The 70752-nt window shown below is 38.9% G+C and overlaps 23 non-coding genes across 23 annotated transcripts; all 23 read left to right on the top strand.

Moving 5' to 3' along the window:
* The first annotated feature begins 28624 nt into the window (after positions 1-28624).
* trnar-ucu (transfer RNA arginine (anticodon UCU)) lies at positions 28625-28714 on the top strand. The gene is given in 2 exon segments: positions 28625-28661; positions 28679-28714. It is a non-coding gene; the product is annotated as a tRNA-Arg (tRNA).
* Positions 28715-30164: 1450 nt separating this feature from the next.
* Positions 30165-30238, top strand: trnat-agu (transfer RNA threonine (anticodon AGU)). Its single transcript has one exon. It is a non-coding gene; the product is annotated as a tRNA-Thr (tRNA).
* Positions 30239-31348: 1110 nt separating this feature from the next.
* On the top strand, positions 31349-31438 carry trnar-ucu (transfer RNA arginine (anticodon UCU)). Its single transcript is given in 2 exon segments — positions 31349-31385; positions 31403-31438. It is a non-coding gene; the product is annotated as a tRNA-Arg (tRNA).
* A 1707-nt stretch (positions 31439-33145) lies between these two features.
* Positions 33146-33235, top strand: trnar-ucu (transfer RNA arginine (anticodon UCU)). Its single transcript is given in 2 exon segments — positions 33146-33182; positions 33200-33235. It is a non-coding gene; the product is annotated as a tRNA-Arg (tRNA).
* Positions 33236-33758: 523 nt separating this feature from the next.
* trnat-agu (transfer RNA threonine (anticodon AGU)) lies at positions 33759-33832 on the top strand. Its single transcript has one exon. It is a non-coding gene; the product is annotated as a tRNA-Thr (tRNA).
* A 236-nt stretch (positions 33833-34068) lies between these two features.
* On the top strand, positions 34069-34158 carry trnar-ucu (transfer RNA arginine (anticodon UCU)). The gene is given in 2 exon segments: positions 34069-34105; positions 34123-34158. It is a non-coding gene; the product is annotated as a tRNA-Arg (tRNA).
* Positions 34159-35608: 1450 nt separating this feature from the next.
* Positions 35609-35682, top strand: trnat-agu (transfer RNA threonine (anticodon AGU)). Its single transcript has one exon. It is a non-coding gene; the product is annotated as a tRNA-Thr (tRNA).
* Positions 35683-35918: 236 nt separating this feature from the next.
* Positions 35919-36008, top strand: trnar-ucu (transfer RNA arginine (anticodon UCU)). The gene is given in 2 exon segments: positions 35919-35955; positions 35973-36008. It is a non-coding gene; the product is annotated as a tRNA-Arg (tRNA).
* A 1707-nt stretch (positions 36009-37715) lies between these two features.
* On the top strand, positions 37716-37805 carry trnar-ucu (transfer RNA arginine (anticodon UCU)). Its single transcript is given in 2 exon segments — positions 37716-37752; positions 37770-37805. It is a non-coding gene; the product is annotated as a tRNA-Arg (tRNA).
* Positions 37806-39252: 1447 nt separating this feature from the next.
* On the top strand, positions 39253-39326 carry trnat-agu (transfer RNA threonine (anticodon AGU)). Its single transcript has one exon. It is a non-coding gene; the product is annotated as a tRNA-Thr (tRNA).
* A 236-nt stretch (positions 39327-39562) lies between these two features.
* trnar-ucu (transfer RNA arginine (anticodon UCU)) lies at positions 39563-39652 on the top strand. Its single transcript is given in 2 exon segments — positions 39563-39599; positions 39617-39652. It is a non-coding gene; the product is annotated as a tRNA-Arg (tRNA).
* Positions 39653-41359: 1707 nt separating this feature from the next.
* trnar-ucu (transfer RNA arginine (anticodon UCU)) lies at positions 41360-41449 on the top strand. The gene is given in 2 exon segments: positions 41360-41396; positions 41414-41449. It is a non-coding gene; the product is annotated as a tRNA-Arg (tRNA).
* Positions 41450-41972: 523 nt separating this feature from the next.
* On the top strand, positions 41973-42046 carry trnat-agu (transfer RNA threonine (anticodon AGU)). The gene has a single exon. It is a non-coding gene; the product is annotated as a tRNA-Thr (tRNA).
* Positions 42047-44083: 2037 nt separating this feature from the next.
* trnar-ucu (transfer RNA arginine (anticodon UCU)) lies at positions 44084-44173 on the top strand. The gene is given in 2 exon segments: positions 44084-44120; positions 44138-44173. It is a non-coding gene; the product is annotated as a tRNA-Arg (tRNA).
* Positions 44174-45620: 1447 nt separating this feature from the next.
* On the top strand, positions 45621-45694 carry trnat-agu (transfer RNA threonine (anticodon AGU)). The gene has a single exon. It is a non-coding gene; the product is annotated as a tRNA-Thr (tRNA).
* Positions 45695-45930: 236 nt separating this feature from the next.
* Positions 45931-46020, top strand: trnar-ucu (transfer RNA arginine (anticodon UCU)). The gene is given in 2 exon segments: positions 45931-45967; positions 45985-46020. It is a non-coding gene; the product is annotated as a tRNA-Arg (tRNA).
* An 830-nt stretch (positions 46021-46850) lies between these two features.
* trnar-ucu (transfer RNA arginine (anticodon UCU)) lies at positions 46851-46940 on the top strand. The gene is given in 2 exon segments: positions 46851-46887; positions 46905-46940. It is a non-coding gene; the product is annotated as a tRNA-Arg (tRNA).
* Positions 46941-47724: 784 nt separating this feature from the next.
* Positions 47725-47814, top strand: trnar-ucu (transfer RNA arginine (anticodon UCU)). The gene is given in 2 exon segments: positions 47725-47761; positions 47779-47814. It is a non-coding gene; the product is annotated as a tRNA-Arg (tRNA).
* A 1447-nt stretch (positions 47815-49261) lies between these two features.
* Positions 49262-49335, top strand: trnat-agu (transfer RNA threonine (anticodon AGU)). Its single transcript has one exon. It is a non-coding gene; the product is annotated as a tRNA-Thr (tRNA).
* A 236-nt stretch (positions 49336-49571) lies between these two features.
* On the top strand, positions 49572-49661 carry trnar-ucu (transfer RNA arginine (anticodon UCU)). Its single transcript is given in 2 exon segments — positions 49572-49608; positions 49626-49661. It is a non-coding gene; the product is annotated as a tRNA-Arg (tRNA).
* Positions 49662-50491: 830 nt separating this feature from the next.
* On the top strand, positions 50492-50581 carry trnar-ucu (transfer RNA arginine (anticodon UCU)). The gene is given in 2 exon segments: positions 50492-50528; positions 50546-50581. It is a non-coding gene; the product is annotated as a tRNA-Arg (tRNA).
* A 474-nt stretch (positions 50582-51055) lies between these two features.
* Positions 51056-51129, top strand: trnat-agu (transfer RNA threonine (anticodon AGU)). The gene has a single exon. It is a non-coding gene; the product is annotated as a tRNA-Thr (tRNA).
* Positions 51130-51365: 236 nt separating this feature from the next.
* Positions 51366-51455, top strand: trnar-ucu (transfer RNA arginine (anticodon UCU)). Its single transcript is given in 2 exon segments — positions 51366-51402; positions 51420-51455. It is a non-coding gene; the product is annotated as a tRNA-Arg (tRNA).
* Positions 51456-70752: the final 19297 nt, after the last annotated feature.

Here is a 70752-nt window from a genome sequence, read left to right as displayed (position 1 = left end):
ATTACTTATTTCAAGTAAATGTAAGACCATAAATGTAAGTAACTGTAAGACCATCATTTGTTGGCCCTTTTTTTTTTTTTCTCTCCTTTTTTTTTTCTCTCCTTTTTTTTTTTTTTTTCTCTCGTTTATTTATTTATTTATTTTTTCCTTCTATGCTGCTACTGCAGATGTTACTGTCATTGTTGCTGTTATTTTTATTTTCTATCACAATATTATTGTTGTTGTTATTATTACTATTATTATTATTATTATTTTATTTCTTTCTTGAATGTGCTCGACGGGAGGGGGTAGGGTTTGTTTGATATGTATTTTTTTTTGTTGTTGCTTGTTTGTTTGTCTGTTTGTACTGATTATACAACAAAGAAACAAAAACTAAAATAAAGTATTTAAAAAAAAAAAGAAACTGAATGATCACCTACCTGTTACACACTTGCAGACAGATAGTAGCAACTCACTCACAGTGGCAATGGAAAGACCCTTGGTTCATGTGGTCCAAAAGACCTGTAAGACAAAAAAAGAAGGTCAATACATGTATAGAAACTGAATGATCACCTACCTGTTACACACTTGCAGACAGATAGCGAGTCACACACAGTTGCAGATGCACAGACCCTTGGTTCATGTGGTCCGAAAAACCTATAAGACAAAAAAAGAAAGTCAATACATGTATCGAAACTGAATGATCACCTACCTGTTACACACTTGCAGACAGATAGTAGCGAGTCACACACACAGTGGCAATGGAAAGACCCTTGGTTCATGCGGTCCGAAAAACCTGCAAGACAAAAAAATGAGGTCAATATATGTATAGAAACTGAATGATCACTTACCTGTTACACACTTGCAGACAGATAGTAGCAACTCACTCACAGTGGCAATGGTAAGACCCTTGGTTCATGCGGTCCGAAAAACCTGTAAGACAAAAAAATTAAGTCAATACATGTATAGAAACTGAATGATCCCTTACCTTTTACACACTTGCAGACAGATAGTAGCGAGTCACACACACAGTGGCAATGGAAAGACCCTTGGTTCATGCGGTCCGAAAAACCTGTAAGACAAAAAAAGAAAGTCAATACATGTATAGAAACTGAATTATCACCTACCTGTTACACACTTGCAGACAGATAGTAGCGAGTCAGACACAGTTGCAGATGCACAGACCCTTGGTACATGCAGTCCGAAAAACCTGTAAGACAAAAAAATTAAGTCAATACATGTATAGAAACTGAATGATCCCTTACCTTTTACACACTTACCTTACCTGTTACCACACTTACCTGAGCCACACACAGTTGCAATGGACAGACTATTGTTGGCTGTATACACCATCAGAAAGGGAGGAGCCATTGGTCCAGAAAGCGTGTAAGACAAAAAAAAAGGCAATACATGTATAGAAACTGAATGATCACCTACCTGTTACACACTTGCAGACAGATAGTAGCGAGTCACACACAGTTGCAAATGCACAGACCCTTGGTTCATGCGGTCCGAAAAACCTGTAAGACAAAAAAAGAAAGTCAAAACATGTATAGAAACTGAATGATCACCTACCTGTTACACACTTGCAGACAGATAGCGAGTCACACATAGTTGCAGATGCACAGACCCTTGGATAATGCGGTCCGAAAAACCTGTAAGACAAAAAAAGAAAGTCAATACATGTATAGAAACTGAATGATCACATTTTTATTACAGTTTTGAGAGCTACTCCAGACACAACTAAATTTAGAGAGGCTTGGGCGAGAGAGATAGATAGCGAAATTACAGAAGAAGTGTGGGTGGAGAGTTTGTCTCGTGTATTAAGCTGCTCTGTAAACTCTCGATACAGGCTGATTCAGTTTAAGGTGCTTCACCGGCTGCATTACTCCAGGACTAAATTACATAAGATTTTTGAATCCATCTCACCTCTTTGTGAAAGATGCAAAATTGAGGAGGGCTCTTTGACTCATCTGTTTATAACCTGCCCTGTGCTACAGACCTTCTGGTCAAGAATTTTTGATTGGCTTTCCAAAACTCTTGAAATAAAATTAGACTTTGATCCCATAATCATAATTTGTGGGTGTTCTGCATTATTATTTACCTTTCCTTACAAGATACAACGGGTGGTGATGGCTGCTATGATTGTGGCTAAGAAGCTGCTCCTTTTGAATTGGAAATCGCCTTTCGCTCCATCGTTCAAGCATTGGCTAGCTGAGATGCTTAATTTTGCCTCTGTGGAGCGTGCATGTGGCCGTGGACCAAGTGCACAGAAGTACATTAACCAGATTTGGAATCCAATAATTACTTATTTCAAGTAAATGTAAGACCATAAATGTAAGTAACTGTAAGACCATCATTTGTTGGCCCTTTTTTTTTTTTTTCTCTCCTTTTTTTTCTCTCCTTTTTTTTTTTTTTTCTCTCATTTATTTATTTATTTTTTCCTTCTATGCTGCTACTGCAGATGTTACTGTCATTGTTGCTGTTATTTTTATTTTCTATCACAATATTATTGTTGTTGTTGTTATTATTACTATTATTATTATTATTATTTTATTTCTTTCTTGAATGTGCTCGACGGGAGGGGGTAGGGTTTGTTTGATATGTATTTTTTTTTGTTGTTGCTTGTTTGTTTGTCTGTTTGTACTGAATATACAACAAAGAAACAAAAACTAAAATAAAGTATTTAAAAAAAAAAAGAAACTGAATGATCACCTACCTGTTACACACTTGCAGACAGATAGTAGCAACTCACTCACAGTGGCAATGGAAAGACCCTTGGTTCATGTGGTCCAAAAGACCTGTAAGACAAAAAAAGAAGGTCAACACATGTATAGAAACTGAATGATCACCTACCTGTTACACACTTGCAGACAGATAGCGAGTCACACACAGTTGCAGATGCACAGACCCTTGGTTCATGTGGTCCGAAAAACCTATAAGACAAAAAAAGAAGGTCAATACATGTATAGAAACTGAATGATCACCTACCTGTTACACACTTGCAGACAGATAGTAGCAAGTCAGACACAGTTGCAGATGCACAGACCCTTGGTTCATGTGGTCCGAAAGACCTTTAAGACAAAAAAAGAAAGTCAATACATGTATAGAAACTGAATGATCACCTACCTGTTACACACTTGCAGACAGATAGTAGCAACTCACTCACAGTGGCAATGGAAAGACCCTTGGTTCATGCGGTCCGAAAAACCTGCAAGACAAAAAAAGAAAGTCAATACATGTATAGAAACTGAATGATCACCTACCTGTTACACACTTGCAGACAGATAGTAGCAACTCACTCACAGTGGCAATGGAAAGACCCTTGGTTCATGCGGTCCGAAAAACCTGCAAGACAAAAAAAGAAAGTGAATACATGTATAGAAACTGAATGATCACTTACCTGTTACACACTTGCAGACAGATAGTAGCGAGTCACACACAGTTGCAGATGCACAGACCCTTGGTTCATGTGGTCCAAAAGACCTTTAAGACAAAAAAAGAAAGTCAATACATGTATAGAAACGGAATGATCACCTACCTGTTACACACTTGCAAACAGATAGCGAGTCACACATAGATGCAGATGCACAGACCCTTGGTTAATGCAGTCCGAAAAACCTGTAAGACAAAAAAAGAAAGTCAATACATGTATAGAAACTGAATGATCACCTACCTGTTACACACTTGCAGACAGATTGATAGCGAGCCACACACACAGTGGCAATGGAAAGACCCTTGGTTCATGTGGTCCGAAAAACCTGCAAGACAAAAAAAGGTCAATACATGTATAGAAACTGAATGATCACCTACCTGTAACACACATGCAAACAGATAGTAGCGAGTCACAAACAGTTGCAGATGCACAGACCCTTGGTTTATGTGGTCCGAAAAACCAGTAAGACAAAAAAAGAAAGTCAATACATGTATAGAAACTAATTGATCACCTACCTGTTACACACTTGCAGAAAGATTGATAGCGAGCCACACACACAATGGCAATGGAAAGACCCTTGGTTCATGCGGTCCGAAAAACCTGCAAGACAAAAAAAGGTCAATACATGTATAGAAACTGAATGATCACCTACCTGTAACACACATGCAAACAGATAGTAGCGAGTCACAAACAGTTGCAGATGCACAGACCCTTGGTTTATGTGGTCCGAAAGACCTTTAAGACAAAAAAAGAAAGTCAATACATGTATCGAAACTGAATGATCACCTACCTGTTACACACTTGCAGACAGATAGTAGCAACTCACTCACAGTGGCAATGGAAAGACCCTTGGTTCATGCGGTCCGAAAAACCTGCAAGACAAAAAAAGAAAGTCAATACATGTATAGAAACTGAATGATCACCTACCTGTTACACACTTGCAGACAGATAGTAGCAACTCACTCACAGTGGCAATGGAAAGACCCTTGGTTCATGCGGTCCGAAAAACCTGCAAGACAAAAAAAGAAAGTGAATACATGTATAGAAACTGAATGATCACTTACCTGTTACACACTTGCAGACAGATAGTAGCGAGTCACACACAGTTGCAGATGCACAGACCCTTGGTTCATGTGGTCCAAAAGACCTTTAAGACAAAAAAAGAAAGTCAATACATGTATAGAAACGGAATGATCACCTACCTGTTACACACTTGCAGACAGATAGCGAGTCACACATAGATGCAGATGCACAGACCCTTGGTTAATGCAGTCCGAAAAACCTGTAAGACAAAAAAAGAAAGTCAATACATGTATAGAAACTGAATGATCACTTACCTGTTACACACTTGCAGACAGATTGATAGCGAGCCACACACACAGTGGCAATGGAAAGACCCTTGGTTCATGTGGTCCGAAAAACCTGCAAGACAAAAAAAGGTCAATACATGTATAGAAACTGAATGATCACCTACCTGTAACACACATGCAAACAGATAGTAGCGAGTCACAAACAGTTGCAGATGCACAGACCCTTGGTTTATGTGGTCCGAAAAACCAGTAAGACAAAAAAAGAAAGTCAATACATGTATAGAAACTAATTGATCACCTACCTGTTACACACTTGCAGAAAGATTGATAGCGAGCCACACACACAATGGCAATGGAAAGACCCTTGGTTCATGCGGTCCGAAAAACCTGCAAGACAAAAAAAGGTCAATACATGTATAGAAACTGAATGATCACCTACCTGTAACACACATGCAAACAGATAGTAGCGAGTCACAAACAGTTGCAGATGCACAGACCCTTGGTTTATGTGGTCCGAAAGACCTTTAAGACAAAAAAAGAAAGTCAATACATGTATCGAAACTGAATGATCACCTACCTGTTACACACTTGCAGACAGATAGTAGCGAGTCACACACACAGTGGCAATGGAAAGACCCTTGGTTCATGCGGTCCGAAAAACCTGCAAGACAAAAAAATGAGGTCAATATATGTATAGAAACTGAATGATCACTTACCTGTTACACACTTGCAGACAGATAGTAGCAACTCACTCACAGTGGCAATGGTAAGACCCTTGGTTCATGCGGTCCGAAAAACCTGTAAGACAAAAAAAGAAAGTCAATACATGTATAGAAACTGAATGATCACCTACCTGTTACACACTTGCAGACAGATAGCGAGTCACACACAGTTGCAGACGCACAGACCCTTGGTTCATGTGGTCCGAAAAACCTGTAAGACAAAAAAAGAAAGTCAATACATGTATAGAAAGTGAATGATCACTTACCTGTTACACACTTGCAGACAGATAGTAGCGAGTCAGACACAGTTGCAGATGCACAGACCCTTGGTACATGCAGTCCGAAAAACCTGTAAGACAAAAAAATTAAGTCAATACATGTATAGAAACTGAATGATCCCTTACCTTTTACACACTTACCTTACCTGTTACCACACTTACCTGAGCCACACACAGTTGCAATGGACAGACTATTGTTGGCTGTATACACCATCAGAAAGGGAGGAGCCATTGGTCCAGAAAGCGTGTAAGACAAAAAAAAAGGCAATACATGTATAGAAACTGAATGATCACCTACCTGTTACACACTTGCAGACAGATAGTAGCGAGTCACACACAGTTGCAAATGCACAGACCCTTGGTTCATGCGGTCCGAAAAACCTGTAAGACAAAAAAAGAAAGTCAAAACATGTATAGAAACTGAATGATCACCTACCTGTTACACACTTGCAGACAGATAGCGAGTCACACATAGTTGCAGATGCACAGACCCTTGGATAATGCGGTCCGAAAAACCTGTAAGACAAAAAAAGAAAGTCAATACATGTATAGAAACTGAATGATCACATTTTTATTACAGTTTTGAGAGCTACTCCAGACACAACTAAATTTAGAGAGGCTTGGGCGAGAGAGATAGATAGCGAAATTACAGAAGAAGTGTGGGTGGAGAGTTTGTCTCGTGTATTAAGCTGCTCTGTAAACTCTCGATACAGGCTGATTCAGTTTAAGGTGCTTCACCGGCTGCATTACTCCAGGACTAAATTACATAAGATTTTTGAATCCATCTCACCTCTTTGTGAAAGATGCAAAATTGAGGAGGGCTCTTTGACTCATCTGTTTATAACCTGCCCTGTGCTACAGACCTTCTGGTCAAGAATTTTTGATTGGCTTTCCAAAACTCTTGAAATAAAATTAGACTTTGATCCCATAATCATAATTTGTGGGTGTTCTGCATTATTATTTACCTTTCCTTACAAGATACAACGGGTGGTGATGGCTGCTATGATTGTGGCTAAGAAGCTGCTCCTTTTGAATTGGAAATCGCCTTTCGCTCCATCGTTCAAGCATTGGCTAGCTGAGATGCTTAATTTTGCCTCTGTGGAGCGTGCATGTGGCCGTGGACCAAGTGCACAGAAGTACATTAACCAGATTTGGAATCCAATAATTACTTATTTCAAGTAAATGTAAGACCATAAATGTAAGTAACTGTAAGACCATCATTTGTTGGCCCTTTTTTTTTTTTTTCTCTCCTTTTTTTTCTCTCCTTTTTTTTTTTTTTTCTCTCGTTTATTTATTTATTTATTTTTTCCTTCTATGCTGCTACTGCAGATGTTACTGTCATTGTTGCTGTTATTTTTATTTTCTATCACAATATTATTGTTGTTGTTGTTATTATTACTATTATTATTATTATTATTTTATTTCTTTCTTGAATGTGCTCGACGGGAGGGGGTAGGGTTTGTTTGATATGTATTTTTTTTTGTTGTTGCTTGTTTGTTTGTCTGTTTGTACTGATTATACAACAAAGAAACAAAAACTAAAATAAAGTATTTAAAAAAAAAAAGAAACTGAATGATCACCTACCTGTTACACACTTGCAGACAGATAGTAGCAACTCACTCACAGTGGCAATGGAAAGACCCTTGGTTCATGCGGTCCGAAAAACCTGTAAGACAAAAAAAGAAAGTCAAAACATGTATAGAAACTGAATGATCACTTCCCTGTTACACACTTGCAGACAGATAGTAGCGAGTCAGACACAGTTGCAGATGCACAGACCCTTGGTTAATGCGGTCCGAAAAACCTGTAAGACAAAAAAAGAAGGTCAATACATGTATAGAAACTGAATGATCACCTACCTGTTACACACTTGCAGACAGATAGCGAGTCACACACAGTTGCAGATGCACAGACCCTTGGTTCATGTGGTCCGAAAAACCTGTAAGACAAAAAAAGAAAGTCAATACATGTATAGAAACTGAATGATCACCTACCTGTTACACACTTGCAGACAGATAGTAGCAACTCACTCACAGTGGCAATGGAAAGACCCTTGGTTCATGCGGTCCGAAAAACCTGCAAGACAAAAAAAGAAAGTCAATACATGTATAGAAACTGAATGATCACCTACCTGTTACACACTTGCAGACAGATAGTAGCAACTCACTCACAGTGGCAATGGAAAGACCCTTGGTTCATGCGGTCCGAAAAACCTGCAAGACAAAAAAAGAAAGTGAATACATGTATAGAAACTGAATGATCACTTACCTGTTACACACTTGCAGACAGATAGTAGCGAGTCACACACAGTTGCAGATGCACAGACCCTTGGTTCATGTGGTCCAAAAGACCTTTAAGACAAAAAAAGAAAGTCAATACATGTATAGAAACGGAATGATCACCTACCTGTTACACACTTGCAGACAGATAGCGAGTCACACATAGATGCAGATGCACAGACCCTTGGTTAATGCAGTCCGAAAAACCTGTAAGACAAAAAAAGAAAGTCAATACATGTATAGAAACTGAATGATCACTTACCTGTTACACACTTGCAGACAGATTGATAGCGAGCCACACACACAGTGGCAATGGAAAGACCCTTGGTTCATGTGGTCCGAAAAACCTGCAAGACAAAAAAAGGTCAATACATGTATAGAAACTGAATGATCACCTACCTGTAACACACATGCAAACAGATAGTAGCGAGTCACAAACAGTTGCAGATGCACAGACCCTTGGTTTATGTGGTCCGAAAAACCAGTAAGACAAAAAAAGAAAGTCAATACATGTATAGAAACTAATTGATCACCTACCTGTTACACACTTGCAGAAAGATTGATAGCGAGCCACACACACAATGGCAATGGAAAGACCCTTGGTTCATGCGGTCCGAAAAACCTGCAAGACAAAAAAAGGTCAATACATGTATAGAAACTGAATGATCACCTACCTGTAACACACATGCAAACAGATAGTAGCGAGTCACAAACAGTTGCAGATGCACAGACCCTTGGTTTATGTGGTCCGAAAGACCTTTAAGACAAAAAAAGAAAGTCAATACATGTATCGAAACTGAATGATCACCTACCTGTTACACACTTGCAGACAGATAGTAGCGAGTCACACACACAGTGGCAATGGAAAGACCCTTGGTTCATGCGGTCCGAAAAACCTGCAAGACAAAAAAATGAGGTCAATATATGTATAGAAACTGAATGATCACTTACCTGTTACACACTTGCAGACAGATAGTAGCAACTCACTCACAGTGGCAATGGTAAGACCCTTGGTTCATGCGGTCCGAAAAACCTGTAAGACAAAAAAAGAAAGTCAATACATGTATAGAAACTGAATGATCACCTACCTGTTACACACTTGCAGACAGATAGCGAGTCACACACAGTTGCAGACGCACAGACCCTTGGTTCATGTGGTCCGAAAAACCTGTAAGACAAAAAAAGAAAGTCAATACATGTATAGAAAGTGAATGATCACTTACCTGTTACACACTTGCAGACAGATAGTAGCGAGTTAGACACAGTTGCAGATGCACAGACCCTTGGTTCATGCGGTCCGAAAAACCTGTAAGACAAAAAAAGAAAGTCAATACATGTATAGAAACTGAATTATCACCTACCTGTTACACACTTGCAGACAGATAGTAGCGAGTCAGACACAGTTGCAGATGCACAGACCCTTGGTACATGCAGTCCGAAAAACCTGTAAGACAAAAAAATTAAGTCAATACATGTATAGAAACTGAATGATCCCTTACCTTTTACACACTTACCTTACCTGTTACCACACTTACCTGAGCCACACACAGTTGCAATGGACAGACTATTGTTGGCTGTATACACCATCAGAAAGGGAGGAGCCATTGGTCCAGAAAGCGTGTAAGACAAAAAAAAAGGCAATACATGTATAGAAACTGAATGATCACCTACCTGTTACACACTTGCAGACAGATAGTAGCGAGTCACACACAGTTGCAAATGCACAGACCCTTGGTTCATGCGGTCCGAAAAACCTGTAAGACAAAAAAAGAAAGTCAAAACATGTATAGAAACTGAATGATCACCTACCTGTTACACACTTGCAGACAGATAGCGAGTCACACATAGTTGCAGATGCACAGACCCTTGGATAATGCGGTCCGAAAAACCTGTAAGACAAAAAAAGAAAGTCAATACATGTATAGAAACTGAATGATCACATTTTTATTACAGTTTTGAGAGCTACTCCAGACACAACTAAATTTAGAGAGGCTTGGGCGAGAGAGATAGATAGCGAAATTACAGAAGAAGTGTGGGTGGAGAGTTTGTCTCGTGTATTAAGCTGCTCTGTAAACTCTCGATACAGGCTGATTCAGTTTAAGGTGCTTCACCGGCTGCATTACTCCAGGACTAAATTACATAAGATTTTTGAATCCATCTCACCTCTTTGTGAAAGATGCAAAATTGAGGAGGGCTCTTTGACTCATCTGTTTATAACCTGCCCTGTGCTACAGACCTTCTGGTCAAGAATTTTTGATTGGCTTTCCAAAACTCTTGAAATAAAATTAGACTTTGATCCCATAATCATAATTTGTGGGTGTTCTGCATTATTATTTACCTTTCCTTACAAGATACAACGGGTGGTGATGGCTGCTATGATTGTGGCTAAGAAGCTGCTCCTTTTGAATTGGAAATCGCCTTTCGCTCCATCGTTCAAGCATTGGCTAGCTGAGATGCTTAATTTTGCCTCTGTGGAGCGTGCATGTGGCCGTGGACCAAGTGCACAGAAGTACATTAACCAGATTTGGAATCCAATAATTACTTATTTCAAGTAAATGTAAGACCATAAATGTAAGTAACTGTAAGACCATCATTTGTTGGCCCTTTTTTTTTTTTTCTCTCCTTTTTTTTCTCTCCTTTTTTTTTTTTTTTCTCTCGTTTATTTATTTATTTATTTTTTCCTTCTATGCTGCTACTGCAGATGTTACTGTCATTGTTGCTGTTATTTTTATTTTCTATCACAATATTATTGTTGTTGTTGTTATTATTACTATTATTATTATTATTATTTTATTTCTTTCTTGAATGTGCTCGACGGGAGGGGGTAGGGTTTGTTTGATATGTATTTTTTTTTGTTGTTGCTTGTTTGTTTGTCTGTTTGTACTGATTATACAACAAAGAAACAAAAACTAAAATAAAGTATTTAAAAAAAAAAAGAAACTGAATGATCACCTACCTGTTACACACTTGCAGACAGATAGTAGCAACTCACTCACAGTGGCAATGGAAAGACCCTTGGTTCATGCGGTCCGAAAAACCTGTAAGACAAAAAAAGAAAGTCAAAACATGTATAGAAACTGAATGATCACTTCCCTGTTACACACTTGCAGACAGATAGTAGCGAGTCAGACACAGTTGCAGATGCACAGACCCTTGGTTAATGCGGTCCGAAAAACCTGTAAGACAAAAAAAGAAGGTCAATACATGTATAGAAACTGAATGATCACCTACCTGTTACACACTTGCAGACAGATAGCGAGTCACACACAGTTGCAGATGCACAGACCCTTGGTTCATGTGGTCCGAAAAACCTGTAAGACAAAAAAAGAAAGTCAATACATGTATAGAAACTGAATGATCACCTACCTGTTACACACTTGCAGACAGATAGTAGCAACTCACTAACAGTGGCAATGGAAAGACCCTTGGTTCATACGGTCCGAAAAACCTGTAAGAAAAAAAAAAGAAGGTCAACACATGTATAGAAACTGAATGATCACCTACCTGTTACACACTTGCAGACAGATAGCGAGTCACACACAGTTGCAGATGCACAGACCCTTGGTTCATGTGGTCCGAAAAACCTGTAAGACAAAAAAAGAAAGTCAATACATGTATAGAAACTGAATGATCACCTACCTGTTACACACTTGCAGACAGATAGTAGCAAGTCAGACACAGTTGCAGATGCACAGACTATTGGTTAATGCGGTCCGAAAAACCTGTAAGACAAAAAAAGAAAGTCAATACATGTATAGAAACTGAATGATCACCTACCTGTTACACACTTGCAGACAGATAGTAGCAACTCAATCACAGTGGCAATGGAAAGACCCTTGGTTCATGCAGTCCGAAAAACCTGCAAGACAAAAAAAGAAAGTCAATACATGTATAGAAACTGAATGATCACCTACCTGTTACACACTTGCAGACAGATAGTAGCAACTCACTCACAGTGGCAATGGAAAGACCCTTGGTTCATGCGGTCCGAAAAACCTGCAAGACAAAAAAAGAAAGTCAATACATGTATAGAAACTGAATGATCACCTACCTGTTACACACTTGCAGACAGATAGCGAGTCACACATAGATGCAGATGCACAGACCCTTGGTTAATGCGGTCCGAAAAACCTGTAAGACAAAAAAAGAAAGTCAATACATGTATAGAAACTGAATGATCACCTACCTGTTACACACTTGCAGACAGATTGATAGCGAGCCACACACACAGTGGCAATGGAAAGACCCTTGGTTCATGCGGTCCGAAAAACCTGTAAGACATAAAAAAGAAAGTCAATACATGTATAGAAACTAATTGATCACCTACCTGTTACACACTTGCAGACAGATAGTAGCAACTCACTCACAGTGGCAATGGAAAGACCCTTGGTTAATGCGGTCCGAAAAACCTGTAAGACAAAAAAAGAAAGTCAATACATGTATAGAAACTGAATGTCACTTACCTGTTACACAGTTGCAGACAGATCATAGCGAATCACACACAGAGGTTTTTCGGACCACATGAACCAAGGGTCTGTGCATCTGCAACTGTGTTTGACTCGCTACTATCTGTCTGCAAGTGTGAAACAGGTAGGTGATCATTCAGTTTCTATACATGTATTGACCTTCTTTTTTTGTCTTAGAGGTTTTTCGGACCACATGAACCAAGGGTCTGTGCATCTGCAACTAAGACAAAAAAAGAAAGTCAATACATGTATAGAAACTGAATGATCACCTACCTGTTACACACTTGCAGACAGATTGATAGCGAGCCACACACACAGTTGCAACGGAAAGACCCTTGGTTAATGCGGTCCGAAAAACCTGTAAGACAAAAAAGGTCAATACATGTATAGAAACTGAATGATCACCTACCTGTTACACACTTGCAGACAGATAGTAGCGACTCACACACAGTTGCAGATGCACAGACCCTTGGTTAATGCGGTTCGAAAAACTTGTAAGACAAAAAAAAAAAAGGCAATACATGTATAGAAACGGAATGATCACTTACCTGTTACACACTTGCAGACAGATAGTAGCGACTCACACACAGTTGCAGATGCACAGACCCTTGGTTAATGCGGTTCGAAAAACCTGTAAGACAAAAAAAGAAGGTCAATACATGTATAGAAACTGAATGATCACCTACCTGTTACACACTTGCAGACACATAGCGAGTCACACATAGATGCAGATGCACAGACCCTTGGTTAATGCGGTCCGAAAAACCTGTAAGACAAAAAAAGAAAGTCAGTACATGTATAGAAACTGAATGATCACTTACCTGTTACACACTTGCAGGCAGATAGTAGCGAGTTGCAGATGCACATACCCTTGGTTCATGAGGTCCGAAAGACCTTTAAGACAAAAAAAGAAGGTCAATACATGTATAGAAACTGAATGATCACCTACCTGTTACACACTTGCAGACAGATAGTGAGTCACACACAGTTGGAGATGCACAGACCCTTGGTTCATGTGGTCCGAAAAATCTGTAAGACAAAAAAAGAAAGTCAATACATGTATAGAAACTGAATGATCACCAACCTGTTACACACTTGCAGACAGATAGTAGCGAGACACAAATAGTTGCAGATGCACAGACCCTTGGTACATGCAGTCCGAAAAACCTGTAAGACAAAAAAAATACATGTATAGAAACTGAATGATCCCTTACCTGTTACCACACTTACCTGAGCCACACACAGTTGCAATGGACAGACTATTGTTGGCTGTATACACCATCAGGAAGGGGGGAGCCATTGGTCCAGAAAGCGTGTAAGACAATAAAGAAAGTCAATACATGTATGGAAATGAATGATCACTCATATGTTACAGAGTTGCAGAACACACAGTTCAGACAGTGAGCCACACAGTTGCCGATGAAAATACATTTGTTGGGTTGATGGGGTACCTGAGAACCTGTAACACAAAAAAGAAAGTCAATACATGTATAGAAACTGAATATAGTGAGGCCCATGTGGTAGTCTTGGAAAGGAGAGTGGAATCTGTTCCCAGACCTAATGTGAGAAACTGTACATGAACTGAACAAACATAACGTAAAAGAGATGTTAAGGGGTCCAGCTGTGTCTGCATTTCATCCATAAGGAATCATCATTAGCCCCCACCATTACTTACATGGTCTACGTGCTGCAGACATCCTGCATATGAGAACAGTCTAACAACATATGACGTATAGTAGGGTATAAAACATAAGGTATTCCTTTGTCTGGGAAAGAGAGAAGAAGGGCACCCAGAATTGGCAGACTCTCTCCACATTGTACTTTTGATTGGAATAAAATGTTTCATTGTTACAATTGAAAGACGGTGGTCACGAGTCTCCTTTCAAAAGAAGTCCTCTGAAGAAGAAGTAGAAGAACCCCGACAAAGTTTATTGAGGTACCTGCTCGAACAGCCTGACAAAAGTGTGTTGCAATAATCTAACCGTGAGGTTAAGTGTGTACTAGCTTTTCTGCATCCTGTAGAAAAGGAATTTCTTAGTTTGGCAATGTAGGCTGTCCTAGTTATTTAGCTATATGTTGCTGAAATGATAGATCCTAATCAAATAAGACACCAAGATTTTTAGCTGCTGGACCCAGAATAATGCAAAACAACAGCCAAGTCTAACATTTAGTCTGAGTTTACTTCTAGTGTTTTTCAGACCTAAAAAGAGAACCTATGTTTTGTTACTGTTAAGGAGAACGAAGTCATGTGGCATCCAGAGTACATCCTTCACACAGTAACTCAGTAATTAAAGAAAATTGAGGACTATCAGGTTTGGCTGATATATAGAGCAGTGTCATCTGCATCTGTAAGTTAACATCCTGTCTGCTTATAACTGCCCTGTGGTAACATCTATAATGTAAATAACAGATGCCCTTAAATAGAGCATTGTGGAACTCCATATCGGACATCTGTGTAATTTAGAAATACGGACTGATAGGGTTCGTTTAGATATGATTTGAACCACAATAGGGCTGTTTCTCTGATTTCAACCATGTTCTCTAATCTTTCAAAGAGAATAGTGTTATCTATAGTGTCAAAGGCTAAACTGAGGGCGAGTAGGGCTACGTAGCCTTGATCAGAGGCAAGAAGAGATCGTTTGTAATCTTTACTTGGGCTGTCTGAATCCAGATTGGAATTTCTCATACATTTCATTTTTACTCTGGTATAAGCAGAGTTGTTGAGCCACAGCATTTTCTAATATCTTGGACAGAAATGTCAGGCTTAAGATGGGTCTGTAATTGACAGTACACCAGGACCAAGATGTAGTTTCTTAATTAAAGGTTTTAAAACTGCAAATTAAAGGGATTTGGGTACATGGCCTTAGGTAAGGGATGAATTTACTATTGTTAAAAGAGGTCTGATTATAATTGGGAGTAATTCTGTCAGTATTTTAAAGGGAATCGGGTCGAGTGTACAGGTTGTAAAATTTACTGAGGAAATAGTTTTTTGTTAGTTCTGGCTGTGGAAGTGAGTAGAAGACTTCCAGTCTTTGTTCTACAACTAACATTTTAACTCATGTTCTAAATCAGCTACACCAGGTGACAACAAATCCAACACTCCTTAATAGCAAATACGTAGGTTTCCTTTTTTTCCCCCTAAGATTGTTAAAACCAATTTTCTGTTCTCAATATATGCTCGATACTGCAGGGTTTGTTTAAATGTGAGCAAGTGATACTAATATTACTTTTTTAATACAAGCAGAGAAAGGGAAGAACAAATGGTTTGAATATAGTAAATCATCACTTACCTGACAGATCTCAGGCAGCACAGGTGTAGCCTTTCTCGGTGGTAGAGGACAGAACGTCAAACCTGCAGTCAGCAGTGGAGCGCGAAGAGTCAGCTGAATGGCTTGCTTCCTCGATCCTGCCGTCTGTTTTCTTCCAAACGGTGTCTGGAATTTAGTGTACTAGAGGTCTTCCAGGCCACAGGTACCGCAGCATTACTCTTTGGGCACGATAATTAATAGGGTCTTACAATAAAATCTCCATCAATGAGAACACTGTCTGGAGTAGTTGCCCTCTCTGCTGGAGCATGCAGAGCCATAGACAAAGTTGATAAAGACCCAGTCGCTTCAGCGTTGAACAATATCTCTCTCAGCAAATCGCTCAAAGAAAAAAATAAATATACATCAGCTCCCACCTTAGGCCTTCCACTTTTTTTTTGTTTTTCTTTTTTCTGGCCCAGAGAGAAAAAGGAAATTGCGCAATATGCAGAGTTAGGGGACCTGTCAATAATAGGTGCCTTTCTCACACTTTTCTACATCTGTTGAAGAAAAAATTAAGAAAATTAACTCATTAACTTGTTTACTGTAAATACAGTGTATTGTCTGCTAATGATACTGAACATGTATACATCACTCTGTATTTAAAAGTGAAAATTAATTAGAACATTTTTGTGTTTGATGTAAGCTAATTACAAATAATGCTAATGGGTACAATACACACAGTGCAGCATACGGAATGATGAAGCATCTGGTGCTTGTCAGCCCTGCGGCGCTGCGCCCCCCCCAGGGGCGGCTTCGGGCCGCGGTCCACAGGCTCCTCGGAACTTTTCAGTCAACGTTGGGTTAATTTCTATGTTCACATACTTTCTGTTCCTCCCGTGGGTTTTCTCACTAAGGACTTTTATGTTGACAGCGGTCGCAGTAAGACGCCATGTTTTCTGTTTATGTCTGATTTGTTTCACCTGAGTGCTGGGGTACAAAGGGAGCAAACGCAGATGCCTCGGCGCCGAGAATTACTCTTGCGATGCCAAGCTGTAAGGTTGGCTTCATGGTCTGGAGACTTCTAGGGAATTCTACGAGTTCAAGTAGTATATGCTCTATCGGAGCGGTTTCACGTTCAGGAGTTCGCTGTCTGGTTCACCGGTTGGTCGCCAGGGTGATTTGGCGTCCGGTTCCCTTGCACCTGAGTCGAGTAAGTTCATCAGCGCCTGACGAGCGCAGGGTTTGATTTGTCCCCTCTCGCTTTGCTCCCGGGCTGCTTTCCAGCCTCAGGTGGTTTTCCAGGTTTATCCCCTTTCAGTTGTCACCTGTTTGTTTTCTGTTTCTGTTTATTGGACCCTGTACTTTGCTGCCTCGTTTTGTTTGTGTTTGTTCATTTTGGTTTGGTCATTAAAGACTTTCTCTGCATTGTTCTGTCCCTGCGAGTGTTCCCTTGTCTCGCCTAGCCAGCATGACGGTGCTAAGGTAGTGGTATGGGGGCCCCATAAAATCTTGGGCTGGCCCTGGTCACGCTAATGCTCCCAGTGCCTCTCCATGGCCACCATATTCCTCGAAAGTAAACACAGAAGTTAGTTAGTAAAGCAAAATAATGTAAGGTAAGACACATAGCAGACAGCACAAGGATTAAAACTATGATAAACAAGCCAAAGCTAATATAAAAGAAATGACTAGGAAGGAGTCACGTGAGATCGACAAGCAGTAAGGTTGTCCTAAGCCACATTAACTTAAATCCTAACTAATCTGCATATTTCTCATTTTCAGCTATTTGTCTGTTACGTATTTCATTACCAAAAATCCATAAGAACATGTCTTCATCTTCAAAATATTTTAAGCCTTCATGAGGGAAGGGGCAGCTGCTACCGAACCAGGTGATGCTAGCCTGAAACGGGACAGAATGCTAATTTGGAACACATCCTAGCCGAAGTGAGTAGAATGAGCTTGACGCTGCAAACAGTTGCTTATGATGCGTCAATGATTAAGGAGACTACAGAAGAAATGAAAAACGGCATGCAGGGGCTACTAGCAGAGGAGGAAAGGCAATCTCCAACTTGGAAGACGCCACTCAACAACTGGTGAATGGCCATGAGCTGCATGGCAAGCGCATAGATACTTTGGAGAGGCGTGTGGAAGATCTGGAAAATAGGAGCCGCCACAATAATGTCAGATTGATTAAAAGAGGGCATTGAAGGGGAGAACTTGATTGTATGCATTGAAAAGATCCTGTCAGAGGGCCTGCACATGCACATTAACAACAAATTCGAAATTGAAAGAGCCCTGATCTCCAGATCTCGTCTGTATGAAGACCAGCCTCAGAGATTGATCCTCTCTGCGTTCAACCACAAGAGATAATGTCTTAAAAGCTGCGAGGGAGTGTAGTGTGGAGCGGAAGCAACATTTCCTTGTTTCCATACATGTCGAAGAAGCTGGTTGAGAGGAGGAAAACGTTCTGATTGGCGAAACAGCTGCTGCGTGACAAGAAAGTGAGGTTTCCTTTAGTCTTTCCTGCAGCGCTCCAGTTTGTGTGGAAGAGGAGAAACAAAGTTTGACGTCACAACAGAAGCTGTCAAGTTCATCAAGAAGCAAGTTACTGATGGAGAATAAACTATAAAACATCCACTAGCACAAGGAGACTGAGAGGTATGATTGGTCTGGATAGCTTTGAGTAGCTGTTTAGGCTATAACCTAGTAGACATCTCAGACATTCCACTGACCTAAGTTAAGTTCTCTTCTTTTTTTTCTTCCTTTTTTCTCTTTGTTGTTAGTTTTGTGGACATGAATTTAACAAGAAGAGAATCCTCAGCTGGCTACTGAAGACATTTTTCTGTTCTGTTCAAGATTTTTGTTGGCCTGTTTGGCTATGCTGGTTCTATTTAGAATTACAGGTATCCTAATAATGTTCACTGGTACAAAAGCAGTAGCCTATATTTTGAAATTAGGAAGGTCAGATGGCATGGAACGATTGCTATTCCAATCTTTTATTTCAGTTTTGTTATCTTATCATATGAATGGCAAATAGTGCTTATGTTAAGGTAGTTTCCTGGAATATTAATGGTTCTTATGGAGTTCTTATTTTGGTCCATAGGAGGTTGAACTTTGCTGAGAGAGTATAAGGATAGTAATGGTAGAGTTATTTATATAGAAGCCAATATAAATGGGGGGGGGGGGGTGTAAATAACACTGTGTAATATCTATGCTCCTAACATGGAGGATCCATCTTTCTTTCATGGAGTTAATAAATTGGGAAATGCCCAAGGACAAATGCTTTTGGCAGGACTTCAATTAGGTCTTAAATGGGATATTAGATAAAAGTAAATAATCAGGTACCTCAACGCCGAAGGATAGAGCTGCCATTCACATGCTGATGGTGGACAATGACCTGATTCAATCCTAGAAACCAGGAATGCACATTTTACTACCACTGCCATAATTCCTACCCAAGACTTGACCTTGATTTTGATCTCCCAGAGTCTAACCAATAATATCATTGATAGCACTATCAATGCTATTTCCCTGTCGGACCATGCACCTGTTTAGCTTTGTGTGAATATACATTCAGACAGGCCTAGAAGAGGTAGATGGAGAATGAATACATCTCTACTACAGATGTCTGAAAACCTGTATTAGACCTGATCAATATTCAGCACTAAATGAAGCCACCCCCGCAGGTTATAAATATGTACATAGCCCTAGATTATCAGGCAGAGGAGGTGGAGTATGCATAATCTACCAGAAAACGCTTGATATTCAAAAACACTATCAAATTCACTTTGTTTGAGATTCCTTACATTAATATATCAAATCCAGCCACAAATAAAAATACATTCACACTATTATTTGTAGGCCTCCAGCACCACACTCTGAATTTTTAAAAGAATTGAGTGGTTTTGCTGGCAGTGTGCAACAAGTTATAATAGTAGGAGACTTTAATATTCATTTTGAAAAAGCAGACGATCCATTAACAAAGGCCCTTGCATCGATCTTAGATAACTGTAACTGGACCCACACATTACTGTAATCATACCCTAGATTTAGTCCTGACCCTGGGTGTTAGCATTGATAATCTAAATATTCTACCTCAAGCTTAGTAACATCAGACCATTATCTAATCTCCTATGAGCTACATCTTAGGCACTTTCTAAAGCATGCAATAACCCAATGACCGCTGTACAGTTTACTAAAAACCTCCCAGACCTACCGACCTTAGCTTACACTCCGTCAGATTAAACATAGCTAGATAGATTAACAAACGGTCTTTAAAATACCCTTCAATTAACCTTAGACAAAGTGGCTCCGCTCGCACAGTGGTACAGTGATCAAACTCGTACCTTAAAACAAACAGCGCAGAAACTAGAGCGAAAATGGTGGACGACCCAACTAGAGTGTTCCACTCTGCCTGGAAGGACAGCCTTAGTCAATATAGAAAGGGACTCATTAAATCTCTCTCAGCGTATTTGGCCTCACTGATCGATAATTACAAAAACAATCCCAGAGTATTTTTAGTGAGATCTCTAAAGCCAGGCAGATACTCAACTCCAGATTCCAGCTTCTTTAACCAGTAATGTTTTTATGGACTATTTTAATAATAAAATAGAAAGCATTAAACAACAAATTCAACACTCCTTATTAAATCAAACATTTGACTTTAAATCAAAATTGCCTGGTGTAGCTCCTTTAGAACATAACTTGGTTATAGAATAAAGGCTGGAAGCCTTCTACCCACTTCCACAGCCAGAACTAGAAAAAATGATTTCCTCAGCAAATTGCACAACCTGTACACTTGACCCAATTCCCTCTAAAATACTAAAATAAATACTCCCAATTATAATCAGACCTCTTTTAACAATAGTAAATTCATCCCTTAGCTTAGGGCATGTACCCAAAACCCTTAAATTAGCAGTCATGAAACCTTTAATTAAGAAACCAAATCTCCTAGTCCATCCATGAATAAGAAATTCCTATCTGGATTCAGACCCCATCGTAGCACAGAGACAGCCCTAGTGAAGATTACAAAGATCTCTTTCTTCCTCTGATCAAGGCTACGTATTCTTTATTAGCCCTACTAGACCGCAGTGCAGCCTTTGATACAATAGGTCACACTATTCTACTAGAAAGATTAGAGAAAATGGTTGGAATCACAGGAACAGCCCTACCGTGGTTCAAATCATATCTAACTGAACACCATCAGTTTATAAAGATAAAAGATTTATCATCAAATTACACAAGTAAGATATGGAGTTCCACAATACTCTATTTTAGGACTGCTATTATTTACATTATACATGTTACCACTGGGCAGTTATAATTTCCATTGCCATTGCAGATGACACACAGCTGTATATATCAGCCCAACATGTTGATAAATTCAGATTAAAGAAAATGGAGGACTGTGTAAAGATTATAAAACTCTGGATGTCACATAACTTCTTTCTTCTTAACAGTAACAAAACAGAAGTTCTCCTTTTAGGTCCAAAAGACACTAGAAATAAACTATTTTTATTCCTGGTCCAGCAACTAAAAATCATTTGACTGAAAAAAGATTTGAATAAAGTAAACCATCACTTACCTGACTGGTGTTACTGGGTAAGGTCTTGGTGTAGCACCTTCTCAATGTTTTCGGAGAGCACAACAGATTCCAGGCAGCAGAGGTGAAGTCTTTCTCTGTGATAGAGGACCGGACGTCATACCCAATTTCATCACTTTAACTGGTGGTACTATTTCCACATATTTCTCAGACTAAGAGAAGCTTCATTTGCAAACACTAGTAAATGAAACTTCACATGAATCAGGCTGTCTTACTATTGAGCTAAAAAACACAGTCACTTGTTTGTACATCCAAGCACATTTTTTTAAGAACCTTGAGTTTGGAAAGCTCAGCCAACTTAGTTTGATATTGGATCATTAGATGTTCACTTTGCCCCTCCTCTCACTCACAAACAAATCCCTTAAAACCTCAAACATGACTTTAAAAATACGATGGAGAACAGAGAAACTACACTCATTATATTTCCTCAACATTTCCAGTCTATCCATTTTGACAAGGATATTTAATCAGAATAGCCAGAATTCCTGCAACAGGTGCTGTTGATGGTAAAAGACAAAAATAAAATGTGCACTTTTTGCACTTTAGAGGTTCTAAACATGCATGTAGTGCATTTCCATAATGAATAAATCACTACTGTGACACTGCCTATTTTAACCATTTTAATGTAATATTGTTCCAGTTAAACATCCATAAAGCATATAAATCCAAAATCAGCTGTAGTGTAGAGAGACATCTGAAATATACTACTACCCTTAGAATAGCCAGATAACAAGTACTTAAGAGAGCCTGCAAATTTCTTGTGGACTGCTCACTAGTGCTTGAAGGTAGGTAAAATTTTGTCTGTACTCACCCTCTTATTAACGGTACTTACTTGAAGTCCATAGAACCAATCCAAAACATAGGAGTTGGAAAGCTCTCACAAAGTGGTTTGTATTTCAGACATCCTTCTTTCTGATAACAGTTTATAATCCTGGGTGTTTCCTTGTGAAAGGAAAGTCTGAACCATGGAAATCCCTGGTTTGAGTTGCTGAGAGTCAATTCAGGAGTGATACATTTGTCTTCTGTGTGTAAAGTTTATCCCAGTGTCCATAAGAAGAGCAAGTTAGTTGTAAGGACTGCAAATAGAGAAACAAACAAACAGAAAACAAGACAAAAGTGAAGCTTTCTGCAAAAACAGAACAGTACAAAATCTCATGAAGCCACATCTAAACCACCTTGCTGCTTCATAGTTCCCTCCCTTTTGGCTTGTAACCTGGCCTACTTCTAATATACTGCCACATAGTGGATGGAGTAGGAATTACCATGAAAAAAAAACAGTCACAACACTGGAGTCACACGAGAGTCAGCTATGGCTTCAAGTAGGCCCAAGTTTTAGGATTTTTTTATGCCAATATAGAAAATAGACAATAGGCAAGTGGCTTAAAGTTCCAACCACAACAGGCCCAATGAGACCTAAAGAACCAGCACAACAGGCCCAATGATAATGATAATTACAAATCAATACACATAACCAATCATCAAAATGACTGCATTTTCAACTAAAAAAAACATTCTGTTAAAAGTCATATCTCATATGAAGACTTTTGTATCCTTTGAAAAGAACTAAATCTGGCATGTGTAACTGTCTCCTATAAATATTTATAAATAAATGAACACATTGTAAGGTGAATGCTGTGCCAAGGTCCTGCACAATTGTTTCTTATTTTAGTGACAAATAAATAGCAATTTAATACATTTATAACTATTTTACAAAGTTAGTGAGATAATGTTTACATCAATCCTGATGCTTTAAATCTCTCCCACATGGTGAGGTATACAGTTTATTTATTTAACAATGGTATCAGATCGGTACTGTGTATCGATCAATAAGTTTATGTATTGGTATCGATTATGTATGGTGTATCTGTAAATGTAACATATAGGAAACAACATATGACAGCATTATTGTAAGGCATTTCTGGCAACTTCACTGGTTAATAGAATATGCCTACATTGATAAATCCCCTTAAGTTGCACCCTGATTGGTGAATGTTTAGCATGTCAAATGTATGCTTGAATGTGATTGGCTAATACCAACCACAATAATTGACATATCAAGTCCTCTGGTCAGACTATTATAGAACAGGCTAAAGATGCAGCATGTAGAATTGTAGGTTGACTGGATGAATGGTTTCTAAGAGTTATGTACTATTGGCCTCGCTTTCTTGTGACAAATGTCCACCAAACTTGACATACCCCCTCAAAATAATGTGCTGAACATTTTGTTAAAATGGGCTTGTTCAAAGTCAAAGTGTTCAAAAGGTACAAGTTATTCCTTATAATTATTATTAATTATAAATATTGCAGGTATTTTGCTACCAGATGTGTGAGGATTGGCAAAAAAAATTCTTGAAGTAGAAAGGATCAAGAAATTACCCCCCCCCCAAAAAAAAAAAAAAAAAGAAGAATTTTGTGTGTAGGACACAGAAGCTACAGACCAGATGCTATTGAATAAAAACGCTTAATGCTTTGTTGTAACGCCACCATCAGGCCAGTGAATGTCATTTTTCTTGAAGCTGCTGTAACTTTGTTGTGTCCATATGCAATGTGTTTAATGCATATATTAAACAAATTCGTTGTTACGGATTTAGGACACTGGGGGGCACTAGTGGACTGTTTGAGGTAAGAGAAAGAAGAGAGGAAAGGAGGAGAAGAATAAACAAAATAGTAAGCTCTCTGTTCCATAATCGTGTGTGGTTAATGTCTGACTCTGAACGACAAGCAACACAACAAAGTGGCGACGAGAGAAGGAGTGAAGATACAGACATGGCTCTGCTCTCCTTGCAACCTCCTGCTGTGTTCCTGGACTGCCCAGGCAACCCGACAATTCCATTTGCTACTTGGAAAATGCTATTCGATAACTATCTGCTTGCTGTCGGGGGAGGCGAGTTTCCTGCCGAGAGGAAGAGAGCCTTGCTTATTCACTGCTTGGGAACGGAGGGTAACCGAATCTACAGCACCTTACCACTCGAAAAAGATGACTATGAGGGCTCAGTAAAGGCTTTGGAGAAGCACTTCAGTCCAAAACTAAACATTGTCGCAGAAAGATACCGCTTTAGGCAAAGAGCACAAGCTGTAGGTGAGTCAATTGATCACTATGTCGCAGCATTGCGTGAACTGGTAAAAAAATGTCAGTTTGGAGCTATGGAGGATGAGATGCTTCGGGATCAAATTGTAGAGAAAACAAACAGTTCCCGCATCCGTGAAAGACTTTTAATGGAAGAAGGTTTGACACTGGATAAAACTCTGGATGTAGCCAGGCGTACTGAAGCCGCTATAGCTGTTAGCGATTTCTGTGACTGATACAAAGCCCGTTGCTGCTGTGCAAGTGCAAAAGAAGGCCCGTAACCCAAAAAAAAACCTGCTCGTAAAACTGATGGTGCTACGTCATGCTACCGGTGTGGTGCTGCTGAGCACAAAGCAAATGACAAGTCGTGCCCTGCAACAAACTCTAAATGCAAGTCATGTGGAAAATTGGGACACTTCTCAAGAGTATGCAAGTCCTCTCGAAAGCCAGTTAATGAAGTGACTGTGCCTGAAATGTGTGTTTTAAGTGTTGAAAATAATTTCACTGTTGATGCAATTAAACTAATGTGCCCTGTTACCATCACTCTACCAAATACTACTGCTGCATGTAATGTAAAATTGCTAGTTGATACAGGATCTGGCGTTTCTATACTGCCTAATAGTATTTACAATGCTAATTTTAGCTCAGTTAAACTGCATAATCCAAAAGTGCAGCTTGTGACGTATTCTAAGGAAAAACTGAATGTGATAGGATGTCTTAGAGCTGACGTTACTCACAATGGTAGTACTGCCTCTACTGACTTTTACATAGTGAAGACAGGGACACCTGTACTGGGCATGGACCTGGTTACTGCTCTCCAGCTGCAGATTAAAGGAGGACAGTTACTAACACAGGCGTCGGAAATCTGTGCAACGCTCCACCAAGCCAAAGCTCCATCTACTCACTTTGAACATGATGGTGGGTCACCTGCCACGTTCGGATGTGCGAGAAACTTCGTGCACAAAGTGAAGCTCCGGCCTGATGTGAAGCCTGTACGACAGAACCTCCGACACTTACCTCTCTCAGTTCGCGATGCTGTCTCCGAGGAACTCAAGGACCTGGAAAAACACGGCATAATTGAGAAAATTGATGCGTCTGAATGGGTCTCTCCAATTGTGGTCACCAAAAAAGAGAACTGGTGGCATACGCATGTGTGTTGACCTGAGGGAACTTAACAAGGCTGTGATTAGGGATAGCCATCCATTGCCACTGATTGAGGACATTCTGTCAGAACTGCGTGGCGCCGTGATGTTCTCAACTCTGGATTTGAAATCTGCTTACCATCAACTGACGCTGCATGAAGAGAGTAGGGGGCTCACTGCTTTCATTACACATGAAGGACTGTACCGGTACTGCAGAGTCCCATATGGACTGTGTTCAGCCCCAGCAGCTTTCCAAAAGATGATGATGCAGATTCTCAGTGGCATGAAGGGGGTGCAATGCTACCTTGATGACGTCATTACATATGGATCGTCAGAGGCGGAGCATGACGCCAACCTGAGTGCGGTGTTGCGCAAAATCAACGATGCTGGACTGAAGCTCAATGTTAACAAATGCCAACTCCGGCAAACCACACTAAGCTTCCTTGGTCAAAAGATTGGACCAGAGGGTCTGCTGCCAGATGACTCTCACGTTGCTGCTATTCTGAATGCACCGTCCCCTTCCGATCCTGCAACCTTGCGCTCTTTCCTTGGCCTGAGTGCATGGTACAGCAAGTTTGTGCCAAATTACGCAACTGTCGTTGAGCCCATGAGAGCTCTTCTTTGAAAAGATTGTTCATTTCACTGGAACAAGACAGCTCAAGCAGCATTTAAGCAAGTCAAGCAGTTGATTGTGCATAGCACTGCACTGGTGATGTTTGACCCCAGTAAGTCAACCATTGTTTCAACAGATGCCTCAGACTATGGGGTAGGTGCAGTCTTGACTCAGATGGACAGTAACGGGGCAGAGCAGACTGTTGCTTTTGCATCTCGCAGTCTTTCTGAGGCAGAGAGGAAATACTCTATAGTCGAGAAGGAAGCGCTAGCTTGCGTCTGGGCTGCCGAGAAATGGCGGACATGGCTGTGGGGAAGGAGATTCCTGTTACGCACTGATCACCAAGCACTTACCACGCTGCTGACTACCAAAGGCAATAACCGTGCTGGTCTCCGCATTACCCGATGGTCTGCTCGTCTCCTAGAGTTTGACTACGACGTTGAATACAGAACAGGGTCCCTGAACCATGTTGCTGACTGCTTGTCGAGACTCCCACTGCCTGAAACTGACACTGCATACGCAGAAGAGATTGAGTCAGTGGCTGCCATACTCACTGACCTGAGTGCTGTGTCTGAGGAAGACTTCCGTTCAGAATGTAATGACTGTCCAGTGCTCACTAAACTCCGTGCACAGATACAGAGAGGCTGGCCATCACGTAAGTCTACACTCGATCTTAACATACAGCCATACTTTCCAATTCGCCATGAACTTGCTGTCATGAATGAATGCATAGTCAGAGGGTCTCACAGATTACTTGTGCCAGAGTCATTGCAGAAAAGACTCATTGTGCTAGCCCATGAAACCCACCAGGGTATTGTGCGTACCAAACAACGCCTTAGAGAGTTGTACTGGTGGCCCAAAATGGACTCTCAGATAGAAATATGCATTAAGAACTGCTCAACCTGCCAACAGAATGACAAGACAACTGTCACCCATGATGCTCCACTGCAACCAGTTCCCCTACCAGCTGCTGCTTGGGAAAAGGTGTCCGTAGACATCATAGGCCCATTTGAGAAAGCTCCTCCTGATTGTAGATTTGCCATATCACTGGTAGATTACTTTAGTAAATGGCCTGAAGTAGCGCTTGCTCACCGCGTTGACACAGCTACTATTATACAGTTCCTGACTGCCCTTTTCTCTCGAGAAGGAATCCCAAAGATGCTGATAAGTGACAATGGTCCTCAATTTCTCTCTGCTGAGTTTGCTGACTTTCTCAAAGAGAGTGGAATACAACACCTGAGATCTTCAGTGTACTACCCAAGAGCTAATGGAGAAGTTGAGAGATTCAACAGAAGCGTTAAGGACTGCTTACAGACTGCATCCATTCAAGGAGAACCCTGGAAGTCATTCCTGAGAACTTACCTGAGGGACTACAGAGCAACTCCTCATTCAACCACTGGAGTATCCCCATCAGAACTGCTCCATGGCCGGCGAATGAGAACAAAGCTACAGGTGATCGATATGCCTGCCCCACTAACAGAGAAGAAAGCGATGCGAGAAAGAGTGGGGAGTAAACAACAGAAAATGAAAGCGTACACCGATCAGCAAAGACATGCCAAGTCTTCCAACTTCCGGCCTGGTGACAAAGTGAGGGTGAGGAAACCATGGAAAGTGAAGAAAGGAGAACTGAAGTTTTCTAAACCTAGAACTATCGTGACAAAGAAAGGACCGGATACATACTTGTTGGATGATGGAAGAACCTGGAACTCCTCACATCTGTCCGTACTTCCCAACTTGAGCACAGATGTGGATTCTGATAGGGCAATGGACTGTACTGATACAGGGACTGACCAAATAACTAACTCTGACTCGGTTAGCCAGTCCAGACCTGTCAGAATAAGAAATGCACCTAGCTGGACTAAAGATTTTGTTATGGAATGATCATAAAATGTGATTTACAATATTCAGGTTTTAGTTAAAGTGTTACTGTTACATTAATAATACTGTCAGGTTCTTCTGAGTTACAAGAAGTATTCTTTGTTCAAGAGGGAAGATGTTGTGTCCATATGCAATGTGTTTAATGCATATATTAAACAAATTCGTTGTTACGGATTTAGGACACTGGGGGGCACTAGTGGACTGTTTGAGGTAAGAGAAAGAAGAGAGGAAAGGAGGGGAAGAATAAACAAAATAGTAAGCTCTCTGTTCCATAATCGTGTGTGGTTAATGTCTGACTCTGAACGACAAGTCAACACAACAAGCGCCTGTCTAGTAAACAGTAGATCCTGGGTTCGAATCCCAGCGGTGCCTTTTCCTTTGGTAATCTTTAATCAGTAACTGCTACAATGAGTAAATCAACCCTTTTTTATTGGTGTCAGACTATGACTAACAGTATGCAGAGCTTTGGTGTGTGCTTAGACTTGCAGATAATCATCAGACCACTGGGATTTACATATGCATAGTAAATTTATTATTTGCCTCAAATATTAGCAGCACTACTGTTATTTTATAGGAAGGTTAACCAAGGAACCCGTTTCTTCACCTGGGCTCTGTGGCGCAATGGATAGCGCATTGGACTTCTAGATAAATAGCTGGAGCAATTCAAAGGTTGTGGGATCGAGTCCCACCAGAGTCGAGAGTGTTTCCTCTTCTTTATAGCTCTGTCTACTACCTTTTTGTACTTTTATTTGCAAGATTTTCTCTAGTCTTTTTACCTAATTAATAGCAATTTCAAACTTTCAGAAATATTCTGTTTGATGTTGGGGTATTGGAACATATTTGTGCTGCAGAAGATTCTGCATGTATTTGTGAAAAGTGAGATGAAGCAGTTTGAAATGTAGGATTTTAGCCTTTTCTGAATCAGAATGATGTTTGCTGATCCATTAAAAGATGTTTAAACAGAACCTGAAGGGTAAACAAAAGATGCTAAGTTTTGTGTGTACATTCTGCGTGACAAGGTCTAGTACTCTGTACATGTATATGATAGGTTTAAGCAATTGAGACAAGCTTTCAGAGTTGATGTTATTTGTTTCTGGAAAATGCAGAGGTTCCTAATCAGGGAAGTTTTTTTTTTTTGCTGTCTGTGTAAAGTTTGTATGCAAGAGAATGTTTTTGAGTTTGCCTCAAGCTATATTGTGTTGATATAGAAAATCAGTCAGGTAGGGTGCCGTGGCTTAGTTGGTTATAGCGCCTGTCTAGTAAACTGGAGATCCTGGGTTCGAATCCCAGCGGTGCCTTTTCCTTGGGTAATCTTTAATCAGTAACTGCTACAATGAGTAAATCAACCCTTTTTTTATTGGCGTCAGACTATGACTAACAGTATGCAGAGCTTTGGTGTGTGCTTAGACTTGCAGATAATCATCAGACCACTGGGATTTACATATGCATAGTAAATTTATTATTTGCCTCAAATATTAGCAGCACTACTGTTATTTTATAGGAAGGTTGGCCAAGGAACCAGTTTCTTCACCTGGGCTCTGTGGCGCAATGGATAGCTCATTGGACTTCTAGATAAATAGCTGGAGCAATTCAAAGGTTGTGAGTTCGAGTCCCACCAGAGTCGAGAGTGTTTCCTCTTCTTTATAGCTCTGTCTACTACCTTTTTGTACTTTTATTTGCAAGATTTTCTCTAGTCTTTTTACCTAATTAATAGCAATTTCAAACTTTCAGAAATATTCTGTTTGATGTTGGGGTATTGGAACATATTTGTGCTGCAGAAGATTCTGCATGTATTTGTGAAAAGTGAGATGAAGCAGTTTGAAATGTTGGATTTTAGCCTTTTCTGAATCAGAATGATGTTTACTGATCCATTAAAAGATGTTTAAACGGAACCTGAAGGGTAAACAAAAGATGCTAAGTTTTGTGTGTACATTCTGCGTGACAAGGTCTAGTACTCTGTACATGTATATGATAGGTTTAAGCAATTGAGACAAGCTTTCAGAGTTGATGTTATTTGTTTCTGGAAAATGCAGAGGTTCCTAATCAGGGAAGTTGTTTTTGCTGTCTGTGTAAAGTTTGTATGCAAGAGAATGTTTTTGAGTTTGCCTGAAGCTACATTGTATTGATATAGAAAACCAGTCATGTAGGGCGCCGTGGCTTAGTTGGTAATAGCGCCTGTCTAGTAAACAGGAGATCCTGGGTTCGAATCCCAGCGGTGCCTTTTCCTTGGGTAATCTTTAATCAGTAACTGCTACAATGAGTAAATCAACCCTTTTTTTATTGGCGTCAGACTATGACTAACAGTATGCAGAGCTTTGGTGTGTGCTTAGACTTGCAGATAATCATCAGACCACTGGGATTTACATATGCATAGTAAATTTATTATTTGCCTCAAATATTAGCAGCACTACTGTTATTTTATAGGAAGGTTGGCCAAGGAACTAGTTTCTTCACCTGGGCTCTGTGGCACAATGGATAGCGCATTGGACTTCTAGATAAATAGCTGGAGCAATTCAAAGGTTGTGGGTTCGACTCCCACCAGAGTCGAGAGTGTTTCCTCTTCTTTATAACTCTGTCTACTACCTTTTTGTACTTTTATTTGCAAGATTTTCTCTAGTCTTTTTACCTAATTAATAGCAATTTCAAACTTTCAGAAATATTCTGTTTGATGTTGGGGTATTGGAACATATTTGTGCTGCAGAAGATTCTGCATGTATTTGTGAAAAGTGAGATGAAGCAGTTTGAAATGTTGGATTTTAGCCTTTTCTGAATCAGAATGATGTTTACTGATCCATTAAAAGATGTTTAAACGGAACCTGAAGGGTAAACAAAAGATGCTAAGTTTTGTGTGTACATTCTGCGTGACAAGCTTTCAGAGTTGATGTTATTTGTTTCTGGAAAATGCAGAGGTTCCTAATCAGGGAAGTTGTTTTTGCTGTCTGTGTGAAGTTTGTATGCAAGAGAATGTTTTTGAGTTTGCCTGAAGCTATATTGTGTTGATATAGAAAACCAGTCAGGTAGGGTGCCGTGGCTTAGTTGGTTGTACCGCCTGTCTAGTAAACAGGAGATCCTGGCTTGGAATCCCAGCGGTGCCTTTTCCTTGGGTAATCTTTAATCAGTAACTGCTACAATGAGTAAATCAACCCTTTTTTTATTGGCGTCAGACTATGGCTAACAGTATGCAGAGCTTTGGTGTGTGCTTAGACTTGCAGATAATCATCAGACCACTGGGATTTACATATGCATAGTAAATTTATTATTTGCCTCAAATATTAGCAGCACTGCTGTTATTTTATAGGAAGGTTGGCCAAGGAACCCGTTTCTTCACCTGGGCTCTGTGGCGCAATGGATAGCGCATTGGACTTCTAGATAAATAGCTGGAGCAATTCAAAGGTTGTGGGTTCGAGTCCCACCAGAGTCGAGAGTGTTTCCTCTTCTTTATAGCTCTGTCTACTACCTTTTTGTACTTTTATTTGCAAGATTTTCTCTAGTCTTTTTACCTAATTAATAGCAATTTCAAACTTTCAGAAATATTCTGTTTGATGTTGGGGTATTGGAACATATTTGTGCTGCAGAAGATTCTGCATGTATTTGTGAAAAGTGAGATGAAGCAGTTTGAAATGTAGGATTTTAGCCTTTTCTGAATCAGAATGATGTTTGCTGATCCATTAAAAGATGTTTAAACAGAACCTGAAGGGTAAACAAAAGATGCTAAGTTTTGTGTGTACATTCTGCGTGACAAGGTCTAGTACTCTGTACATGTATATGATAGGTTTAAGCAATTGAGACAAGCTTTCAGAGTTGATGTTATTTGTTTCTGGAAAATGCAGAGGTTCCTAATCAGGGAAGTTGTTTTTGCTGTCTGTGTGAAGTTTGTATGCAAGAGAATGTTTTTGAGTTTGCCTGAAGCTATATTGTGTTGATATAGAAAACCAGTCAGGTAGGGCGCCGTGGCTTAGTTGGTTATAGCGCCTGTCTAGTAAACAGGAGGTCCTGGGTTGTATTCCCAGCGGTGCCTTTTCCTTGGGTAATCTTTAATCAGTAACTGCTACAATGAGTAAATCAACTCTTTTTTTATTGGCGTCAGACTATGACTAACAGTATGCAGAGCTTTGTTGTGTGCTTAGACTTGCAGATAATCATCAGACCACTGGGATTTACATATGCGTAGTAAATTCATTATTTGCCTCAAATATTAGCAGCACTACTGTTATTTTATAGGAAGGTTGGCCAAGGAACTAGTTTCTTCACCTGGGCTCTGTGGCACAATGGATAGCGCATTGGACTTCTAGATAAATAGCTGGAGCAATTCAAAGGTTGTGGGTTCGACTCCCACCAGAGTCGAGAGTGTTTCCTCTTCTTTATAACTCTGTCTACTACCTTTTTGTACTTTTATTTGCAAGATTTTCTCTAGTCTTTTTACCTAATTAATAGCAATTTCAAACTTTCAGAAATATTCTGTTTGATGTTGGGGTATTGGAACATATTTGTGCTGCAGAAGATTCTGCATGTATTTGTGAAAAGTGAGATGAAGCAGTTTGAAATGTTGGATTTTAGCCTTTTCTGAATCAGAATGATGTTTACTGATCCATTAAAAGATGTTTAAACGGAACCTGAAGGGTAAACAAAAGATGCTAAGTTTTGTGTGTACATTCTGCGTGACAAGCTTTCAGAGTTGATGTTATTTGTTTCTGGAAAATGCAGAGGTTCCTAATCAGGGAAGTTGTTTTTGCTGTCTGTGTGAAGTTTGTATGCAAGAGAATGTTTTTGAGTTTGCCTGAAGCTATATTGTGTTGATATAGAAAACCAGTCAGGTAGGGTGCCGTGGCTTAGTTGGTTGTACCGCCTGTCTAGTAAACAGGAGATCCTGGCTTGGAATCCCAGCGGTGCCTTTTCCTTGGGTAATCTTTAATCAGTAACTGCTACAATGAGTAAATCAACCCTTTTTTTATTGGCGTCAGACTATGGCTAACAGTATGCAGAGCTTTGGTGTGTGCTTAGACTTGCAGATAATCATCAGACCACTGGGATTTACATATGCATAGTAAATTTATTATTTGCCTCAAATATTAGCAGCACTGCTGTTATTTTATAGGAAGGTTGGCCAAGGAACCCGTTTCTTCACCTGGGCTCTGTGGCGCAATGGATAGCGCATTGGACTTCTAGATAAATAGCTGGAGCAATTCAAAGGTTGTGGGTTCGAGTCCCACCAGAGTCGAGAGTGTTTCCTCTTCTTTATAGCTCTGTCTACTACCTTTTTGTACTTTTATTTGCAAGATTTTCTCTAGTCTTTTTACCTAATTAATAGCAATTTCAAACTTTCAGAAATATTCTGTTTGATGTTGGGGTATTGGAACATATTTGTGCTGCAGAAGATTCTGCATGTATTTGTGAAAAGTGAGATGAAGCAGTTTGAAATGTAGGATTTTAGCCTTTTCTGAATCAGAATGATGTTTGCTGATCCATTAAAAGATGTTTAAACAGAACCTGAAGGGTAAACAAAAGATGCTAAGTTTTGTGTGTACATTCTGCGTGACAAGGTCTAGTACTCTGTACATGTATATGATAGGTTTAAGCAATTGAGACAAGCTTTCAGAGTTGATGTTATTTGTTTCTGGAAAATGCAGAGGTTCCTAATCAGGGAAGTTGTTTTTGCTGTCTGTGTAAAGTTTGTATGCAAGAGAATGTTTTTGAGTTTGCTTGAAGCTACATTGTATTGATATAGAAAACCAGTCATGTAGGGCGCCGTGGCTTAGTTGGTTATAGCGCCTGTCTAGTAAACAGGAGATCCTGGGTTCGAATCCCAGCGGTGCCTTTTCCTTGGGTAATCTTTAATCAGTAACTGCTACAATGAGTAAATCAACCCTTTTTTTATTGGCGTCAGACTATGACTAACAGTATGCAGAGCTTTGGTGTGTGCTTAGACTTGCAGATAATCATCAGACCACTGGGATTTACATATGCATAGTAAATTTATTATTTGCCTCAAATATTAGCAGCACTACTGTTATTTTATAGGAAGGTTGGCCAAGGAACCCGTTTCCTCACCTGGGCTCTGTGGCGCAATGGATAGCGCATTGGACTTCTAGATAAATAGCTGGAGCAATTCAAAGGTTGTGGGATCGAGTCCCACCAGAGTCGAGAGTGTTTCCTCTTCTTTATAGCTCTGTCTACTACCTTTTTGTACTTTTATTTGCAAGATTTTCTCTAGTCTTTTTACCTAATTAATAGCAATTTCAAACTTTCAGAAATATTCTGTTTGATGTTGGGGTATTGGAACATATTTGTGCTGCAGAAGATTCTGCATGTATTTGTGAAAAGTGAGATGAAGCAGTTTGAAATGTAGGATTTTAGCCTTTTCTGAATCAGAATGATGTTTGCTGATCCATTAAAAGATGTTTAAACAGAACCTGAAGGGTAAACAAAAGATGCTAAGTTTTGTGTGTACATTCTGCGTGACAAGGTCTAGTACTCTGTACATGTATATGATAGGTTTAAGCAATTGAGACAAGCTTTCAGAGTTGATGTTATTTGTTTCTGGAAAATGCAGAGGTTCCTAATCAGGGAAGTTTTTTTTTTTTGCTGTCTGTGTAAAGTTTGTATGCAAGAGAATGTTTTTGAGTTTGCCTCAAGCTATATTGTGTTGATATAGAAAATCAGTCAGGTAGGGTGCCGTGGCTTAGTTGGTTATAGCGCCTGTCTAGTAAACTGGAGATCCTGGGTTCGAATCCCAGCGGTGCCTTTTCCTTGGGTAATCTTTAATCAGTAACTGCTACAATGAGTAAATCAACCCTTTTTTTATTGGCGTCAGACTATGACTAACAGTATGCAGAGCTTTGGTGTGTGCTTAGACTTGCAGATAATCATCAGACCACTGGGATTTACATATGCATAGTAAATTTATTATTTGCCTCAAATATTAGCAGCACTACTGTTATTTTATAGGAAGGTTGGCCAAGGAACCAGTTTCTTCACCTGGGCTCTGTGGCGCAATGGATAGCTCATTGGACTTCTAGATAAATAGCTGGAGCAATTCAAAGGTTGTGGGTTCGAGTCCCACCAGAGTCGAGAGTGTTTCCTCTTCTTTATAGCTCTGTCTACTACCTTTTTGTACTTTTATTTGCAAGATTTTCTCTAGTCTTTTTACCTAATTAATAGCAATTTCAAACTTTCAGAAATATTCTGTTTGATGTTGGGGTATTGGAACATATTTGTGCTGCAGAAGATTCTGCATGTATTTGTGAAAAGTGAGATGAAGCAGTTTGAAATGTTGGATTTTAGCCTTTTCTGAATCAGAATGATGTTTACTGATCCATTAAAAGATGTTTAAACGGAACCTGAAGGGTAAACAAAAGATGCTAAGTATTGTGTGTACATTCTGCGTGACAAGGTCTAGTACTCTGTACATGTATATGATAGGTTTAAGCAATTGAGACAAGCTTTCAGAGTTGATGTTATTTGTTTCTGGAAAATGCAGAGGTTCCTAATCAGGGAAGTTGTTTTTGCTGTCTGTGTAAAGTTTGTATGCAAGAGAATGTTTTTGAGTTTGCCTGAAGCTACATTGTATTGATATAGAAAACCAGTCATGTAGGGCGCCGTGGCTTAGTTGGTTATAGCGCCTGTCTAGTAAACAGGAGATCCTGGGTTCGAATCCCAGCGGTGCCTTTTCCTTGGGTAATCTTTAATCAGTAACTGCTACAATGAGTAAATCAACCCTTTTTTTATTGGCGTCAGACTATGACTAACAGTATGCAGAGCTTTGGTGTGTGCTTAGACTTGCAGATAATCATCAGACCACTGGGATTTACATATGCATAGTAAATTTATTATTTGCCTCAAATATTAGCAGCACTACTGTTATTTTATAGGAAGGTTGGCCAAGGAACCCGTTTCTTCACCTGGGCTCTGTGGCGCAATGGATAGCGCATTGGACTTCTAGATAAATAGCTGGAGCAATTCAAAGGTTGTGGGATCGAGTCCCACCAGAGTCGAGAGTGTTTCATCTTCTTTATAGCTCTGTCTACTACCTTTTTGTACTTTTATTTGCAAGATTTTCTCTAGTCTTTTTACCTAATTAATAGCAATTTCAAACTTTCAGAAATATTCTGTTTGATGTTGGGGTATTGGAACATATTTGTGCTGCAGAAGATTCTGCATGTATTTGTGAAAAGTGAGATGAAGCAGTTTGAAATGTAGGATTTTAGCCTTTTCTGAATCAGAATGATGTTTACTGATCCATTAAAAGATGTTTAAACAGAACCTGAAGGGTAAACAAAAGATGCTAAGTTTTGTGTGTACATTCTGCGTGACAAGGTCTAGTACTCTGTACATGTATATGATAGGTTTAAGCAATTGAGACAAGCTTTCAGAGTTGATGTTATTTGTTTCTGGAAAATGCAGAGGTTCCTAATCAGGGAAGTTGTTTTTGCTGTCTGTGTGAAGTTTGTATGCAAGAGAATGTTTTTGAGTTTGCCTGAAGCTATATTGTGTTGATATAGAAAACCAGTCAGGTAGGGCGCCGTGGCTTAGTTGGTTATAGCGCCTGTCTAGTAAACAGGAGGTCCTGGGTTGTATTCCCAGCGGTGCCTTTTCCTTGGGTAATCTTTAATCAGTAACTGCTACAATGAGTAAATCAACTCTTTTTTTATTGGCGTCAGACTATGACTAACAGTATGCAGAGCTTTGTTGTGTGCTTAGACTTGCAGATAATCATCAGACCACTGGGATTTACATATGCGTAGTAAATTCATTATTTGCCTCAAATATTAGCAGCACTACTGTTATTTTATAGGAAGGTTGGCCAAGGAACTAGTTTCTTCACCTGGGCTCTGTGGCACAATGGATAGCGCATTGGACTTCTAGATAAATAGCTGGAGCAATTCAAAGGTTGTGGGTTCGACTCCCACCAGAGTCGAGAGTGTTTCCTCTTCTTTATAACTCTGTCTACTACCTTTTTGTACTTTTATTTGCAAGATTTTCTCTAGTCTTTTTACCTAATTAATAGCAATTTCAAACTTTCAGAAATATTCTGTTTGATGTTGGGGTATTGGAACATATTTGTGCTGCAGAAGATTCTGCATGTATTTGTGAAAAGTGAGATGAAGCAGTTTGAAATGTAGGATTTTAGCCTTTTCTGAATCAGAATGATGTTTACTGATCCATTAAAAGATGTTTAAACGGAACCTGAAGGGTAAACAAAAGATGCTAAGTTTTGTGTGTACATTCTGCGTGACAAGCTTTCAGAGTTGATGTTATTTGTTTCTGGAAAATGCAGAGGTTCCTAATCAGGGAAGTTGTTTTTGCTGTCTGTGTGAAGTTTGTATGCAAGAGAATGTTTTTGAGTTTGCCTGAAGCTATATTGTGTTGATATAGAAAACCAGTCAGGTAGGGTGCCGTGGCTTAGTTGGTTGTACCGCCTGTCTAGTAAACAGGAGATCCTGGCTTGGAATCCCAGCGGTGCCTTTTCCTTGGGTAATCTTTAATCAGTAACTGCTACAATGAGTAAATCAACCCTTTTTTTATTGGCGTCAGACTATGACTAACAGTATGCAGAGCTTTGGTGTGTGCTTAGACTTGCAGATAATCATCAGACCACTGGGATTTACATATGCATAGTAAATTTATTATTTGCCTCAAATATTAGCAGCACTACTGTTATTTTATAGGAAGGTTGGCCAAGGAACCCGTTTCCTCACCTGGGCTCTGTGGCGCAATGGATAGCGCATTGGACTTCTAGATAAATAGCTGGAGCAATTCAAAGGTTGTGGGATCGAGTCCCACCAGAGTCGAGAGTGTTTCCTCTTCTTTATAGCTCTGTCTACTACCTTTTTGTACTTTTATTTGCAAGATTTTCTCTAGTCTTTTTACCTAATTAATAGCAATTTCAAACTTTCAGAAATATTCTGTTTGATGTTGGGGTATTGGAACATATTTGTGCTGCAGAAGATTCTGCATGTATTTGTGAAAAGTGAGATGAAGCAGTTTGAAATGTAGGATTTTAGCCTTTTCTGAATCAGAATGATGTTTGCTGATCCATTAAAAGATGTTTAAACAGAACCTGAAGGGTAAACAAAAGATGCTAAGTTTTGTGTGTACATTCTGCGTGACAAGGTCTAGTACTCTGTACATGTATATGATAGGTTTAAGCAATTGAGACAAGCTTTCAGAGTTGATGTTATTTGTTTCTGGAAAATGCAGAGGTTCCTAATCAGGGAAGTTGTTTTAGCTGTCTGTGTGAAGTTTGTATGCAAGAGAATGTTTTTGAGTTTGCCTGAAGCTATATTGTATTGATATAGAAGACCAGTCAGGTACGGCGCCGTGGCTTAGTTGGTTGTACCGCCTGTCTAGTAAACAGGAGGTTCTGCGTTTGAATCCCAGCGGTGCTTTTTCCTTGGGTAATCTTTAATCAGTAACTGCTACAATGAGTAAATCAACCCTTTTTTTTATTGACGTCAGACTATGACTAACAGTATGCAGAGCATTGGTGTTTGCTTAGACCTGCAGATAATCATCAGACCACTGGGATTTACATATGCATAGTAAATTCATTATTTGCCTCAAATATTAGCAGCACTACTGTTATTTTATAGGAAGGTTGGCCAAGGAACCCATTTCATAAACTAGCCTCTGTGATGCAATGGATAGCACATTGGACTTCTAGATAAATAGCTGGAGCAATTCAAAGGTTGTGGGTTTGAGTCCCACCAGAGTCGAGAGTGTTTCCTCTTCTTTATAGCTCTGTCTACTACCTTTTTGTACTTTTATTTGCAAGATTTTCTCTAGTCTTTTTACCTAATTAATAGCAATTTCAAACTTTCAGAAATATTCTGTTTGATGTTGGGGTATTGAAACATATTTGTGCTGCAGAAGTTTCTGCATGTATTTGTGAAAAGTGAGATGAAGCAGTTTGAAATGTTGGATTTTAGCCTTTTCTGAATCAGAATGATGTTTACTGATCCATTAAAAGATGTTTAAACGGAACCTGAAGGGTAAACAAAAGATGCTAAGTTTTGTGTGTACATTCTGCGTGACAAGGTCTAGTACTCTGTACATGTATATGATAGGTTTAAGCAATTGAGACAAGCTTTTAGAGTTGATGTTATTTGTTTCTGGAAAATGCAGAGGTTCCTAATCAGGGAAGTTGTTTTTGCTGTCTGTGTAAAGTTTGTATGCAAGAGAATGTTTTTGAGTTTGCCTGAAGCTACATTGTATTGATATAGAAAACCAGTCATGTAGGGCGCCATGGCTTAGTTGGTTATAGCGCCTGTCTAGTAAACAGGAGATCCTGGGTTCGAATCCCAGCGGTGCCTTTTCCTTGGGTAATCTTTAATCAGTAACTGCTACAATGAGTAAATCAACCCTTTTTTTATTGGCGTCAGACTATGACTAACAGTATGCAGAGCTTTGGTGTGTGCTTAGACTTGCAGATAATCATCAGACCACTGGGATTTACATATGCATAGTAAATTTATTATTTGCCTCAAATATTAGCAGCACTACTGTTATTTTATAGGAAGGTTGGCCAAGGAACCCGTTTCTTCACCTGGGCTCTGTGGCGCAATGGATAGCGCATTGGACTTCTAGATAAATAGCTGGAGCAATTCAAAGGTTGTGGGATCGAGTCCCACCAGAGTCGAGAGTGTTTCCTCTTCTTTATAGCTCTGTCTACTACCTTTTTGTACTTTTATTTGCAAGATTTTCTCTAGTCTTTTTACCTAATTAATAGCAATTTCAAACTTTCAGAAATATTCTGTTTGATGTTGGGGTATTGGAACATATTTGTGCTGCAGAAGATTCTGCATGTATTTGTGAAAAGTGAGATGAAGCAGTTTGAAATGTAGGATTTTAGCCTTTTCTGAATCAGAATGATGTTTACTGATCCATTAAAAGATGTTTAAACAGAACCTGAAGGGTAAACAAAAGATGCTAAGTTTTGTGTGTACATTCTGCGTGACAAGGTCTAGTACTCTGTACATGTATATGATAGGTTTAAGCAATTGAGACAAGCTTTCAGAGTTGATGTTATTTGTTTCTGGAAAATGCAGAGGTTCCTAATCAGGGAAGTTGTTTTTGCTGTCTGTGTGAAGTTTGTATGCAAGAGAATGTTTTTGAGTTTGCCTGAAGCTATATTGTGTTGATATAGAAAACCAGTCAGGTAGGGCGCCGTGGCTTAGTTGGTTATAGCGCCTGTCTAGTAAACAGGAGGTCCTGGGTTGTATTCCCAGCGGTGCCTTTTCCTTGGGTAATCTTTAATCAGTAACTGCTACAATGAGTAAATCAACTCTTTTTTTATTGGCGTCAGACTATGACTAACAGTATGCAGAGCTTTGTTGTGTGCTTAGACTTGCAGATAATCATCAGACCACTGGGATTTACATATGCGTAGTAAATTCATTATTTGCCTCAAATATTAGCAGCACTACTGTTATTTTATAGGAAGGTTGGCCAAGGAACTAGTTTCTTCACCTGGGCTCTGTGGCACAATGGATAGCGCATTGGACTTCTAGATAAATAGCTGGAGCAATTCAAAGGTTGTGGGTTCGACTCCCACCAGAGTCGAGAGTGTTTCCTCTTCTTTATAACTCTGTCTACTACCTTTTTGTACTTTTATTTGCAAGATTTTCTCTAGTCTTTTTACCTAATTAATAGCAATTTCAAACTTTCAGAAATATTCTGTTTGATGTTGGGGTATTGGAACATATTTGTGCTGCAGAAGATTCTGCATGTATTTGTGAAAAGTGAGATGAAGCAGTTTGAAATGTTGGATTTTAGCCTTTTCTGAATCAGAATGATGTTTACTGATCCATTAAAAGATGTTTAAACGGAACCTGAAGGGTAAACAAAAGATGCTAAGTTTTGTGTGTACATTCTGCGTGACAAGCTTTCAGAGTTGATGTTATTTGTTTCTGGAAAATGCAGAGGTTCCTAATCAGGGAAGTTGTTTTTGCTGTCTGTGTGAAGTTTGTATGCAAGAGAATGTTTTTGAGTTTGCCTGAAGCTATATTGTGTTGATATAGAAAACCAGTCAGGTAGGGTGCCGTGGCTTAGTTGGTTGTACCGCCTGTCTAGTAAACAGGAGATCCTGGCTTGGAATCCCAGCGGTGCCTTTTCCTTGGGTAATCTTTAATCAGTAACTGCTACAATGAGTAAATCAACCCTTTTTTTATTGGCGTCAGACTATGGCTAACAGTATGCAGAGCTTTGGTGTGTGCTTAGACTTGCAGATAATCATCAGACCACTGGGATTTACATATGCATAGTAAATTTATTATTTGCCTCAAATATTAGCAGCACTGCTGTTATTTTATAGGAAGGTTGGCCAAGGAACCCGTTTCTTCACCTGGGCTCTGTGGCGCAATGGATAGCGCATTGGACTTCTAGATAAATAGCTGGAGCAATTCAAAGGTTGTGGGTTCGAGTCCCACCAGAGTCGAGAGTGTTTCCTCTTCTTTATAGCTCTGTCTACTACCTTTTTGTACTTTTATTTGCAAGATTTTCTCTAGTCTTTTTACCTAATTAATAGCAATTTCAAACTTTCAGAAATATTCTGTTTGATGTTGGGGTATTGGAACATATTTGTGCTGCAGAAGATTCTGCATGTATTTGTGAAAAGTGAGATGAAGCAGTTTGAAATGTAGGATTTTAGCCTTTTCTGAATCAGAATGATGTTTGCTGATCCATTAAAAGATGTTTAAACAGAACCTGAAGGGTAAACAAAAGATGCTAAGTTTTGTGTGTACATTCTGCGTGACAAGGTCTAGTACTCTGTACATGTATATGATAGGTTTAAGCAATTGAGACAAGCTTTCAGAGTTGATGTTATTTGTTTCTGGAAAATGCAGAGGTTCCTAATCAGGGAAGTTGTTTTTGCTGTCTGTGTAAAGTTTGTATGCAAGAGAATGTTTTTGAGTTTGCTTGAAGCTACATTGTATTGATATAGAAAACCAGTCATGTAGGGCGCCGTGGCTTAGTTGGTTATAGCGCCTGTCTAGTAAACAGGAGATCCTGGGTTCGAATCCCAGCGGTGCCTTTTCCTTGGGTAATCTTTAATCAGTAACTGCTACAATGAGTAAATCAACCCTTTTTTTATTGGCGTCAGACTATGACTAACAGTATGCAGAGCTTTGGTGTGTGCTTAGACTTGCAGATAATCATCAGACCACTGGGATTTACATATGCATAGTAAATTTATTATTTGCCTCAAATATTAGCAGCACTACTGTTATTTTATAGGAAGGTTGGCCAAGGAACCCGTTTCCTCACCTGGGTTCTGTGGCGCAATGGATAGCGCATTGGACTTCTAGATAAATAGCTGGAGCAATTCAAAGGTTGTGGGATCGAGTCCCACCAGAGTCGAGAGTGTTTCCTCTTCTTTATAGCTCTGTCTACTACCTTTTTGTACTTTTATTTGCAAGATTTTCTCTAGTCTTTTTACCTAATTAATAGCAATTTCAAACTTTCAGAAATATTCTGTTTGATGTTGGGGTATTGGAACATATTTGTGCTGCAGAAGATTCTGCATGTATTTGTGAAAAGTGAGATGAAGCAGTTTGAAATGTAGGATTTTAGCCTTTTCTGAATCAGAATGATGTTTGCTGATCCATTAAAAGATGTTTAAACAGAACCTGAAGGGTAAACAAAAGATGCTAAGTTTTGTGTGTACATTCTGCGTGACAAGGTCTAGTACTCTGTACATGTATATGATAGGTTTAAGCAATTGAGACAAGCTTTCAGAGTTGATGTTATTTGTTTCTGGAAAATGCAGAGGTTCCTAATCAGGGAAGTTTTTTTTTTTTGCTGTCTGTGTAAAGTTTGTATGCAAGAGAATGTTTTTGAGTTTGCCTCAAGCTATATTGTGTTGATATAGAAAATCAGTCAGGTAGGGTGCCGTGGCTTAGTTGGTTATAGCGCCTGTCTAGTAAACTGGAGATCCTGGGTTCGAATCCCAGCGGTGCCTTTTCCTTGGGTAATCTTTAATCAGTAACTGCTACAATGAGTAAATCAACCCTTTTTTTATTGGCGTCAGACTATGACTAACAGTATGCAGAGCTTTGGTGTGTGCTTAGACTTGCAGATAATCATCAGACCACTGGGATTTACATATGCATAGTAAATTTATTATTTGCCTCAAATATTAGCAGCACTACTGTTATTTTATAGGAAGGTTGGCCAAGGAACCAGTTTCTTCACCTGGGCTCTGTGGCGCAATGGATAGCTCATTGGACTTCTAGATAAATAGCTGGAGCAATTCAAAGGTTGTGGGTTCGAGTCCCACCAGAGTCGAGAGTGTTTCCTCTTCTTTATAGCTCTGTCTACTACCTTTTTGTACTTTTATTTGCAAGATTTTCTCTAGTCTTTTTACCTAATTAATAGCAATTTCAAACTTTCAGAAATATTCTGTTTGATGTTGGGGTATTGGAACATATTTGTGCTGCAGAAGATTCTGCATGTATTTGTGAAAAGTGAGATGAAGCAGTTTGAAATGTTGGATTTTAGCCTTTTCTGAATCAGAATGATGTTTACTGATCCATTAAAAGATGTTTAAACGGAACCTGAAGGGTAAACAAAAGATGCTAAGTTTTGTGTGTACATTCTGCGTGACAAGCTTTCAGAGTTGATGTTATTTGTTTCTGGAAAATGCAGAGGTTCCTAATCAGGGAAGTTGTTTTTGCTGTCTGTGTGAAGTTTGTATGCAAGAGAATGTTTTTGAGTTTGCCTGAAGCTATATTGTGTTGATATAGAAAACCAGTCAGGTAGGGTGCCGTGGCTTAGTTGGTTGTACCGCCTGTCTAGTAAACAGGAGATCCTGGCTTGGAATCCCAGCGGTGCCTTTTCCTTGGGTAATCTTTAATCAGTAACTGCTACAATGAGTAAATCAACCCTTTTTTTATTGGCGTCAGACTATGACTAACAGTATGCAGAGCTTTGGTGTGTGCTTAGACTTGCAGATAATCATCAGACCACTGGGATTTACATATGCATAGTAAATTTATTATTTGCCTCAAATATTAGCAGCACTACTGTTATTTTATAGGAAGGTTGGCCAAGGAACCCGTTTCCTCACCTGGGCTCTGTGGCGCAATGGATAGCGCATTGGACTTCTAGATAAATAGCTGGAGCAATTCAAAGGTTGTGGGATCGAGTCCCACCAGAGTCGAGAGTGTTTCCTCTTCTTTATAGCTCTGTCTACTACCTTTTTGTACTTTTATTTGCAAGATTTTCTCTAGTCTTTTTACCTAATTAATAGCAATTTCAAACTTTCAGAAATATTCTGTTTGATGTTGGGGTATTGGAACATATTTGTGCTGCAGAAGATTCTGCATGTATTTGTGAAAAGTGAGATGAAGCAGTTTGAAATGTAGGATTTTAGCCTTTTCTGAATCAGAATGATGTTTGCTGATCCATTAAAAGATGTTTAAACAGAACCTGAAGGGTAAACAAAAGATGCTAAGTTTTGTGTGTACATTCTGCGTGACAAGGTCTAGTACTCTGTACATGTATATGATAGGTTTAAGCAATTGAGACAAGCTTTCAGAGTTGATGTTATTTGTTTCTGGAAAATGCAGAGGTTCCTAATCAGGGAAGTTGTTTTAGCTGTCTGTGTGAAGTTTGTATGCAAGAGAATGTTTTTGAGTTTGCCTGAAGCTATATTGTATTGATATAGAAGACCAGTCAGGTACGGCGCCGTGGCTTAGTTGGTTGTACCGCCTGTCTAGTAAACAGGAGGTTCTGCGTTTGAATCCCAGCGGTGCTTTTTCCTTGGGTAATCTTTAATCAGTAACTGCTACAATGAGTAAATCAACCCTTTTTTTTATTGACGTCAGACTATGACTAACAGTATGCAGAGCATTGGTGTTTGCTTAGACCTGCAGATAATCATCAGACCACTGGGATTTACATATGCATAGTAAATTCATTATTTGCCTCAAATATTAGCAGCACTACTGTTATTTTATAGGAAGGTTGGCCAAGGAACCCATTTCATAAACTAGCCTCTGTGATGCAATGGATAGCACATTGGACTTCTAGATAAATAGCTGGAGCAATTCAAAGGTTGTGGGTTTGAGTCCCACCAGAGTCGAGAGTGTTTCCTCTTCTTTATAGCTCTGTCTACTACCTTTTTGTACTTTTATTTGCAAGATTTTCTCTAGTCTTTTTACCTAATTAATAGCAATTTCAAACTTTCAGAAATATTCTGTTTGATGTTGGGGTATTGAAACATATTTGTGCTGCAGAAGTTTCTGCATGTATTTGTGAAAAGTGAGATGAAGCAGTTTGAAATGTTGGATTTTAGCCTTTTCTGAATCAGAATGATGTTTACTGATCCATTAAAAGATGTTTAAACGGAACCTGAAGGGTAAACAAAAGATGCTAAGTTTTGTGTGTACATTCTGCGTGACAAGGTCTAGTACTCTGTACATGTATATGATAGGTTTAAGCAATTGAGACAAGCTTTCAGAGTTGATGTTATTTGTTTCTGGAAAATGCAGAGGTTCCTAATCAGGGAAGTTGTTTTTGCTGTCTGTGTAAAGTTTGTATGCAAGAGAATGTTTTTGAGTTTGCCTGAAGCTACATTGTATTGATATAGAAAACCAGTCATGTAGGGCGCCGTGGCTTAGTTGGTTATAGCGCCTGTCTAGTAAACAGGAGATCCTGGGTTCGAATCCCAGCGGTGCCTTTTCCTTGGGTAATCTTTAATCAGTAACTGCTACAATGAGTAAATCAACCCTTTTTTTATTGGCGTCAGACTATGACTAACAGTATGCAGAGCTTTGGTGTGTGCTTAGACTTGCAGATAATCATCAGACCACTGGGATTTACATATGCATAGTAAATTTATTATTTGCCTCAAATATTAGCAGCACTACTGTTATTTTATAGGAAGGTTGGCCAAGGAACCCGTTTCTTCACCTGGGCTCTGTGGCGCAATGGATAGCGCATTGGACTTCTAGATAAATAGCTGGAGCAATTCAAAGGTTGTGGGATCGAGTCCCACCAGAGTCGAGAGTGTTTCCTCTTCTTTATAGCTCTGTCTACTACCTTTTTGTACTTTTATTTGCAAGATTTTCTCTAGTCTTTTTACCTAATTAATAGCAATTTCAAACTTTCAGAAATATTCTGTTTGATGGGGTATTGGAACATATTTGTGCTGCAGAAGATTCTGCATGTATTTGTGAAAAGTGAGATGAAGCAGTTTGAAATGTAGGATTTTAGCCTTTTCTGAATCAGAATGATGTTTACTGATCCATTAAAAGATGTTTAAACAGAACCTGAAGGGTAAACAAAAGATGCTAAGTTTTGTGTGTACATTCTGCGTGACAAGGTCTAGTACTCTGTACATGTATATGATAGGTTTAAGCAATTGAGACAAGCTTTCAGAGTTGATGTTATTTGTTTCTGGAAAATGCAGAGGTTCCTAATCAGGGAAGTTGTTTTTGCTGTCTGTGTGAAGTTTGTATGCAAGAGAATGTTTTTGAGTTTGCCTGAAGCTATATTGTGTTGATATAGAAAACCAGTCAGGTAGGGCGCCGTGGCTTAGTTGGTTATAGCGCCTGTCTAGTAAACAGGAGGTCCTGGGTTGTATTCCCAGCGGTGCCTTTTCCTTGGGTAATCTTTAATCAGTAACTGCTACAATGAGTAAATCAACTCTTTTTTTATTGGCGTCAGACTATGACTAACAGTATGCAGAGCTTTGTTGTGTGCTTAGACTTGCAGATAATCATCAGACCACTGGGATTTACATATGCGTAGTAAATTCATTATTTGCCTCAAATATTAGCAGCACTACTGTTATTTTATAGGAAGGTTGGCCAAGGAACTAGTTTCTTCACCTGGGCTCTGTGGCACAATGGATAGCGCATTGGACTTCTAGATAAATAGCTGGAGCAATTCAAAGGTTGTGGGTTCGACTCCCACCAGAGTCGAGAGTGTTTCCTCTTCTTTATAACTCTGTCTACTACCTTTTTGTACTTTTATTTGCAAGATTTTCTCTAGTCTTTTTACCTAATTAATAGCAATTTCAAACTTTCAGAAATATTCTGTTTGATGTTGGGGTATTGGAACATATTTGTGCTGCAGAAGATTCTGCATGTATTTGTGAAAAGTGAGATGAAGCAGTTTGAAATGTAGGATTTTAGCCTTTTCTGAATCAGAATGATGTTTACTGATCCATTAAAAGATGTTTAAACGGAACCTGAAGGGTAAACAAAAGATGCTAAGTTTTGTGTGTACATTCTGCGTGACAAGCTTTCAGAGTTGATGTTATTTGTTTCTGGAAAATGCAGAGGTTCCTAATCAGGGAAGTTGTTTTTGCTGTCTGTGTGAAGTTTGTATGCAAGAGAATGTTTTTGAGTTTGCTTGAAGCTACATTGTATTGATATAGAAAACCAGTCATGTAGGGCGCCGTGGCTTAGTTGGTTATAGCGCCTGTCTAGTAAACAGGAGATCCTGGGTTCGAATCCCAGCGGTACCTTTTCCTTGGGTAATCTTTAATCAGTAACTGCTACAATGAGTAAATCAACCCTTTTTTTATTGGCGTCAGACTATGACTAACAGTATGCAGAGCTTTGGTGTGTGCTTAGACTTGCAGATAATCATCAGACCACTGGGATTTACATATGCATAGTAAATTTATTATTTGCCTCAAATATTAGCAGCACTACTGTTATTTTATAGGAAGGTTGGCCAAGGAACCCGTTTCCTCACCTGGGCTCTGTGGCGCAATGGATAGCGCATTGGACTTCTAGATAAATAGCTGGAGCAATTCAAAGGTTGTGGGATCGAGTCCCACCAGAGTCGAGAGTGTTTCCTCTTCTTTATAGCTCTGTCTACTACCTTTTTGTACTTTTATTTGCAAGATTTTCTCTAGTCTTTTTACCTAATTAATAGCAATTTCAAACTTTCAGAAATATTCTGTTTGATGTTGGGGTATTGGAACATATTTGTGCTGCAGAAGATTCTGCATGTATTTGTGAAAAGTGAGATGAAGCAGTTTGAAATGTAGGATTTTAGCCTTTTCTGAATCAGAATGATGTTTGCTGATCCATTAAAAGATGTTTAAACAGAACCTGAAGGGTAAACAAAAGATGCTAAGTTTTGTGTGTACATTCTGCGTGACAAGGTCTAGTACTCTGTACATGTATATGATAGGTTTAAGCAATTGAGACAAGCTTTCAGAGTTGATGTTATTTGTTTCTGGAAAATGCAGAGGTTCCTAATCAGGGAAGTTGTTTTAGCTGTCTGTGTGAAGTTTGTATGCAAGAGAATGTTTTTGAGTTTGCCTGAAGCTATATTGTATTGATATAGAAGACCAGTCAGGTACGGCGCCGTGGCTTAGTTGGTTGTACCGCCTGTCTAGTAAACAGGAGGTTCTGCGTTTGAATCCCAGCGGTGCTTTTTCCTTGGGTAATCTTTAATCAGTAACTGCTACAATGAGTAAATCAACCCTTTTTTTTATTGACGTCAGACTATGACTAACAGTATGCAGAGCATTGGTGTTTGCTTAGACCTGCAGATAATCATCAGACCACTGGGATTTACATATGCATAGTAAATTCATTATTTGCCTCAAATATTAGCAGCACTACTGTTATTTTATAGGAAGGTTGGCCAAGGAACCCATTTCATAAACTAGCCTCTGTGATGCAATGGATAGCACATTGGACTTCTAGATAAATAGCTGGAGCAATTCAAAGGTTGTGGGTTTGAGTCCCACCAGAGTCGAGAGTGTTTCCTCTTCTTTATAGCTCTGTCTACTACCTTTTTGTACTTTTATTTGCAAGATTTTCTCTAGTCTTTTTACCTAATTAATAGCAATTTCAAACTTTCAGAAATATTCTGTTTGATGTTGGGGTATTGAAACATATTTGTGCTGCAGAAGTTTCTGCATGTATTTGTGAAAAGTGAGATGAAGCAGTTTGAAATGTTGGATTTTAGCCTTTTCTGAATCAGAATGATGTTTACTGATCCATTAAAAGATGTTTAAACGGAACCTGAAGGGTAAACAAAAGATGCTAAGTTTTGTGTGTACATTCTGCGTGACAAGGTCTAGTACTCTGTACATGTATATGATAGGTTTAAGCAATTGAGACAAGCTTTCAGAGTTGATGTTATTTGTTTCTGGAAAATGCAGAGGTTCCTAATCAGGGAAGTTGTTTTTGCTGTCTGTGTAAAGTTTGTATGCAAGAGAATGTTTTTGAGTTTGCCTGAAGCTACATTGTATTGATATAGAAAACCAGTCATGTAGGGCGCCGTGGCTTAGTTGGTTATAGCGCCTGTCTAGTAAACAGGAGATCCTGGGTTCGAATCCCAGCGGTGCCTTTTCCTTGGGTAATCTTTAATCAGTAACTGCTACAATGAGTAAATCAACCCTTTTTTTATTGGCGTCAGACTATGACTAACAGTATGCAGAGCTTTGGTGTGTGCTTAGACTTGCAGATAATCATCAGACCACTGGGATTTACATATGCATAGTAAATTTATTATTTGCCTCAAATATTAGCAGCACTACTGTTATTTTATAGGAAGGTTGGCCAAGGAACCCGTTTCTTCACCTGGGCTCTGTGGCGCAATGGATAGCGCATTGGACTTCTAGATAAATAGCTGGAGCAATTCAAAGGTTGTGGGATCGAGTCCCACCAGAGTCGAGAGTGTTTCCTCTTCTTTATAGCTCTGTCTACTACCTTTTTGTACTTTTATTTGCAAGATTTTCTCTAGTCTTTTTACCTAATTAATAGCAATTTCAAACTTTCAGAAATATTCTGTTTGATGGGGTATTGGAACATATTTGTGCTGCAGAAGATTCTGCATGTATTTGTGAAAAGTGAGATGAAGCAGTTTGAAATGTAGGATTTTAGCCTTTTCTGAATCAGAATGATGTTTACTGATCCATTAAAAGATGTTTAAACAGAACCTGAAGGGTAAACAAAAGATGCTAAGTTTTGTGTGTACATTCTGCGTGACAAGGTCTAGTACTCTGTACATGTATATGATAGGTTTAAGCAATTGAGACAAGCTTTCAGAGTTGATGTTATTTGTTTCTGGAAAATGCAGAGGTTCCTAATCAGGGAAGTTGTTTTTGCTGTCTGTGTGAAGTTTGTATGCAAGAGAATGTTTTTGAGTTTGCCTGAGGCTATATTGTGTTGATATAGAAAACCAGTCAGGTAGGGCGCCGTGGCTTAGTTGGTTATAGCGCCTGTCTAGTAAACAGGAGGTCCTGGGTTGTATTCCCAGCGGTGCCTTTTCCTTGGGTAATCTTTAATCAGTAACTGCTACAATGAGTAAATCAACTCTTTTTTTATTGGCGTCAGACTATGACTAACAGTATGCAGAGCTTTGTTGTGTGCTTAGACTTGCAGATAATCATCAGACCACTGGGATTTACATATGCGTAGTAAATTCATTATTTGCCTCAAATATTAGCAGCACTACTGTTATTTTATAGGAAGGTTGGCCAAGGAACTAGTTTCTTCACCTGGGCTCTGTGGCACAATGGATAGCGCATTGGACTTCTAGATAAATAGCTGGAGCAATTCAAAGGTTGTGGGTTCGACTCCCACCAGAGTCGAGAGTGTTTCCTCTTCTTTATAACTCTGTCTACTACCTTTTTGTACTTTTATTTGCAAGATTTTCTCTAGTCTTTTTACCTAATTAATAGCAATTTCAAACTTTCAGAAATATTCTGTTTGATGTTGGGGTATTGGAACATATTTGTGCTGCAGAAGATTCTGCATGTATTTGTGAAAAGTGAGATGAAGCAGTTTGAAATGTAGGATTTTAGCCTTTTCTGAATCAGAATGATGTTTACTGATCCATTAAAAGATGTTTAAACGGAACCTGAAGGGTAAACAAAAGATGCTAAGTTTTGTGTGTACATTCTGCGTGACAAGCTTTCAGAGTTGATGTTATTTGTTTCTGGAAAATGCAGAGGTTCCTAATCAGGGAAGTTGTTTTTGCTGTCTGTGTGAAGTTTGTATGCAAGAGAATGTTTTTGAGTTTGCTTGAAGCTACATTGTATTGATATAGAAAACCAGTCATGTAGGGCGCCGTGGCTTAGTTGGTTATAGCGCCTGTCTAGTAAACAGGAGATCCTGGGTTCGAATCCCAGCGGTGCCTTTTCCTTGGGTAATCTTTAATCAGTAACTGCTACAATGAGTAAATCAACCCTTTTTTTATTGGCGTCAGACTATGACTAACAGTATGCAGAGCTTTGGTGTGTGCTTAGACTTGCAGATAATCATCAGACCACTGGGATTTACATATGCATAGTAAATTTATTATTTGCCTCAAATATTAGCAGCACTACTGTTATTTTATAGGAAGGTTGGCCAAGGAACCCGTTTCCTCACCTGGGCTCTGTGGCGCAATGGATAGCGCATTGGACTTCTAGATAAATAGCTGGAGCAATTCAAAGGTTGTGGGATCGAGTCCCACCAGAGTCGAGAGTGTTTCCTCTTCTTTATAGCTCTGTCTACTACCTTTTTGTACTTTTATTTGCAAGATTTTCTCTAGTCTTTTTACCTAATTAATAGCAATTTCAAACTTTCAGAAATATTCTGTTTGATGTTGGGGTATTGGAACATATTTGTGCTGCAGAAGATTCTGCATGTATTTGTGAAAAGTGAGATGAAGCAGTTTGAAATGTAGGATTTTAGCCTTTTCTGAATCAGAATGATGTTTACTGATCCATTAAAAGATGTTTAAACGGAACCTGAAGGGTAAACAAAAGATGCTAAGTTTTGTGTGTACATTCTGCGTGACAAGGTCTAGTACTCTGTACATGTATATGATAGGTTTAAGCAATTGAGACAAGCTTTCAGAGTTGATGTTATTTGTTTCTGGAAAATGCAGAGGTTCCTAATCAGGGAAGTTGTTTTAGCTGTCTGTGTGAAGTTTGTATGCAAGAGAATGTTTTTGAGTTTGCCTGAAGCTATATTGTATTGATATAGAAGACCAGTCAGGTACGGCGCCGTGGCTTAGTTGGTTGTACCGCCTGTCTAGTAAACAGGAGGTTCTGCGTTTGAATCCCAGCGGTGCTTTTTCCTTGGGTAATCTTTAATCAGTAACTGCTACAATGAGTAAATCAACCCTTTTTTTTATTGACGTCAGACTATGACTAACAGTATGCAGAGCATTGGTGTTTGCTTAGACCTGCAGATAATCATCAGACCACTGGGATTTACATATGCATAGTAAATTCATTATTTGCCTCAAATATTAGCAGCACTACTGTTATTTTATAGGAAGGTTGGCCAAGGAACCCATTTCATAAACTAGCCTCTGTGATGCAATGGATAGCACATTGGACTTCTAGATAAATAGCTGGAGCAATTCAAAGGTTGTGGGTTTGAGTCCCACCAGAGTCGAGAGTGTTTCCTCTTCTTTATAGCTCTGTCTACTACCTTTTTTTACTTTTATTTGCAAGATTTGGTCTAGTCTTTTTACCTAATTAATAGCAATTTCAAACTTTCAGAAATATTCTGTTTGATGTTGGGGTATTGGAACATATTTGTGCTGCAGAAGATTCTGCATGTATTTGTGAAAAGTGAGAGGAAGCAGTTTGAAATTTTGGATTTTAGCCTTTTCTGAATCAGAATGATGTTTGCTGATCCATTAAAAGATGTTTAAATGGAACCTGAAGGCTAAACAAAAGATGCTAAGCTTTTGTGTGTACATTCTGTGTGACCAGGTCTCCTACTCTGTACATGTATATGTACATGTGATGTTTTTTGTTTCTGGAAAATGCAGAGGTTCCTATTCAGGGAAGTTGTTTTTTCTGTCTGTGTGAAGTTTGTATGCAAGAGAATGTTTTTGAATTTGCCTGAAGCTATATTGTATTGATATAGATTACCTTTCAGGTAGGGCGCAGTGGCTTAGTTGGTTGTAGTGCCTGTCTAGTACACAGGAGATCCTGGGCTTGAATCCCAACAGTGCATTTTCCTTGGGTAATCTTTAATCAGTAACTGCTACAATGAGTAAATCAACCCTTTTTATTGGCGTCAGACTATGACTAACAGTATGCAGAGCATAACAACCCAATCAGAATCAACAGCGCTTCGTGATGTCCGAGTACTAGCAACTTATATATATATAATATTGCCGTTAAGTAAATTCTACTCAGCTAATTTTATTATTAAAGCAATATTTGTGTTACATACAATTAATAAAAACATTAAAAACTCGATTTGATTTTAAACTACATATATTCTTATTTTATTATGTGTTGGTAACTTTTAATTATTTAGTAAATATTAATGAACCCCAGTCCCACTTTTTACAGTGCATTGCTTCTCAGTAAGTCCGCTTCATGTCCACATCAGAAACAACTGAGTTTCCATATATATATATATATATATATATATATATATATATTGATAGATATAATATAAATATTGAATTTGGGGTTTCATTAGTTGTCAGTTATAACCATCAAAATTAAAATAAATAAACACTTGAAATATATCAGTCTGTGTGTAATGAATTAATATAATATACAAGTTTACCTTTTTGAATGGAATTGAAATAAATCATCTTTTTCAAAATATTCTAATTTTATGACCAGCACCTGTACATGACTCAACTGAAGATGTTCAGAAATCAGGTTCTGAATCTTCTTGTTGTGCTTCTTGATTCAGACTGCCTTCAGAACACCCACTGCTCCTGATTCAGTCCCAGAGACGAGCTTCATTGGTGGAGAGACATCTCTGCTGTTCCATGGCCTCAGTATGGATCACTTTCCGGTCCTCTGGTCCTAGGCTGGTAAATCAAGCAGTGTCTATGGGAGGAGATCCGCTGTCCAACAGAGTGTGGAAGTTCTGGTCTGTATCACTGAGGCCACCGGAACAAGCTTCACCCTCCATATTGAACTGGACACCAGTGGAGAGCTGATGCCTGAGGTGAAGAACATTCAACCACTGCACTTTTTTCAGGGTTGTCTGAGAGTAACCTACTTTCAAACCTACCAAGCGTTTCACTTAACTTACACAATAAGTCCAAATATTTGTGGACAACCTTTCTAAACAATGCTTTCAGCTACTTTATGTTGCACCCATTGCTGACACAGATGTGCAAATGCACACACACACAGCTTGTCTAGCCCCTGTAGGTTAGATTGAGCTGTGGAGCAGTGGAACTGTGTTTTCTGAAATGATGGATGGTGCTCCATACAAAATTTTAGAGATGGGTTGGAGAGTTGGGGATGATTAGGTGGGGTGATCAACCAATATACTGACCTCACTAAAGCTGTTGTCGCAGAATGCAATCAAATCCACCAGGTAACCATAATTGGTTCATATCTGGTTTAAAAAATAATTGTTTAAATAACAGGAAAATAGGAACCTTGGCATCGCTGTCCAGACCTTCAGCTCCTTATGGATGATGAGTACCACAATCTGCTCCTCAATGGTTGTTTTACCAACAGCAAGATTTATTTGGGAACATCTCCTACAGAAATGGTACATTTATCTTCTGAGGTATATTTTTATGAAATTTAGATAAATATTTTTAAATGTACATAATGATTAAATATTCATATTTTAGTTTCAGGGTTTGAGAAATCGTTTGTCTGCAGGTCAGGGCGGCCTCATTACTATGCTCCTCCCTCATTGAATACACTTCTCCTTTAGATCAGAGGTAGTAAAGCTCCTCTGTGGATGTAGATTTAGTTCCAAAAACAACCAGTTTAAGAAACAGATCAGCAGCATTCATACATGACTCAACTGAAGATGTTCAGAAATCAGGTTCTGAATCACACTTGATTTAGACTTACGTTAGTCCACCCACTATTTCTGACTCAGTCCGAGACAAGCTCCACTGGTGGAGGGACCTCTGTGCTGGTCCATGGCCTCTTCAGCCTTTACTGAGAGACAGACAGACAGAGAATCAGGCTAACAAATGAGTGCTTCCCTAAAATCTTTTATAGTCTTTTATATTTATATTTAAAAATCTTTTATAGTGACCAAGTATACAATATTCACATTCAAATACAGAATATATAAACATATACACTATTTTACACTATTATGCACGATCTGTTCCAAATAAACATATTTACATATAAGCTCTTATAGTGAGTGAGTCTGTAGTAGAAAATAAGGTTATATTACAGGATATAAACAACATATATTATTGTACTATTCCAAATATACCAATTTTACATATTTTCCCTGATGTTTATATAATTTCCATATAATATTCCACATAATTACCAACTGTTTAGATTCTAATATTAGTAATATTACTGTTTTTATTTCATTACTTTACAGAACAAACCAGACAGAATATCTGCTGTAGGGGTGCAACAGCTAATCGACATAGTCTACAAAAATCGACGACCCAATTAGTTCATTAGTATTTAATAGACGATTAGTTGTTGACGTCACCACGCATATTTCTTGTGCTAACTCGGACCGTTTGTACATGGATCACATGTTCTGGTGAGTTTCACTTACTTGTCAAAGCAAGCTACCATAGTGTAGATTTATTGGACCATGTATGATTATTGGACAGATGTTATTAGTCATTGGTAGTTGTGAATACTGATAGAGCAAAATTCATTTTAGTTTGTGTATATGCGATTAACAGTATTGCGATTAACCAAATATTTGAAGCAGACCTTTGTAGGAAGATAAAGTAATGGAAGGTAAAATACTCGACAGATCAGGTTGTTATAGGAGAAGACTTTAATGTAGTTCCAGATGGCTCAGTTGACCGTCTTCCCTCTAGAGGGCAGCATCATCTTTTTGATTATATTTTCAATAATTTAGTCTCCAATACTAATCTGACAGACTGTTGGAGGACAGGAAACCCCAATGCCAGACAGTACACCTGGTTTAATGCTTCCAATAACGGTCAGTGTTCAAGGCTACACTACTGGTTAATCCCTCACAATGTGACGGATAGTATTTTAAGCTGTGAAATTTCAGCATCTCCTTTAACTGATCACTGTTCAGTTACCTTGTTCCTCTCTTGGGAACAAATGTAAATCACCTTTGAATTCAATTTGGAAATTTAATAGTAACCTTTTACTTAATTGAAGATATTTCACTACTGGAAATTTCACCTCTGAACAAATGGGAGTGGTTTAAATGCAATGTTAGGGCAGCAGCAATTAGGATAGTATGCGTCTAAACAGATGAGGGCCCAACAATCCCAACAGACACACACAGACTCATTTAGCATTGATTAGGAAGTGAATATGGGTTGAATGCAGTCACTCTGACGCCCACTTTCCAGAGTGTGTGAAAGTGAAAGTGAAAGTGTGTAAAAAAAGAAAAAAGAGAGACATTTTTGGGTAAAATAAAGTTTATTTTATTAACTTTATCGGTTGTTAATAAGAATGAGAATTATATCAGTGGTATATTAATTTAATTTAGAAAATATCAAATTGACATTTACGTTGTATTAAAGGACAGAAACAGTCATTGTAGGAAATGAAACTAGACGCTAGATGGCAGCATGGAGTCAGGAGTCAAATGCTTCAACAGCACTGAACTGTGTTAATACTCTGAAAAGCTTCTCAATAACCATCTCTACACCAAAGCTGCTCAAGTACTTCTAATAAGGAGAGGATGTAGTTTGTACCTGTTTGATAATTGCTATGCAGACGATGGCGGTCCGGTCGAGTTGTGCAGCCATGTGTTTCTTTATGAAGGTAAATGTGCCTAAATGAACCAGTAGGTGGGATATTTCTACAGGCTAAAAGCATCATATCAGAGAATGCTCCCAGCAGACGTATATGAGAGATATAGTGTTAGTGACTATATGAGAGTAATAATTATGAGGTAACAGAGGTGATAAGAAATCGTTTTTTATTACTTTTATTTTTTTAATCACAGTTTACACTTTTTCACTCTAGCAAATATTAACGGTAAGCAGAGATTGCATGAAGCAACGAGAAAAACAGAATTATCATGAAAAACACATGAAAACTGTAAAAATAATTGGTCCACGCATGCGCAGAATCGACTCAAACAGAGCTAGTTGTGCACTAATGGCACCCCCTGTGGAGAGTCTTAAGCTTGCGGGAGCCATTACAGCACAGTGTGTAATAAAAACTGAATAAAAATTTCTAAAGAATTTAATTTTTAAAGCATAAAGAAAAATGATATCACTCTCCAGTGTAAATTAGACCTTCCAGCAGTAAATATTCACTCAGCTTCTAGTTTAAGGAAACAGTGGCGTAGGGTTCAATTAAACTCCTCATACCACTTTATATTTATACAAGGAAGCTGTTACTGACATATAATGATCGCTAGATGGCGTTTCTTCCACACGTCATTCAGTTGGGTGTAGAGATTCTCGATATGCCAGGTGAGTTTAAACTGTTCACTGGATGTTCAAAAATAATATTATTATAATTAAAAGATATTAAATAATAATAGTAATAATAATAAGGACTTCCTGTTCGTTTCTGTTCATTTGTGTTGATTCATTGTTCATGTGTTTCACCTGGGACTGGGAGTACTAAAGGAGCGTAGTTCCCTTTGTTCACTGCCGTGAATTGACTCTACTGGAATCCCTGTGACGCTCTGGGATTCCTCACACGTTACCGCCGTGTTCAGGTCAGCTCTAGTTTTGCGGCCCATGTTTAGGAGAGATTCTCTGTCCGACTCGGAGGCAAGCCAGGTACGTTCGCTTCCTGCTCAGGTTCCATGGTGAACCAAGTTCTAGGCAGTACTCTACAGGTTCAGGTTAGGTCGGCCTTGCTTTCTGGTCTGGCAGCTGGTTCCCCCGCTACCTTTGTTTGTACACAGAGCTCGGCTCTGTCCTTAGTATCTCCCCTCTCTGCCCAAGCGAGGTTTGTGGCTTTGTTTATACCCCTTTAGTTTTCCCCCTCGTTTCACTCTCGTTTAGCTCCCTGCTCCTCCCAGTCCCAGGTTTGTTTTGTTTGCCATCTGACTTGTTGCGTTTTGGTTCTGTTCATGGTTTTGCCCATGTTGCTGCACTTTGCTTTTTGGATCCCATTGTTTTGTATTTGGTTAATAAAGTATCTTGCTTCGATTTCCATTTCTGCGAGTGTTCATCCCTTCAGGTCTGGCCGTACACGCCATGACAATAACATTAACAAGTGAACGTCATTCTTCATTTTAGTTCATTTATTTTGATTTTCATTTGTTGTATTTAATAATCATTTATAGTGAGACAAAAAAAGTATTTAGTCAGCCACTGATTGTGCAAGTTCTCCTACTTAGAACAATAAGAGGTGTGTGAAACTATGAAAGACAAGGGAGGACAATGAGGAAAACAAATCCAGGAAATCAGATGGTAGAATTTTTAAAGAATTTATTTGTAAATTATGTTGGAAAATAAGTATTTGGTCACCCACAAACAAGATTTCTGGCTCTCACAGGCCTGTAACTTCTTCTTTAGGAAGCTATTCTGTCCTCCACCTGTTACCTGTATTAATGCCACCTGTTTGACCTTGTTATCTGTATAAAAGACACCTGTCCACAGCCTCAAACAGTCAGACTCCAAACCTAACCATGGACAAGACCAACATTAGATAAACATTAGAGCTTAAAATGTTGGGCTGATTTAAATACAATCAGGGTCATAAGTAATTGGACAGTGACTGAATGTGTGTAATTTAGCTTCAGTACACCACCTCAGGGGATCTGAAATCAAGTAGTCACACAAATGAGCTGGGCCTTGGCATCGCCTTCCACACTTTCAGCTTCCTCTGGTTTTTCTGTTCTTTCTGTCATTAGCAGTGCAAGCTGTTGTAGGAACCAGTGTGATGAGTATCACAGATCTGCTCCTCAAGGGTTGTTTTAACAACAGCAAGATTTATTTCCTACAGAAATGGTACATTTATCTTCTGAGGTGTATTTTTATTAAATTAGACTAATTATTGTTACTGTGTGTAATTATTAAATATACATATTTTAGTTTCAGGATTTGAGGAATCGTTCCTCTGCAGGTCAGTACGGCCTCAGGAGGAAACTAGTACCTACTAGACGGCTGAAGTACTTGCAGCTAAAAAGTAGACTTTCTAAGGCCAAAGCTCCAGAGATCTCAATACAGGTGTTGAGCTCCAGGCTGGTCCACACTTACAGCTGCATCTCCAAGTCTGTAAGTACTCAGCAGGTAAATCACACACCAGCACAACCTAGAACCCCTTCAACCATGATCCTCCCTCATTTAATAGACTCCTCCTTCAGATCAGAGGTAGTAAAGCTCCTCTGTAGATGAGGTGAAGAACATTCAACCACTGCACTTTAATGATCACTTCTCTTGTAAATAAATGTACTTTTTCTCTCAGAACAGATGTTTAATCATGAGCTGCATGAAGAATTGTACAATGAAATGCAGATATTGTTAAATTTTATTGTAAAAAGATCTTTTTCAAATTTCTCCTTTTCAGTTGTTTAAAACTAACCTACTTTCAGACCTACCAAAAAAGAAAAAGGTAAAGGTGCATGTATTTGTCACTGCACAGCGAAATGTGTCCTCCGCATTTAACCGATCTGTGGTAGTGAAAACACACACACTAGTGATCTAGGGGCAGGGAGTACACACACACCCCGAGCGGTGGGCAGCCAACTCCAGCGACCCAGGGAGCAGAGAGGTTAAAGGGCCTTGCTCAAGGGCCCAACATTGGCAGCTTGCCAAGCCCAGGAATTGAACCCACAACCCTGTTATCGATAGCCAGACGCTCTAACCGCTGAGACACCGCTGCCCCTAAAACCAAGCGTTTCAGTTAACTTACACTTTATGTCCAAATGTTTGTGGAGACCCCTTCTTAGAAATGCATTCATCTACTTTATGTTGCACACACTTTTGACACATATGTGCAAACTGTGGAACTGTGGGGTGTTCATCATCCAACATCCTGACCTCACTAATGCTCTTGTGGCTGAATGCTTCAAAATCTAGTAGAGAGTCTTTTTTCCCTGGACACTGAAGACATCCAACAAAAACAGGTTGTTTTAGGACCTAAATCTACATCTACAGAGGAGCTTTACTACCTCTGCTCTGAAGGAGGAGTCTATTAAATCAATGAGAATTGATGAAGGGTTTCTAGGTTGTGCTGGTGTACCTAGTTTCCAATACAGGTGCTGAGCTCCAGGCTGGACCATACTGACCTCATGAACAGACTCTTCCTTCAGAGGTAGATGTAGATTTACTTCCAAAAGCAACCAGTTTAAGAAACAGATCAGGAAAAATCATACATGACTCAACTGAAGATGTTCAATAATCAGGTTCTGAATCTTCTTGTTGTGCTTCTTGATTCAGACTGCCTGCCGACCACCTACTGCTCCTGATTCAGTCACAGAGACGGGCTGCCCCCCGGACGGGCTGGTCCATGACCTCAGTGTGAGGGACTACCAGAATGTGGTAGGACATCTCCAGTCCTACAGTCTGCAGCTGGGCCAAAAAAATCTAGCAGTGTCTGTAAGAGGAGGTCCGCTGTCCAACACTAATTAAGTGTGGAAATTTAGGTCCGCATCACTTAGGTCTTCAGGTCACCCTCTGGAACACGCAAGTGGATGCCTGAGCAGGACAAGAAGAAGAGGTGAAGACTGTGGTGCTGCATTCAACCACTGCACTTTAATGATCACTTCTCTTGTAAATAAATGTACTTTTTCTCTCATGTTTAATCATGAGCTGCATGAAGAATTGTTCAATAAACTGCAGATATTGTAACATTTTACTGTAAAAATATTTGTAAAATTTGGGTTGTCTAAAACTACTTGCAAACCCTTTCACTTAACCCACACTATATGCCCAAATGTTTGTGGACACCCCTTCTAATAAATGCATTCAGCTACTTTAAATTGCACCCATTGCACATATATGCAAATGCACACACTTTAGTCTTTGTAGAGAAGTAGTGCCAACAGAATAGGACTCTCTGGAGCATTCATCTATTGGCACCATGCTGCCTAATGCCAGTCGTGGGGCAGAGGGGTATAAAGCCCCCCAGTATTGAGCTGTGGCACAGTGGAACTGTGGAATGTTCCACTGCGCCACAGCTCAAACACATTCTCTGGAGTGATTAATGGTGTTTCATCCAATATTTTTGGAATAAGTTGGGGTGGTGATTATTTAACATCCTGACCTTACCAATGCTCTTCTTGCTGAATGCAATCAAATCCTCACAGCAATGCTCCAAAATCTAGTAAGCTGTCTCCAGCCTTCCCTAGACACTAGAGACAGTCAATCCAATAAAACAGCATCAAGAATGAATGAGCAGGTGTCCCAATACATCTGTCCATGTAGTGCATGAGTCTCACTTATCCTACACCTCAAACACCTATAAAATAAAGCATAACACTACTCATAAACCTAATTCCAATCCAAAACCTTTAACTAACTTTACCCTGTTGAACATACACTGAGATGGTGATGATGGTTCGCTCGATGAAAGCTAGTCTGTGTGTGTGTGTACTCACATTTCACTGATCTGTTGACAGGGTCCCTGCACCTTCCCCGCCACTGTGTGTACTGACTGACAGACAGACAGACAGAGACATTATCAGGCTGACAAATGATCTGCATCATCTGCAGAATTATCACCATTAACAATATTATCATGATCCAGATTCAGTGGCTGCTTACCTAAATCAAGTCAAGTGACTTTTATTATATAGTATATGATACACAAATTCAAATCCAGAATCTATACACATAAATACACACTATTTTACACTATTCTGCAAGGTCTGGGTGCAACAACTAAGATTAGTTTTAAATTTAGTTAAATAAAAAAAATTAGTTGATGTCATCACTCATGTTTCTCGCACTAACCAGGAACGGTTTGTGCATGGATCACGTTTTCTGTCAATGTTACCATAGTGTATATTTACAGATAAAGCTGCCTAAATACACCAGTAAGTAGGAAATGATGATAGACTAAAATCATTATATGAGAGAACGCTCCCAGCAGGAGAGTGTAAATCACCATGTCAGTGTAAATATAAGCTAATAGAGGTAATAAGAAATCATTTTTATATATTTATATATATTAACACCCAAGTAAATCCTCAGATTCAGAGATATATAGTAATGAAGTAGAACTACTTCAGTACTGTACTTAAGTACTAAAATACTGTATCTGTATCTACTGGAGGATTATTTTATTTCCTACTTCCACTTTTACTTCACTACATATTTTGGATGAGTTTAATACTTTTACTCCGTTAGATGTTTATGTGCTGCAGCTGCAGTGAGGACACTAACGCTAGAGCTCTGTAGTTTATTCCGAGATGGAAGAACCACTAGAAGAAACACCACCTTCCCCACCTTCAAATACTCGTATGTGGCCGAATGGTTCATGTTCATGAACTCAGTCTTCTACAGTTCTGTCCTTCTACTACAGCCAGAGGAACTGTGACAGTACTTAAGTCTGAGCATTTGAAATAATAGAAACACTGATACTCAGACTTTTGACTGCTTTCTGTAAGAACTACAGAACACAGTACTGTACTTTTACTTTCAGTACTTAAGTAACTACATGCAATACTTAAGTACTTCCACTTAAGTCTGGAGCTTAAAGACACTTCTACTTCTACTCAAGTCACTTTTTTGATAGAGCACTTGTACTTTTACTCAAGTCTGGGTCTCTAGTACTTTCTACATGTCTGCTGAGATTGTATTTTGCACGTGAGAAAAACAGATTTATCATAAAAAAAAAACACATGAAAGCATTTGTTGGTGGGTTGTGGGTCCGCGCTTGCACAGGTCACATTTGGATGGGTAGAAATCGGCAGAACACCAGTCTTCTGCGGCACGGCTGAGGAGAGGTGCGTACAGCTTGAGCTCTAGTTCTTAAACTGTTTAAAGAGTTAAAACTCATGATATGCTTAAAAGAAGAGAAAGCTTTAGTGAAAGCAGACTCGTTTAGCATTGATTACGAAGTGAGTATCGGTTGAATGCAGTGGATTAAGGTTTGGCCTCTATACAACCTTAACATCTTGTACAGAAATGGTACATTTATATGTAAAAAATAGTAATATTTTAAACTGTGCAAAATAATTAATAATAATAATTAAACATTCGTATTTTAGTTTCAGAATTCAAGGAATCATTCCTCTGCAGACCAGTACGGCTTCAGAAGGACACTAGTATCTACAAAACGGCTGACTTGGAGGAAATGTCTGCATTAGAGCTGCTACACTGAATCTATAAAATTGATAATAATCGATTATTAAAAGTGTTGGCAACGAATTTCATTATGGATTTGTTGTGTCGCACGATGTATGTGTTACTCGCCTTGTCATATCAGCTCATCTCCGCTTACGTTACCTGTGGCGCTTTGTCTACTCTGGAAAAAATTTATAAATAAGAGGGAGATGAGCGAAGCGAGTCAGAGCGGAGGCGTAATCTTTAAAATAAATTTAACATCAAGAAGTAAAAATATTCCAAAAAATTAAACATGAATGACGCAGAACAGAAGTTCAGCTTAAATCCTCACCAATGTGGGAGCACAGTCACTACAATAACCCCAGTTAGTTCTGTTTTGAAGTGAGGAAACATAACGGTGCACTCACACTATGTGAACCGGTGTAACACGGCACATGCTGTTTTTTGCTTAACTGGACAATGACAATGATAGAGTGTGTAAGTGTGTGTGTGTGTTACTTTTATTATCTGTGTAATTCGCTTAAGCAGTGTTTAAATGTGCTTTATAAAAGTTTAAAAAAAAAACATACAAACTAAAGGCAATTCATCCTGTCTCACTCCTCACTCCAATACAGTGCAGTGTTTGCATCAGCAATGCACTTATTTTTCTTTATTATTTCATTTATTTTATTTGTAATTTATTTAATTTATTTAATAATGTAATCTATTATTATAAAATTATTGTACACACTTATTTGCTCTGTTATTCAATGTTCTATTTTTAAATAAAGACATGGAAATGTATTTTTTTTCGACAGATTAATTGATTATTAAAATAATCGTTAGTTGCAGCCCTAGTCTGCATCTCCACGTCTATCAGTACTCCTCAGCAGGTAAACCACACACCAGCTCAACCTAGAAACCCTTCATCTATGATCCTCCCTCATTTAATATACTTCTCCTTCAGAGCAGAGGTAGTAGATGGAAGCTCCTCTGTAGATGTAGATTTAGGTCCAAAAACAACTAGTTGAAGAAACAGATCAGGAACAATCATACATGACTCAACTGAAGATGTTCAGAAATTAGGTTCTGAATCTTCTTGTTGTGCTTCTTGATTCAGACTGCCTTCAGAACACCCACTGCTCCTGATTCAGTCCCAGAGAGGCGCTTCATTGGTGGAGTGCCTCCCTGCTGTTCCATGGCCTCAATATGGATCACTCTCCAGTCCTCCAGTCCTAGGCCGGTAAATCAAGCAGTGTCTAAGTCCAAATATTTGTGGACACCCCTTCTAAACAATGCTTTCAGCTACTTTATGTCCCGCCCCTTCAACAAAAACAACCAATCAGGTTGCTGCTTACAGATTAAGTCCCGCTCTCCGGTAACGAGCTAAAGTCTCTCTACTACTTTGTGGCTCTGGCCAGACCCCACAAAATAAAAGTCACTAATACAAACAAATCTGCAACATAAAATACTTTTTGACTGAGAAAATTACTGTCTTACATTAATTCCCACTTCCACTTTTATTTTGTTGTTCATCCAAAAATGTATATGAAAACTGATTAAGGGAAAACGGATCTATTTTTGTTATATTTTATTGCTGCTACATTACAAACCCTTGGGTTTAAAAGTTTAAAAAGAAAAGGTATTTTTAAAAGGAGTTTTATTAATCTTTTATAATATATAACTTTTATATTAGCAGGGTAATTCATTAACACAGTGAATTTCTGACTAAGTTATTCATTTTTTATTAACTTAATTGTTACTTAGCAAATACCTTAAACTACCTCAAGCTAAATCAGTTATTTATTTCAATAATTGTCAGATTATTCGATTGTAAAAATAGTTGTTTGTTGCAGCCCTAATCTGCTGCAGCCTGAGAAGCTTAAAAATGAATAAAGGTTTTATTTTAATTGAAGTGTTTGTCATTACTGAACAGTATGACTATTACTCCATTGAGTGTCATTTAGTAAGAGAAGGACATTAATATGTAATGTTTAATATCTCAAGCAAGTTTGTTTATGAACATTTAAGCACGCACATTTACTCATTTAACAAATTAATAAATAGCCTTACTCTGCTTACAGGGCCAAATCATCTCCTTTCCATCCAACTTGAGTGTCAAGTAAAATAATTAAAAACAAAGTTTTACTTTTACCACCGTTTACTTAAGTTTTTCAGATTCATGTCAATGTAAAATATATAAACAAATTCCTAAATAAAATAAAAAACTCAGATACAGACGAGCTCATTTGTGTTTATTTACATTTGTGTTTTAGGCTGTGGCCAATCTACTGTGGTGAGAAGCAGTTTGACCAATGGTTGCTGTAGACCCCTGTACATGTAGACCAATTGTGTCGGTCAACAGGCGTGTTTAAAGCAGTACACTGGAAATCAAAATTAGAGAACAATGTATGAACACTTGATTTTTGCAGAAATAATGCAATCTTCATTGGTCAACATTTGAAGGATTTTTTGTTAGGGATATACCATACCACTAGAACAGCGTTTAACAAAATAACCAAAGTATTCAACAACAAATCTTTATTTCACAAAAAACACAATAATCAAAATTAGAGAACAGCAATGACTGTAGCACAGAGAAAGATTACAACTACATTTTCTGAAGGTTACAACAGTGACCAGTCAGTAGGAAGTGTACAGGCATGTGCTTTGAATGACTTCAGCACATCTGCGGCCACAGGACATCACTAGTCTCTCACACTGCTCTGGTGTGATTTTGGTCCACTCTTCTTGCAGTTTCTTCCACAGTTCGGTGACTGTAGTGGGTTTCTTGGCCATAACTTTATCACCAAAGATTTTCCAGATGTTTTCTATTGGGTTTAGATCAGGATTCTGAGCTGGCCATTTCATTGTTTCAATGTTTTCAGTATCAAGGAATTGCTTTACCCGTTTTGCTGTGTGACAGGGGGCATTGTCACGCATGAAAATTGCTGGCTGACTGAGTGACAAATGCAAGGAAGGAACCACGTGTTGTTGAAGAAGGTTCTGATACACACTTGCATTCACTCTGCCGTGTAGCTGTATGAGAGGCCCAACTCCTGCTGCTGAAAACATTCCCCAACCCATGACCTTTCCTCCTCCACCTTTTACTGACTTCTTTACACACTTTGGGTTCAGTCTTTCCCCAGCTTGTCAACGAACATAATGTTTCCTATCAGACCCAAATAAATGAAACTTGCTTTCATCACTAAAGTGAACTCTGGAACACTTTTCCTCTGTCCACAACATGCTCCTCAGCAAAGGTTAATCTAGCCTTTTGATTCTTTCTGCTAATGAGAGGTTTGGTCACTGCAGAGTGGGATTTCAGTCCAAATGCTTGTAAACGTTGAACTGGTGAGCAATTCCAGCTGCAGTGTTGAACCGATTGCCCATGGAGATTCTCCGCATTATCCTGTCCTCTTGCATTTGTCTTTCGTGGACGACCAGCCTTCTTGGGGGACTTGAATGAGTTTGTGGTGTTGTAAAGATGCAGTATTCTAGAAATCACAGACTTGGAATGACCAACTTCTCTTGCTATAGCTGATAGGGTCACCCTTTTGGCCTTCGTCTTGACAACCTGCTGACGGAGGGTTTCAGTCACTTTGGAACGGCTTTCCATCTCGCAAAGTCAGTGAAAACAGGAAAGTTATGCTGCCAGTTAAATAGGGTTTGTCAGATGATTAAGGAAATTAGCACCACGTGCCAGATTAACACCAACAATTTGCAGGTGTCTGAGAGTGTTCTCTAATTTTGATCAGTGTTCTTTTTCAAATACCTCATTTACGTTTTTATACTGTGCATTAGAAGATATGCAACTCATGAAATATGTTTAAAATACTGCTCACTCCTGTTAGGATAAATTCACATAGGACTACATTGTGACCTTGACATTTAGGAAATTGTGTGTTGTTCTCTAATATTAAACTCCAGTGTATAAATCCGCACACAGACTGAGTAGTGACTGTAGAATGAGACACAGATGTGAAATAAATGCGCACACATTTTTCACATCCCAAAAAGAGAACATGTCCGGTAAAAAGAGGGCGTCTGGTCACCCTGCTTAACGAACCTCTTCATCTGTCCTGATCATTTATATGATAATTAAATCAGGATTTCTACTGGAGCTTTCCAGCTGCTGGTCTTTTAACACAGGTTTAACTCAGTCTGATATTAAACGATATATTTGTCATCTGCTGGTCACTTAACCACATTACATCAGCGCTGTATTTTCCCCTCACAGCGTTTATCATTTTTAACATGTTTAAATTATACTGATATTGAATTATTCAATCAATGATTTTACATGAATTTAAATGTATTAACAGTGGTGGCTTTTAACAGATGTTTTTAAATTAAATGTAATTAAATTAAATTAAATTAAATTAAATTAAATTAAATTGGTGATTTTTCGTTGATTGTATCAGAAAAGTGCTGGACACCACCAGGGCGCCAGATAAATTATTAAATGCTGGCACTGAATATACAGTTATAAATAACACGTTAACCAGAAACAGAGATGCTACGACAAACATATGTCTGCCCTTACTGGAGTAACACCCGTGTAATTGGCGCTTTGTCGCCGTCTAGCGGCCAGAATCTGTAACTGACTGTATCAATCATAAAAGAAATGACGAGGCTCGTTTCGTTTGACCCAGTGACTCTGCTGCTGCTGGAGGAACAAGAATTACCAGAGACCCAAAATTGTCATTTATAAATGATTCATCATTTTTATACAGATAACAGCTCTCACTGTAACACAGAACAGAGGAAAACAACTCAACACACTTTTAATCAACAATTATAAGACTTCAGTGGTTTCAGTGGTTAAAAATGTTTGAATGTTTTTTTTCTGGTCTTTCAGGCAGGAATCATCTTTAATATTTAATTACTAAAGCAGAAGAAATCCTTACATAAATGAATAAGAAAAAAATGTAACAGCACACACGTCCTGCCCTACAGGAAACAGATGTAGAGCAGAAACCGCTCCCATTCTGGCTGCTGAGTGCTGATTGACTGGTGAACTGAACTGCTTATTGGCTGGTCAGACTCACTGACGTCTTAAATGATGTCTTATAATTGATTAAAATGTGTGTTGAGTTGTTTTATGATGTATTGTGTGGAGAATGTGAGCAGTTTTCTATATCAAAATCATTATTACTTTTGCACAAAAGCTCTGTATGGACCCATTCATTTTGGACTTGTGGTTGAGCGCCCTCTAGGGTCCGAACAAAACGGAAGGCATAATCAAGTGGTTCATCCATTTAGAATAATGTCTAATAGTATAGGTCATATAATGTCCTCAGTAGGGGGGTCTCTGATATTTCTCGTCACTACAAGTTCTCTTGGATTGTATTAGCTAGCATGCCGAGTTGCCCCCCCCCCCCCCCCCTTTCACAGTGTGTTTTATCTAGTGGTAGTTGTTTTTTATTGCTTTATTATTTTATTTGGATCCCAATTATCTGATGATCTTGCACAAGGTTAGCTCGATAGCGGATAGCAAGTGCATGATAACTAGTGTAAAATTATTGCGCGTAAAAATGAGTAAAAATAAGACAGTGTCGTATTACAACCTCAAGTACCAATTATCCATTTAACTGGATATATAGGAAGTCAGGAGCACAACCATGAAACAAACACAATGAGATACAAGAACTTAAAGAGCACAACAAAAATAAAATAAAATAAATTAATTCAATAAATAAGTGAACACTACAAACTTCACTACAAAACCACCAAATTATAAATACATGTGAATTATACATTCCACAATGACCCAAAGCTTGTTACTCACTTTGATGTACGATGTTACAGTAAAGAAAAAAAGGAGTTACTACTTTTCATTTACTAATTGTTGTACATTGAAACAATTAATCTAAAGATAACACTGGTCTAAAATATTGGCACTCAATAAAACAATGAGATTAAGACTCTTATTTATAAAAGCATGTAAAGGGGAAGGAAAGAGCAGTGATTCATTTAAACTAGCAGGGGATTCGACTCCTGTAAGGGGAAACACACTACATTAATGCTCTGCAGCTTCCACCAAAACCCCCAGTCAATTACATACATTTACACACCTGTAACCAAAGGTTTAGTGCATCTGCCTTAGAGCTCTGCTCTCTGCTCACTAACCCAGACTCAGCCCAAACCCCAGGCACTGCTACACGCTGCAGTCAGTAAGAGTTTGCTTTAAAGACAAGTGCATTAGCGAGCAGACTCTACATTTGCTACATGCTAACTTGGACACAAACAGTAGGGACCTGTATCTAGGCCTCACTGTTGCAGACCGGGTTCAATGCCACAAACACCATCCATTTTAAATGAAGCCCTCAAAGCCTCACTAAAACTGCAGTCCAAGCTGCTGCACACTAGAACCAACAGACACCTGCTTTCACACAAGCTGAACAGCAGCAGATACTGTGACTCCGTTACAGCATCAACTACTAAAACCAACACACAGCAAATACCTGCATCTGGCCTTCAATGCTGCATACCGGACTCCCTGACCTGTACAGCAGTTCACTCCTCCACATCCTCCAAACCGTCCAAATGAAGTATTCCAAGCTGTGCTGAACTTTAAGGAGAGCTCTCCTCCTGCTACCTGCACATGTCCCTGGCAAAGAACCAAATGATAATTGGAGCAAACAATTAGAAAGGTGTACTTGCTCTTCTCCTACTGTAATACCCTTAGTATGGGTCACACTAGCTTTACCTGTTAGTATCAGTTTTAAATGGCAGAGTAGCAACAACAGTATTACATCAGTTTAACATGCTAGTGTTTAACATTTGATTAATAAAGATAAATTTATATAAAGATAAAAGCAAAACTTTATTCAGAGAAAAACGTCTCAGTAATGATCAATAAATATCTTTCCATAAATTTTAATCTGGCATATAAGTATGACAGCTGTGTGAAGATGGGCAATTAATCATGTGGGGGGGATAAAGGTGTCACGGCACCGGCCCGTCTCACCTACTTACACCTAGAGTCTTTATACACAAGGAAGCTGTTACTGACATAATAATCACTACATGGCGCTTCTTCCACCTGTCATTCAGTTGGGTGTAGAGACTCTCGATATGTCAGGTAAGTATAGACTGTGCTTATAAAAATAATATTATAATTGTTATATTACATAATGAAAATATATATTAGAATAATCCATTTATAATATAATACAAAAAGTATATTTAAATAATTGTTTACTGTTGTCTACAGAATATTGGTTCCTCAAAATACCACTTCCCTTCTATTACCATAAAGGTAACACTAACAAGTTTTAGTTCATTTAGACTTTAATATATTGTATTTATTAATTATTATTGTATTTGGTGTATTAGAATGTACTGCTTGTTTTCTAGAAAGAATTCATAATCCTGTTAAAGTAAATTCATAAGAGTATTTTATGGACAATCAATTCTTTAACAGGCTTATTTACTGTTTAAGTGGTGAAAAATGCACACAGACACATCAGTGGAACGCACCTCGCACCAGCAGGTGTTACAGTATAAGAGCATCACAAAGACTATAATCCTTTGAGAAACTGCCCTTCTAGAAAAAAACAGCATACCCCAGCAAACCAGACCAGCATAAACCAGTTTAAACCATTTTAGATGAAGATGTAATCCTCAGTTTGGAAAAGTAGAGAATATTAACAGGTTTTGGGAGGCATC

This window comes from Salminus brasiliensis, chromosome 4, assembly GCF_030463535.1.
Source record: "Salminus brasiliensis chromosome 4, fSalBra1.hap2, whole genome shotgun sequence".
NCBI classification, from domain to species: Eukaryota; Metazoa; Chordata; class Actinopteri; order Characiformes; family Bryconidae; genus Salminus; species Salminus brasiliensis.
Note: the sequence above shows the minus strand (reverse complement) of the source record. Positions and strands in the feature narration are given on the sequence as shown.